The following is a 72,089-nucleotide window of genomic DNA, read 5'->3' on the forward strand; positions in this document are numbered from 1 at the left end:
TTTTATCCCCTTTGGCAGAGTAAAAGAAGAGTTTTACCAATTGATTTGGTAAGAAAAAGGTTGAAAATGCTTATTAATCAAAAGTAGTTTAACTAGAATCACCAAACTTAAGTTAACTGTTCATGCCCTTTACCAGAAGCTGTCAACCGCTCTCCACATCAGTCCTCTCAGTGCTTTGATTATTATTATTATTATTATTATTATTATTATTATTATCGGGCAACCTAAAATTTATGTAACCACATAAAAGATAAATTTATTACAACTAGCACTATGAATTGTCGCTTATTTCTTCAACCAGTGTCAATATGCTTATTTCAATAGATCTTCTGCGGTACCAGTAACAACAGATTGATCAACCAGTGTCAATAATATATGCTTATTTCAATAGATCTTCCGCGGTACCATATAGGCGACAGATAGATCAAGTCCTTTGAACACTGTTTTAAAATTAAACGTCTGTCCAGCATTGCGTAAAAGTTCGTATAATTTTTCCTGCTGTGATTGTGGAGATTTTTGCTTGTCAGGCATTGGCTTCGGGTGATTATAACGTCTTTACTGTCATTCGGTAATCATCGGTAGATTCCGCCATATTCGCTGTTATTCTTATAGTAAAATATATTACATTTATTTATGTACTTCTTTATTTATTTAACTTCTGTGCGATTAATATCTAATCAAGACGAATATCCGTCGCTAAAATAAACCTAGTTATTTCTGAGTAATAACCCTAATTATATTGCAACTTGTACATATAGCTCAACGTCTGCATGACTTTCCGTGTAAAAACGGAGAATGCCGAAATTGCATACGGAGAATAACGAAATTTGCCGATTGTCATTTTGGTCAAATACCTTAAATTTCTTCTTCCAAACGATCATATAAATAAATATTTCTTCTACCTGAATATGAACACTTAGCTGACGAGACATTGAGAAAAATGTGTCGAAATAAAGAAATAACATGTCCCTTTGTAAACTTTGTAAAATATAAAAAGTGTATTTTTGGAATGCATTCTAGTACATGTTCTTTGCAATAAAAAAGATAATAGGTAATGGTAGATTTCTCGGAAGCACAGAACACCATAAACACAACCTCAGAGCCACGCATTTGCAAAGCAGGTCCACAACAAAAAGAAGCTGTAACGGAAAAATATAATAGACGGGTTGCTTCAATCCGAGAAGCCTCAATGTTCAGTGTTTCATATCTATATCATAAGAAATAGGCAACATCCTTAAACGTTTAATGTACTATTGAATTATTACTTGATATTATTTCTCGGAAATCGGCTTTAACGACTTAGCCTGCCGTTGTTCATAGTTTACGACACATGAAAAATAATACCATTCTGTAATATTGTAATTGATTTGTTCACTGCATGAAAGTGATTTTTGATGAATTATTCACGTTTCAAGCCTCGGTATCTAAAATATACGGTAAAGGGCCTAGTTAAACAACAACATTTTAAAGGAAACTGTTTGAATAATTTAGCTTTTTAAGCATTATTGGAATTGATATTTGGAATTTCATACTTCACGGAAGTCTAGGTATCCAAATAAATCCACGTGCGCCATTATGCGCATACAGCAGATTAGGTTGAGATCATATATTATTCATTATTTTACCATCATGATAATATGCTTTAACGGCATATTTACTATTTGATTTTTTGAATCCTTCCGTTTGCAAAACTTTAGTAGATCAAATGGAGTAATTAAAAGATCACGAAATGCAGATGAGCAGTTGTCTAGTAGTTAAGGTGTCGGTCGCTCAACTCGGAAGTTGAGGGTTCAAGCCCTACTGTGTTAGGACCATACCGTCTCATATTACACCAGAAAAGGTTCTATCTGGAAGCAGGCTCAAGAGTGAATCAAATAAAATTCAATTATTTGATCCCTATGGAACTAAAAATAATTAGTATTAATTTAACTAAATGCATACAAGTGGGGATAAGACTTAACACAACCCCGATATTATGAGTGTACTTTTCTAATCTTTGAACCAGTAGAAGTGGTCGCTTTGCGGCATCTATTAACTTTACGCATATCAGCGAGTAAAATTAAAAGCGTTGCCGCAACTTGGACAGCGCAGCTTTGCTAAAGTTATGTTTTCAAGACTGCATAATATAATGTATTTCTTTTTAAATCAATTACTGAAATATAAGTAAAAGTGCATACTTTTTATTATAGTTTGATTGTGTACAAGCATGTAAAACAGTTAGCGTTGAAATGAGAACGGGATGCCAGATGGGTTTTGCCGGCATAGGTAGAATCATCGGAAACGCCAAGCCGGTGTGCAGGGAAAGGTATGCTCGTTTCAAAGAGCAAATGACACACTTTATTATGTATGCAAGTTGTAAATTTCAAGATGAAGAGAGAGAGACACAGAAAGAGACGTGGGGGGGGGGGGGGGGGGGAGAGAGAGAGTCTGTATTTCGAATACAGTAGCAAAAATTGTGGCATTGACAAAAATTCTTTATATCAGTTCAGCTTATCATGGGCTTGAATGAAATTTATTATCAAATAGACCTCTGCAGTCTAGAAAATTTGCCCTAACATGTACGACTACCTTAAAGTTAACCGCGTAAATGAGACACGCTCTACAATGCATTTATTTTATATAACATTCAGAGCTGTTCAGTTCTAATTGTAATATAAGAACGAAGCTTTCAATTTAGAGATTTTAAAACGGACGAGGAAGACGATTGAAATGGATTTTAAAGTTATTCCGTTTTTAGCAATGTTTAACTTGGTGAATTATTTTAGTGCGACGTTTGCCGACTTTGATGTCCGGGCTCTGACGTTAAATGCCGCCGCTCTGCCAGAACACAGGTTTCTATCTATACCTGGAATAAGTCTACAGGATTGCTGGGCAAACTGTGAAAATCGTGCATCTTGTAAGTCTGTTAATTACAAGAGACAGTGGCATTTATGCGAACTGAACTCCGTCGGCGACTCAAAAATTCTGCAGCATAGGGTAAGAGGATCGGTGTTCTACAAAAAACGAAATGACGCGGTAAGTTTTAGACACAATAAATTAAATCTGTGCGAAAAGACTGCACAAAGCTAGTGAAAATTATCACATGAAATATAGCATATATTTTAAAGTAGAAAATGAAAAACTCAAGGCTTAAGGATAACATGGTGTAATAGCCATATTTCATATCTTATAACTAGATGGTAATATTTAAATGAAATTTGGTCAGTTTAAAGACATTCAAAATTAAAAAAAGTTTCACCGAGAGATTTTTAGAATTTTATCATTTTTTTGGGGGAGATAACCGGTATTGAAGTGAACATTGATGCCTATGGGAAATATATAATTTCTTTGATTATGAGAATCTGAGCTTGAGTTTCGAGAAAGTTTTGCGGGTAGAAAGCTGCATTATATTATTCTGATACAAATATCAAAAAGAAATCTAAAATTCCCCATAGGGAAAAGGAGAAAAAAAAATTTTTTTCTAGTTTTCCGGGGAGATAACTCATGAAAAACCAAAAATTATCAGGGGAGGTAATCTAAAGAATTTTTTTTAGAACTTCTGTCACTATATAACTTGTGAATACTATTACGGGTAGTCATCCTTAAAGATAAAAGAACAACATACTTCATGCGTCTGAAAATTTGGAATATAATTTAAAAATGTATGTACACAAACAGATTAAAACCAAGTAGAACTGGACGTAAATTATTTGATAATGAAAAACAATTTAAAAAACAACGTCAAGTGCTTACTAGTATTAGATATGTGACATTTAAAACAGTCAAGCATAATACTAAAGTCTTAAATTTACGGTGTTCCGTTTGAACAATCGTGACTTTTTATTAAATACTAAACCGCGATGCACGATGGTAAGATGACGAAAACGCGATGGCACGGTGATGAAAACGCGATGGTACGATGGTACGATGGTGAAAACGCGATGGCACGATGATGAAATCGCGATGGTGCGATGGTACGATGGTGAAATGTCGATGTAATATAACGTTTTCATCATCGTACCATCGCGTTTTCACCATCGTATCATCGTACCATCGCGTTTTCATCATCGTACCATAGCGTTTTCACCATCGTGTCATCGCGTTTTCATCATCGTACCATCGCGTTATCACCATCGTACCATAGCGTTATCACCATCGTACCATCGCATTTTCACCATCGTACTATCGCCTTCCGGTGGTCATGCGCAGTGGTACAGTATATGTGTCAGTAAAATACAGGCTTGATACAATCTCATTTTCGTACCGCCTCGGTAGCCTAATGGTAGAGCGTCCGCTTCGAGTGCGGGAGGTCGTGGGTTCGATCCCCTGCCGCGTCATACCAAAGACGTAAAAAATGGTACTAGTAGCTTCCTCGCTTGGCGCTCAGCATTAAGAGGATAGTTCTAGGACTGGTCAGCCCGGTGTCAGTATAATGTGACTGGGTGTCACGTGTCTACGGCGTGATATTCCAGTGAGGCAGCACTATAAAGTTGGGCATTGTGCTCACTGCTACAAGTAGACACCGTCGTTTATATGACTGAAAAATTGTTGAAAAAGACGTTAAACCCGAACACACACACACAATCTCATTTTCACATTGCACTATGTACCTTCTACATCCTAACAAGAATAAGCTGAGTTTGAATAATACCATGTGACTATTACACCCAGTTTTTTATTTACTTCCATGCATACATTAAATACAAAGGACGTGGCCTTGAAGATTATACAGTTTTAATGAACTGAACACTGAACATTTTGTAAAACATTTTGCAAAACAGCAAAATCTAAATGGTAAATTTCGTCTCACAAAATACATTGAGATACATTCATCTATTGTTGACAAAAATACAAGTGTACGGGACTACGAATTTCTAATGCGATGGTAAGATGGTGAAAACGCGATGGTACGATGGTGAAACCACGATGGTACGATGATGATAACGCGATGGCACGATGGTGAAAACGCGATGGTACAGGTACGATGGTCAAAACGCGATGGTACGATGGTGAAACCACAATGGTACGATGATGATAGTGCGATGGTACGATGGTGAAAATGCGATGGTACGATGGTGAAAACGCGATGGCACGATGGTACAATGATGAAAACGCGATGGCGCGATGGTGCGATGGTGAAAACGCGATGGTACGATGATGAAAACGCGATATTACATCGACATTTCACCATCGTACCATCGCACCACCGCGATTTCATTATCGTGCCATCGCGTTTTCACCATCGTACCATCGTTGTTTCATCATCGTGCCATCGTATTTTCACCATCGCGTTTTCGTCATCGTACCATCGTGCATCGCGGTTTAGTATTAAATAAAAAGTCACGATTGTCCAAACGGAACACCGTATAAATTGGTTATTTTTAAGCATGTTGTTTAAGCTTTTCTGAAAACTATATAATCCTGAGTTCTAATTAGGAAGAACATGACTGAAATAACTGTCAGGAAGACATCATAAAATTTTTAAGTCAAATTAGATAAATTCAGACTCACTATCTAAACTGAAATTTAGATATTGTTCTTTTTAAGTGGTGTCAACCTGGTGCATAATTAAATTAATACCAGGTAGGATTATATATTTGACATTGATTGATCTAAAGCACTATTTTAGAAATAGAATTGATTCTTGCGAATCCGTTTGGGATCATCATAACCATAGATGTTTTTTTGTAAACGAAGAAAATATAAATTTTGAGGTTTAGGAAAAACGGGTCATATTTAGAACGATCTCCTATTGTCGTCTAAAAGCATACAAGTAAAAATGTTTGGTTAGGGCGTACTCGAAGAATTCTAAACAAACTAAATTCAACACCGTTAGATAAAGCTTCTCTCGTTTTGTATATTTCGGGCTCTGTGTGTTTAGCTGAACTGGAAACATATCTTCTCCCTGGCTTTGGTGATTTTAAATGCAGCTTCCTTTGCTATAAGAAATACATATATACTATTGTCCGTCTAAAAGTGTGAATGATTAAATAGTCTGTAAAATTTTCGCCACAGATTTTGGTTTCGGTTTTTGTTTTTATTCTCGAAAATTGACGAGGCTATGCAATACAAAGTCAGATGTTTTACAATATACCGTTTTACTTTATATTGTTAAACTGTTCCCCTACCCCAAGGATCAGCTAACAGTAGTTTATATGAAATAGTAGATCAAATGTAGTAGCACTCTTTCTTGGCGCCTGTTTGGCTACAAATAACGTCGACGTCAGATTTCTTTGTTTTAGTGGAAATGAGCATAGATTTTGCATATTAGAATTAGTCTACGTCGTTTCAGACTAAGGTGCAATGTGGCAGCACAACTTGTGATGGTGACATGGAAGTTTGTGATAGAACAACAGGAATGTGTACGGTCAAAGGTAAAACAAACGTCATTAGGTGCATGCGCAATAATTCTGTCAAAATGTTTCATTTGAACAGTCGAAAATGGTTGCGAACGAAAATGTTGGATCAATGTGCTGAAACCCATCAGGAGACTCGTTTGATTTTGATAAATCTAGGCCAAACGAAATGATGACTAGCTGACTGTATTCAAATGATTAAATATTCATGTAATGCATTATGAGAAAACAATGATGTGCGCATGATTAAAGACCATATAAAACGAGCACTTTTCTATCTCTAGAAACCATATAATTACCACATAAAACAGGCAAACATGTATTTCTAGAGACAAAAAGGATGTTATCAAATACCATATAAACATGCACGCGTGCATTCCTATAGAGTCTAAACATTTGTAGTAAAAATAAAAGGTCACACCTGTATTCCTATAAAGACAAAATGATTGTAATACAATACAATACAAAAAATGCACGCATGTATTCCTGGAGACAAAATAATGGCAATCAAATACCATAAAAAACATGCACGCATGAATTCCTGGAGACAAAACAATTGCAATCAAATACAATATGAAACATGCACGCATGTATTCCTGGAGACAAAACAATTGCAATCAAATACAATATAAAACATGCACGCATGTATTCCTGGAGACCAAACAATTGCAATCAAATACCATATAAAACATACACGCATGAATTCCTGGAGAACAAACAATTGCAACCAAATACAATATAAAACATACACGCATGTATTCCTGGAGACAAAACTATTGCAATCAAATACAATATAAAACATGCACGCATGAATTCCTGGAGACCAAACAATTGCAGTCAAATACAATAAAAAACATGCACGCATGCATTCCTGGAGACAAAACAATTGCAATCGAATACAATATAAAACATGCACGAATGTATTCCTTGAGACCAAACAATTGCAATCGAATACAATATAAAACATGCACGCATGTATTTCTTGAGACAAAACAATTGCAATCAAATACAATATAAAACATGCACGCATGTATTCCTGGAGACCAATCAATTGCAATCGAATACAATATAAAACATGCACGCATGTATTCCTGGAGACAAAACAATTGCAATCGAATACAATATAAAACATGCACGCATGTATTCCTGGAGACAAAACAATTGCAATCGAATACAATATCAAACATGCACGCAGGTATTCCTGGAGACAAAACAATTGCAATCGAATACAATATCAAACATGCACGCATGTATTCCTGGAGACAAAACAATTGCAATCAAATACAATATAAAACATGCACGCATGTATTCCTTGAGACAAAACAATTGCAATCAAATACAATATAAAACATGCACGAATGTATTCCTTGAGACAAAACAATTGCAATCAAATACCATATAAAACATACACGCATGAATTCCTGAGTAGTATTAGAAATACCGATTTTGGCGTTTCGACCCCACTTGACCTATAACCCCTCGGTCCAAACTAACCAATACCGGCCAATTTTAAATCCACAGGTTTTAAACCCAATTAAAAGTTTTAAATACATATGATATAGATGAGTTTACAGAATAAAATATATTGTTTGAAAGAAAGAAAATTTACAGATAATGTAAATCCTCATTTTGTTACAGCAAAAAATGGAAGAAAAATGATAAGGGCTACTTGTTCATCTTGTGGAAAAATGAAATCAAAGTTTGTTAAAAGTACTATCAAAGCAGGTAATTTAGATATTCATAAAGCAATGTTACCTTTATTACCTAAAAAAGGTTTAACACTTCCAGGATATAACTATTGTGGACCAGGAAATCCCCTAGATAATGGACCCCCTGTCAATGAACTGGATGCAGTATGTATGGACCATGATTTTTGCTATGACAGTTGTGTAAAAAAGGGTACATGTGATAAGCAAATGCTTTCCAATTTAAATAAAACTAAATCAAAAACATTTGGAGAAAAGATTGCAAAACATTTAGTTGTGAAACCTATAATTAAAACAAAATACAAACTTGGGCTGGGACAAAAGTCAAAAAACGGGAAAAGGGGGTAGAGTATACCCCCGGAATCACTGTACCAAGCTACCGCTGGAGCAATGAATTAGCAGAAGAATTACACAAACCAATTAAAAGAAAATTTAGGAAACGAAGAGTGATAGTTAATGATATTGATGATACTTGGTCAGCTGATTTAGTTGACATGCAAGCTTTTTCAAAATATAATAAAGGAGTAAAATACTTGTTAACCGTTATTGATATATTTAGTAAATATGCTTGGGTTATTCCATTAAAGAATAAAACTGGAGAATCTGTTACTGAAGCATTTGAAAAAATAATTTTAGAAGGACGATTACCAGTAAATTTATGGGTAGATGAAGGAAAAGAATTTTATAATAAAAAGTTTGAATCATTTTTGAATAAAAATAAGATTAATATGTATCATACATTTAATGAAGGAAAGGCTGTAGTAATAGAAAGATTTAATAGAAGTTTAAAAAGAATAATGTGGAAATGTTTTACAGCAAATAATACTTATACTTATTTAGATAATTTACAGGATATGGTTGATAAATATAACAAAACAAAACATTCTAGTATAAAAATGACACCAACCGAAGCTAGTAAAAACTTAAATAAAGGTACTGTTTACTTTAATTTATATGGTGATTTAAAGATACCAAAGAGTAAAACAAAATTTAAAATTGGTGATCGAGTTCGCTTAAGCAAACTTAAAAGACATTTTGAAAAAGGATATACACCAAATTGGACAGAGGAAATATTTATAATTTATAAAATTAATAATACAAATCCCAGAACATACACTATTAAAGATTTAAATGATGAAATAATTCAAGGTTCATTTTATGAACAAGAACTTTAACCTACTACACAAGAAGTTTTTAGAATAGAAAAAGTTATTAGACGAGACTATAAGAAAAAACAAGCTTTAGTAAAATGGAAAGGTTACAATGAAAAATTTAATAGTTGGGTACCATTTAGTGAATTGAAAGAAATTTAATTTAGAAAATAAAAAGTTTAATTATATAAATGAGCAATAAAAATCTAATTTCTAATAATGGAATAGAAACAATAGATCAATTAATTATTCACTTAACTAAACTAGCTGCTGCTTACAGAAAAAGTTATAAATTTTGTGGAAGAGTAAGTACCGGATTATATATTACAGCAGGTGTTTTTGGTTGTTCAGCTGCATTAGCACTTGTTCCAGCTATTCCTGTATTTGTAGCAGTTGCTGGTGCTGTTCCATCAGTAATTACCATATTTACTAACAGACTAAAACTTGACGACAAGAAATTTATTTTAAAAACACATCATCACAAAATAAAACAACTTATAACAAAAGCACGGATTGGAAAAGTAAATAAAGAAGATCCAAATAAAGTTATTCAGGATATTTTTACAATACTATTAGAAATGCAGAAAGAAAAAAATTATTCAACACCTCTTGAAATGCATATGAAGGAATTTAAACTTAACGGATATAAAAGTAAAAAAGAAGAAGAGCTGTATTAACTTTAATTAAAGATTTTTTCTATAAGTATTTTATATAAATGAGAAAAATTATATCAGTTGAAGGTAATATTGCATCAGGAAAAGGTACGTTTTTAGATATTATTAAAGAATATAATCCTAATTTTAATATAATTCCAGAACCAATTCACGAATGGCAAAATGTTATGGATCCACGTGCAACCGAAGGTTCCAGCTTCGCAAATTATAATTCATATAACCTTTTTGAACTTGCTGCTCAAGAACCTTCCAAATATTATTTCCTTTTCAGCTAACAACTTAAACGTCATATAAAAATGTTATCTTCTGCTAAACAGTTTGATGGTGTTTCTGTCCTTGAACGTTGTTATTTAACTAACAGTAACGTTTTTACAAAACAACATCACGACAATGGTGTTATAAATGACCCCGAGTGGGCAGTATACAATCTTTTCTTAACTGATCATATTATAAAACCATACGGAAAAAATCCAATTGATGGATTTGTTTATGTTAAAACCGACCCAGAAATATGTTTTAAAGACTTCAAAAAGAAACAGAACGGAAGAAAACAAAGTTGGTTTAGATTATTTAGAAAAACTACACAAATTACACGAAGAATGGTTAAACAGAATGTTTCAAGAAGGTATTAAAATTTTAACAGTTGATAACAATTTAGAAAAAATGACTTTAAAATCTTATTCAAAAGATATAGATATATAAACAAATTTCTCAAATCAATATAATTTATTAGGTGCGTTTTTAAAGATTTTTTTCTATAAGTATATTATATATAGATGGTTAATAGAAAGGTAGATAGAATGATTATGTCAAAATTATCTAGCACTTTAGGAGAAATAATGAATCCAGACAAAAATTCATATAAGAAAGTTCTTAAAAGAAGAAATGTTATTAAATCAAAACTTGATCAAATAGTTAGCGATGAATATAAAAATCACGTTATTGATAAATTACAAAATGTTATAGATCCTTATCTTTTAAAAAATAATTTATTTGAATGGGACTGTGGTTGTCTATTAACTGAAGAAGAAAATGCTGAAAGATTATGTGATTGTCCCAGACCAAATAATTATCGAAACAATCCTAAAAAAGTTATTGTAACCGATTGTGATACTAATGAAGAAAAAATATATAGAAGCACTTACAAAGCATCCAAAGAATTTGGTATTAATGCTGGGTTAATAAAAATGTGTTGTGAAGGGACAAACCGAGTAAAATGTGGAATATCAAAAGTTAATGGAAAAAGATATAAATTTAAATATTTTATTTCTTCTTAAAAACAATTTAAAACTTTATTTATTTTATTATTTTTTTAATTATTTCTTTAATTATTTTTTTAATTCTTTTTTGCTTGAAGATTTTTTTTCTAAATATAATATATAGATTGAAATCGAGAGATCTACAAAACAATATTATAAGAAATTTGAAATTAAAATTACATATAGACAAGATCCAAAATATCAATTATATTTAACTATAAACGACTCTTATGAAATACTTAAATCTGAAATTAAAACTTTAAAAGGTATAAAAATAAACGTTGTTTTAAAAAAAACTTTTGCAAAAATGGATAAAACTGATACAATATATAAATCAGCTTATTTTCAATCAAAGGCTTTAGAAATTATTAACACAAACGAAATAAAAAAAACTTTACATCAAGCTTTTAATGAAATAATAAATAGAATTGGTAATTGGATTTCTGAAGGAAGTGGTTGAAGAATAGAGTCAGTTGATGCTCATTATATAAATAGATATAAGTATAGTCCGTTGGCTGCTTCAAGTTATTTAGAATTACCAAAACCATTACAACATCCAATGAAAGGATCAATAAATATAAAGAATGATGATAACGAATGTTTTAGATGGTGTCATTTAGCTTACAAATTTCCTGTTGAAAAAGACCCTCAAAAAATTTCAAAATATAAAAAACATATAAACGATCTTGATTATACTGGAATTAAATTTCCTGTTACATTAAATCAAATACCTAAAATTGAAGTTGTAAATGAAATATCATTTAATATATTTGGTTATGAAGAAAATAGTATTTATCCATTGTACATATCAAAATATCAATACGAAGAACACTGTGACATGTTGCTAATTACTAATGATAAAATAAATGATAAAATAAATGATAAAATAAATAATAAAATAACTGATGATGACTGTAAGCCCTCAAGAACTGTAGTCCAACATTATGTTTGGATAAAAGACTTTAATAGATTAATGACTAACAAAACCAAAGACCAACATAGAAAATATTTTTGTAAAAGTTGCTTACAACATTTTACTCAAGAAAGAATATTAAATGAACATATTCCAAATTGTTTAGCTATTAATGGTATCCAAGGCGTAAAAATGCCAAAAGAGGGAAGTAAAGTACAATTTAAAAATTATCATAAAGGTTTAGCAGTACCTTTTGTAATTTATGCTGATTTTGAATCAATAACTAAAAAAGTTTTAACTGCTTTACCATCAACTGAATCTTCATTTACTGAACCATATCAAAACCATATAGATTGTGGTTACGGCTATAAAGTTGTTTGTTGTTATGACGATAAATATACTAAACCAACCCAGATTTATAGAGGTCCTAATGCAGTTTATAAGTTTATTGAAAAAAATGCTTGAGGAAGAGGAATATTGTAAAGAAATATTTAGTGTTAACTTTAACAAAGAACTAAAAATGTCTAAAAAAGATGAAAGTGAATTTAAAAAACAAAAGTTTTGTCATATCTGTGAAAAAGAATATATAGAAGGTGAAGTGCCAGTCCGGGATCATTGTCATATAACAGGAAAATTCAGAGGAAGTGCTCACTCAGAATGTAATATTAATTTTAAACTAACACATAAAATTCCTGTTATTTTTCATAATTTAAGAGGTTATGACGGTCATTTTATTATGCAACAAATAGGGAAATTTAAAAAAGAAATTAATGTTATTCCTAACAATATGGAAAGATATATGGCATTTATGATTTCTGACTTGGTCTTTATTGATTCATTTATGTCTCAATCATTGGATAACTTAGTAAAAAATATTCCAGAATTTAAATACACATCAACTGAATTTAATTGTGAAAATGTTGCGAAGCTGGAACCTTCGGTTACACTAGAATTATTAAAGACAAAAGGTGTTTATCCATATGATTACATGGATTCATTTAAAAAATTCAAAGAAACAGAATTACCTTCTAAAGAAGAGTTTTATTCAATTTTAAATGAAACACATATATCTGACAACGAATATGAACATGCTAAAAATGTTTGGAATAAATTTAAAATTAAAACAATGGGAGAATATCATGATCTATATTTAAAAACTGACGTATTACTTTTAGCTGATGTATTCGAAAATTTTAGAAAACTATGTTTGGAGTACTACAAATTAGATCCTTGTCATTATGAGTCCCCTACTGGTTGAAAACCAGTTTCGTGGACTATAGGAATGCACTTTTCCGTCATTCCGTCCGTCCGTCCGTCTGTCCGTCCGTCCGTTCGTCCGCAATTTCGTGTCCGGTCCATAACTCTGTCATCCATGAAGGAATTTTAATATTACTTGGCACAAATGTTCCCCATGATGAGACGACGTGTCATGCGCAAAACCCGGACCCCTAGCTCAAAGGTCAAGGTCACAATTGGAGGTCAAAGGTCAACAGGGCTTTTTTCCTGTCCGGTCTACAACTCTCCCATCCTTGAAGGGATTTTAGTATTACTTGGCACAAATGTTCCCCATGATGAGATGATGTGTCGTGCGCAAATCCCGGACCCCTAGCTCAAAGGTCAAGGTCACAATTTGAGGTCAAAGGTCAACAGGGCTTTTTTCCTGTCCGGTCCATAACTCTCCCATCCATGAAGAGATTTTAATATTGCTTGGCACAAATGTTCCCCATGAGGAGACGATGTGTCATGCGCAAAACCTGGACCCCTAGCTTAAAGGTCAAGGTCACAATTGGAGGTCAAAGGTTAACAAGGCTTTTTTCCTGTCCGGTCCATAACTCTCCCATCTATGAAGGGATTTTAATATTACTTGGCACAAATGTACCTCATAATAAGATGATGTGTCATGCACAACTTTCAGACCCCTAGCTCAAAGGTCAAGGTCACACTTAGCAGTCAAATGTTAACATAGCATGAACAGGGTCTGTTTCGTGTCCGGTCCATAACTCTGACATTCATTAAGGAATTTTAATATCACTTAGCACAAGTGTTCCCCATGATGAGACGACATGTCATGCGCAAATCCCAGACACCTAGCTCAAAGGTCAAGGTCACAATTGGGGGTCAAAGGTCAATAAGGTTTTTCCCCTGTCCGATCCAGAACTCTGTCATCCATCAAGGGATTACAATATTACTTGGCATAAATGTTTTCCATGATGAGGCGATGTGTCATGCGCAACACCCAGTACCCTAGCTTAAAGGTCAAGGTCACACTTTGAGATCAAAGGTCAAGAGGATTTTTTTCCTGTCCGGTCTATAACTTTGTCATGCAAAGCAGGATTTAGATATCAGTTGGCACAAATATTCCCCTGGATGAGACAACGTGTCATGCGCAAGAACCAGGTCCCTAGGTCTAAGGTCAAGGTCATATTTAGAGGTCAAAGGTCAAATTCAAGAATGACTTTGTACGGAACATTTCTTCTTCATGCATGGAGGGATTTTGATGTAACTTGGATCAAATGTTCACCACCATGAGGCACCCTTGTTTTTAGAATTACGTCCCTTTGTTGTTACTATAAATAGATTTTATTGTAACTTTTTTATTACTGGCGGTAGAGAAAAATAAAGACCACTTTTCTGTGGTACAGCATGCATGTTACATCCAATTTTTAGGTGTATTTTGACCTATCTCTACCTGGTAAAGAGTTTCTTGTGGACTTATATTATATAGATTTTTTTTTTTTTTTTTTTTTTTTAAAGATTAATTTCCCTTTGTTGTTACTATAAATAACTTACATGATAACATTTTTATAATCAGCCAAAAAAATTCAATATGAAAACAACTATAGGTTTTTATATATATAAATTTTAATCCAAGTGTTTTGTTATAACATATTGTATATATAGTACAATATTGTTTATGCATCATTGACAGATATCAGTTCATTATGTTATACTGCAGTAGAGAAAATTAGGTGCCTTCCAGTAGGGGACTTTGTATTGCATGGCAATACTTCATTCACTTGTTTTAGTAGTCCTGGTTTAGCTTGGGATGCAATGTTAAAAATGACTGGAATTAAGTTAGATTTAATAACTGATATTGATATGTATCTTTTTATTGAAAAGGGACTGAGAGGAGGAATAAGTTATATTTCAAACAGATACAGTAAAGCAAACAATAAATATATGAAGGATTATAATTCAAAAGAAGAAAGCAAATACATTATGTACCTCGACGCCAATAACCTTTACGGTTGGGCTATGTGTCAACCTTTACCCTCTGGAAACTTTAAATTTATATCCGAAAAACAATTTAAGAAATTAATTGCAAAAGGTAAAACTAACTTTATAGTTGAATGTGATCTTGAATATCCAAAAGAATTACATAAAACCCACAATGATTATCCTTTAGCTCCTGAAAAAATTAAAATACCAGATCAATGACTTTCTGATTATAGTAAAAATAATAAAACAGAATTTGAAATAGGAAAAAGTAATGTAAAAAAATTAGTTCCAACTTTAATGAAAAAACAAAATTATGTAGTTCATTATAAAAATCTTGAACTATATACACAATTAGGGTTAAAAGTAATAAAAATACATAAAATATTAGCTTTTGACGAAAGTCCTTGGTAAAAAAAGTATATTGATTTTAATACTCAAAAAAGATCTAAAGCAAAAAATTCATTTGAAAAAGACTTTTTTAAGTTAATGAACAATTCTGTATTCGGTAAGACGATGGAGAATTTACGCAAGAGGGTTAATATTAAATTAACTCATGATGAAAATATTTTATTAAAATACATAGCCAAACCTTCATTTGTTAGTTCAACGATGTTTAACTCTAACCTTTTTGGTATTCATAGAATAAAAGAAAGTTTGTTATTAAACAGACCTTGTTATGTTGGAATGTGCATTCTAGATTTATCAAAATATTTAATGTATGATTTTCATTATAATTACATTAAAGAAAAGTACGAGGGTAATTGTAAATTACTATTCACTGACACTGATTCATTATGTTATGAAATAAAAACCAAAGATGCATATGAGGATTTTTATAAGGACAAAGATTTATTTGATAATAGTGATTACGATAGTAATTCAAAATTTTATTTTGATAATAATAAAAAAGTAATTCGAAAATTTAAAGATGAAGCTGCCGGCATTCCCATTGTTGAATTTGTCGGATTAAGAAGTAAAATGTATTCTTATTTATTAGAAAACGAAGTAAATGTTAAAAAATGTAAAGGAATTAAAAAACTTATTGTTAAGAAAACAATAGTTCATAAAAATTACAAAGATACTTTGTTTAATTCAACCCAAACTAATCACACCTTTAAAGTTATTCGTTCTGATAAGCATAATCTTTCCAGTTATGTTATAAATAAAACATCTTTATCATGTTATGATGATAAAAGATATATTCTTGATAATGGTATTGATACATTAGCTTATTCTTAAATTAACTCTTAAATTGACTCTTAAATTAACTCTTAAATTAACTCTTAAATTAACTCTTAAATTATAGAACCATAAATTGTTAACTGAATATTTTTAACGTTTAAAGAATTAATATAAATAACATCATTTATTTTAAATTTATTAGCATAATTAATAGAAATAGATTCATTTTTTCTGTTATTTTTTACATCGTAACTTTGAAGAATTACATTTTCTTTATTTTTTAGTTGTAATTTAGCTTCTCCTTTATCTAATTTAATTGCATCAACAAGAATAATTAAAATGCAATTAAAACTAATTCTTACATTATTACCACCCTGAACTAAACCAGGACTAGCATTTACAGTTTTCCAGTGAAATAATCCACCATCGGTATCTTGGGTATAACTTTTTAAAAAAACAATGGAGGTTTTCTTTTTAAATTGCCTTTCTATTTGTTTTTCTATTTTATTTACTTTTTCATTTATATTATTAAATATTCCCATTATATTAATTATTCCAGTTAAATAAATGTCCTTATTAGTTAAAATAATTTATAATAGTTTGTTCATTTACTCTTTGATTATTAATTTTTAGTATTTTATACAATAAATCATACAACGGTACTTTATCTTGTAACATTTTAATGAAAAATAAACAATAATATCCGCAAAGCATACTTGTTTTGTCTTGATATTGAACATTGTTGTATTTTACATTTGGTATATACTTAATTACTTCTTTTGGTGGAGGAAGTCCAAATGGATCAAAGTACAAAGCACTTTTCAGAAAACTTTTAGTTTTATCGAAATACAAAGTATTAAAGTAACAAACCCAATGTGTTCCAGGACCAACAGAGTCGTCCAAATTGATTATTCCACACTCGTCCTTTTCTTTTAATTTTAATAAATTATTTCTACTAAATACACCCCTAAAGTTTTTAATTTTTAATTGTTTTACCCATTGTTCAATTTCAAAGTTAGAAATAGGTTTGTTTATAAATTTTATTTTTTTTTTACTATAGGAATTCGTCTGTAAGGTCTCCGTTGAGAATCAATCTGTAGTCCTTTTCCACTCAACAAAGATGTAATCAAAGGTATCCCTAGACTAGCAGCCAACATACCTAAAAACCCACCGTCTTGTTTCTGTTTTTGTGTTAATTTAATCACTCCAGATCCTACTAGTTGCTTTCTTTGATTAGGTGTAAGATATGGTGATATCATATTTCTCTTATCATTAGCTACTGAAATCATACCATTTCCAAGTATTTTACTAACACCAGTACTGGCCAGCCCAGACAAAGCGCCAATGCCTAGAGGGGCTAATATTTTTGGAGCTATTTTTGCTGCCATTGGAAGAATTGTTTTTCCTAACAAACCAGCCAAAGCTCCTAAAAATCCACCATTTTGACCTTGACTGGACATTTGTTTCTTTGAAATTGTAATTTCTAATCCCTTCTTATTTGCAACAGCTTTTTTAATTTGATTAATTTGTGTTTTTGTTAAAAGTAAAGGGAAGTTTCCACGTAATTGTTCATGTTTTAATCTAAAAGTATGTGGAATTTTATTATTATAAGCTTGTGCTAAATTTTTCTTTTGTCCATCTGTAAGGTTAATTTTATATTCAATATAATTTGATGTGTGGTTGTTTACAACCCCAGTGTTTTAATACTCATTATATATAAATTATATTTATTTTATTTAAACAATAACAAGTTCATTTCCAATAGTATTTATTTCAACTGTTTCCTCATATAATACAATTGCGTAAATACGATATTTTGCAGCGGGAAGTGTAGTTAACTTAATTGTTAATGTAATCTGCTTAGGATCTTCTGTATTTACTTCCTTTTTATATTCTAAGTTAAAATGAACAAATCCAAATAAACTATTAAAGTTTGATCTATTTAGCAGACTTCCAGTAGTGTTATTATTTTGTTTATAATAATAATTAATTACATCATCATATATTCTTGATATACTTGTATATTCTGTTTCTGGATAAAAAACACCATTACCAACTTCAAGACGACAAGAGCTCAAAGTACAAGCATCACCTGCTGCATTAACTTTAAATGTATCTAATAAATGTGGATTCATTTCTTGATTATTACTTTTATCAGGTCGTTGTAAATAAACAAATACATGTTGTGGTTTTGTTACACCAGCCGTTATTCTAAAAGTTGTATTAATCTGTTGTGTATCAGTTGATTGCGTCATCATTTCCCTAAGGTATGACCATCTTGCTTTTGTAAATCTTTCAGAAATTAGATTAAGTCCAAATTCATTTAAAACCAAACGTGGAACCCATAGAATTAATTTTGTTACAATTACTCTACCAGCATCAGCAGCATTAGCTCTAAAAATTAATTCATCATCATCTGTCAGCTGCAGTGTTATTTGAATTTGACTTGGAGGTAAAATATTAGTTTCTAAACCCTGAAAAAATGAATAATTATTTAATGGAATTTTAGCATTAACCTCATTATTTTTCTTGATTAAATCCTTTCTTATAGCAAACCCCGAATTATTATCAGCAGCAGCAGTAGCAGTAGTATCTAAATAGATAAATTCATTTGTTCCAGTTGATTTTGCATAATCTTCAGATAGTTCAATCAAAACTCTTTACATTTATTACTTTGTAAAAAATTATTACAATCATAAACAATTTTTCCATTTTGTTTAACCACTAACTGATCAATAATGAAGCTGCATTATTAATTAGAGCAATTTGAGCTCCATCATACTCAGCACCATCAGCAAGTTTATTTACTTTAAAACTACTTCAAAAAAAACCATTAACCAATCAAAATATGAACTTCTATCATTAATTGTAAAGTGATATCCGTTTTTTTGTTGTTTAACATAATTTTCCCAAGACAGATATTAAAGCTGTATCTAATTGAATAGGAGTTAATTCATATCTTTCACAATATTGTTTTGTTCTAAACATGTATATATTATATATTATTTTATTTTTTATAAATTAATCTGTTAATACGTTTTTGTTGAGCTGAAGTTCCAGCACGAGCATTATGCCCATAGGGAGCTAAAGCTCCAGATCCTGACAATATTCTATTTATTCTCATATGAATATCCTCCTCATTATCATTATTTTTACTATTATTCTTTTCTTGTAATTCCTTAGCAATTAAATTACCAACTGCCGGAGCAGGTTTCTTTTTAAGTTTTTCAACAATTTTAGCTGCAGCTAAATTTCCAACTTCTGTTCCAACCTTTTTTGTTCCACTTTCAAGTGCTGCTTTTCCTGCTGTTTCCAAAGCTTTTTTTCCAGCTGTGCTAATTGAAGATGCAACTCCGCTTGAAAGCAATTTCGTTAAAGTGTCAAAGATACCTGTACCAGAGATGGAATCTCCGGAGACCACAGGTATTCCATGTATGATTTCTTTTCCCGTGTGAGCATCAACATAAATAAATATTCCTTTATTTTTGTCATAAACTTTTTTGTACATTATATAAAACTAAAATTTATAATTTCATATTTCTTTTAAAATTAGTGTAAAACTTGTTTCAACCTCATTAAAATTAATTATTCTACCAAATACATCTGTAATATATATTCTAATTGAATTTATAATATATTTATTAATTTCAGAATATCCAACTCTTTGTGGTTCTTTTGTAAAAGGATAAGCTCTTGTTAAATCTGCAGTACTTAAAGCATAGATAATATCACTGAAATTACCATCAACAAGTGAATTATCAATAAGATCACAATGAATGTAAATTGTATCCACAGAGTTAGTTATACTTGGTGTTTTAGTTCCCCATTCAGTATTGTCTTCTTTTTTTTTCTCAAATCCAAGCAATGTATGAAAATTTGATGTTTCCAAATCCAACTTAAAATTATCTGTAATTGAAATCAAAATCTTAAAACTACTTAAATCAAATTCCAAACTTATTGGAGCAATTTTGATTTATCAAATTCATAATCACCATTATTATTAAAGTTTCCCTAATATAATTATTTTATATCTGTGTAACTGTAAGAACCATTTGTAAATATAATATCTTTCCAATCCTTACCATTATGATAACGAATTCTTTTATTGTCATATTCATCACTAATATTATGCCAAGAGTAGGTCATAGTGTTAATACTATCCAAACCAACAACATAAGTTTTATTTTTATCTAAAATTAAAGAACGACTAAATCTGATTGTAAAATCACTCGGAGTATTTTTATTATCTTTAACTGTTTCAGAACTTAATACTATTTTTTGTTCCATTTATATAATTAAAAACTAAAGTTTTAAAACTTTAATTAAAATCTAAATTCAAGAAAAATATTTTTTATATAACATTTCATGTTGTTTTGGTAAAAGGGAATTCATTTTTAATAGTTCATCAATTATTCTAATACCTTCATTTTTCAGTTCTTCATTATTATTTCCAGCATCAATTGAACCGCAAATTAACTCCAAGTCATTAACCAATTCTTTTGGATTACATGGACATACGTCATAACCTTCACCTCTAATTACTTTTTTAAATTTCATAGATCTTTTATTGATAGGTAATCCTGACTTTTCTGTTAATTCTTTGAATATTTTTCTTGAATGAATTGAATGTTTTTTATTATTGTTATATCTTTTATTAATCAAATCAATTAAATCATCATCTACTTTAGTGTTAATGACTTCTTTTCCAGTTATTCTATCCTTAGCAATTAATTTGTTTTGACCATAAAGTTTATTTAAGTTAATAATTAAATTACCATATTGTCCATTTGGCGAAACTTTATATGGATTATGATGTTTTATTCCTTGTCCATATGTAGAAGCCATACCAAGAATATTATTTAACCGGTCTTTGTACTTTATGAGTTCACCTTGATTATGTTTTAATTCTTTTGCTTCTTTTTGCTTATTTGGATCTTTTGATCTTGATTTGCTAGTTATTAAACCATTTAATCTTTTAATATCTTCAGTAACATCATCTATTGTAGCTTTAAGTACGTCTTTATTTATTTTATTAGGATGAAATACATCTAAATTTAAAAAGTCAAATATTTCAGACGGTTTGGAATAATCATATTTTTTTTAAACATTATTATCCATAAAAGCATCTAAATCTACTGCAGGTATTTCCTTTGCTTTCGGTCTTGTCCCAACAATTTCAGGAAATTCTTCTGATTCTTCAGTTATTCCCATCTTTTCTCTTCCGTAATCTTCTAATCTTTTAAGTTCATCTTGAGGAACCCATCCAGCTGGTTCATCTCCCCAATCTATTGATGTATAAGGAGCCGGTTTTAAAGCTTGTTGTTTTTTAGATTCTTCTTGCATTCCTTTAGTTAATTCAGCAATACCTTGTGTCAGATCTTCTGATATACTTTTTGGAAGTAACGCTAATTGTTGTTTTATTCCAGGTAATGCTTTTAACTGACTTGATAATTGTTCTTTTGACTTTCTATTTTTTCAGTAATTGGTTTATAAATTTCAGTATACATATCCCGATTTGTAGCTTCCTTAATTTTTTCTCTCATTATTTCTTCTCTAAGAGCTCTCATCTTTTGCCCGACTAAGTTTTTTCTTATTCTTATTTCATTAAGTTTTGATTGCATTTATATAATAATGTAAGATAATGTAAAATAATGTAAAATAATGTAAGATATTGTAAAATAATGTAAAATAATGTAATATTATATAAATGGAAATTCCAAATTATGATACAAAAAGTGATAAATCCAATAACTTTAAACAATTTTATCCTTTTATGCCAGATTCATGTTTTAGAATGTTAATATGTGGATCTTCTGGATCTGGAAAAACAAATACATTAATGCATATACTTCGAAAACCTCTTATATATTATGATAAATTATACTTATATGCTAAAAACCTAGAACAATCTAAATATCAAGATTTAATTAACAACTTAAGTCAAATTGCAAAAAAAATTAAAGTAGATCCAAATGAAATACTTGAATATTCAGCTGATCCCAACCAAATTGAACCTTGTGAGAATCTTGAATCAGAAAAACAAAAAGTAGTAATATTTGATGATTTTGTATGTGAAGATAAAAAAGTTCAAAATGAAATAACAAAATACTTTATTCAAGGACGTCACAAAAACTGTTGTGTTATTTATTTAAGTCAGTCTTACTATAAAACACCAAAAGATATTCGAATTAACTGTTCACATTATATTTTATTTGAAAGTCCAGGTAAAATGGAAAATGATAGGATTTGTAATGAACAAAATATTAACCCTAACTCTTTTGCTAATGCAACAAATCAAAAATATGATTTCTTATATATTGACAAACCAAGGAAGTTTTTAAGAAAAAACTTACTGGTAATATATAATGGGAGTTTTTAATAATATAGAACAATAAGTGAACCTGAAAGTATAAGTAAAGTTAAATTTGATATTGATTTAAGTGATTATGCTACTAAAAAACACATACAAAAAGCTTAGAAAGGACATGGAATATATCTTCACAGAAATAAGGAACTTGATAACACAATGAATAGAGCATTAGATATGGGAGGTAATAAAATAATCAACCTAGGAAATCCAGATAAATCCACCGATGTAGTTTCAAGACGATTTATGTTTAAAAAAGTTCAAAGTGTAATAGATGACTATAATCTTGAAGATATCAAATCTATAAAACAGACATTAGAAAAAGAAGTAAAGAATATTGAAGAATTAACAAAAAATTTTAAAAAGAATTCATTATTAATTAATCAATTACAAGGTAAGATTGAAGAAGAAATGGAAGCTATGGTTGATTCTATTAAAGAACTTGAAGAGAAATCTGATTTAACAGATGATAACATAAAAGAAGTATTTCGAGTTAATTTAAACATTTTATTCACTCAAATTCAAGAATTAAAAGATAGTATGGGTTAAACATGAAGAACAAAAAACAAGATTATTGAAGCTGAGAAAAAGTTACAAAATATGTATCAGTTAGAAATCAGAACAGAAATGAATAAACTAAATACTGAAACTGAAAATAAGCATAAAGATTTATTAGAATCAATTTCAAATAAACTTGCAGAATATAAATCTGAATTGGAAAAGGCAGCTTCACAAAGAGGTGATGATCATGATACAGCATTAGAGGACTTTAAAAAAGAGCTCAATTCTAAAATAGATGACTTTAAAAAACAAATTCGAAATTGGATTAGTATTGTTGACAACCGTCATAATTTAAAGTATGCAGACTTAAGTAATATTACAAAAAAAATTACAAGAAGATATTAATGAATTTAAACAGTTAAACAAGGAGAGTTAATTACTGCTAATACTGAAGCAATTAACATAATTAATAATCAGCTAGAAAATTTGAGAAAACAACTTGTAAACATGATTAATAATGTTGATGCAAGTCACAATATAAAGTACGAAGAGTTAAGTAAACTTAAAGGTTTATTACAAAAAGATATTAATGAATTTAATGATAAATTTAATGATAAATTTAATGATAAAATTAAAAAAATAATAAATGATTTGGACTCTGTAGTTGAAATATCAGCTTCTGAAGTTGCTACAACAAAACGACTTGATGATTTAGCTGAAATAATTCTTAAACTTAAAAAGAAAGACAAAAAATAAAAGAAGAATTGGAAAAAGAATTGGAAAAAGAAATAGAAAAAGTGAGACATGAAGTGTTTCTCTTTGAATACTATAATAAAAGTTTTTATGATTATGTAAAAATGAAAAAGTATTTTAACCGTGGTGGTGCCTGGATATATTCAACATATGAAAATATGACCGGTCTGAACTATTTAAATACATTTCAATTTAGACCTGGAATTATTGTAGATTATAAAGATTTTATAAAAACAAACCAAGAATATTTAAAATTTAAATTTCACAAGATGTGCTTTTGAAGGGTGTGTTTATAGTCGAAAAAACTGGAATTTATATAATAGATATTAATATTTTATTAACGGGGGCCAGGCCCATAGGTGAACCGGATAAACCGATTAAAAAGCCCAATATCACATTTTTATATTTAGGTGGTTGAGTATTATTCCAATTTTCTTTTATTGAATATATCTGATAATGTAAATATCACAGCCGAGGACTTTGACCCCTGATCAGTTAATATCTATGCATAAGAAAAAAATTAAAATTTATCTAAACAAGGGACACTGTTTGATATTCATCCTTATGACGATTCAAAATCTACAGAAGTAACATTTTCGCTTTTGGCGGATAGTTACATCAAATTCTACATATCGGATGAACCTGTATCTTATGATGGAAACAAACTTTTGGATTAAAAGCTTAATTAAAGTTTTAATTACTATGTGTACCCTAATAATATACTTACTAATTGAAAATAAGATCAAATACATTACATTTTATTAATAAAAATAATCTGCCAAAGTTTTGCCAAATTTCTGCCAAAAGTTTGCCACGTTGGCAGACACTGCCACATTGCTGCCACTTGGCAGAAAAATAGCAGGCTTTTGATTGGTTGAATTTGTGGTTTCCCACATTATCCTTTTTAAAAATGCACTTGATTTACCTTTGACACTTATATTAAATCAGCTGTAAAATGTAAATCGATCACAAGGAAGTTTAAACGAATTGTACTACAAATGTAAACATATCGGTTTTATGAATGAAAGTAAATACCAATAGAACGACACCGGTGTCGCTTTACAAACGATATTGATTGATAAACTTGTTAAAGAAAACGACACCGGTGTCGTTAGATTTTGAGGGTGCAAGTGTACCGAGTGCAACCGAAGACTGTAGGTCTGACTGGGTCAAAGACCCCGAAGGTTTTAGCTTCGCGAGTTAGTATTATAAGTTTAGGGTTGGGTTAAGTGCTGGGTTTAAAACCCACAGGTTTTAAATTGTCCGACATTGGTCAGTCCGGACCAAGGGTTAAAAAATCAAGTGGGGTCGAAACGCCAAAATCGGTATTTCTAATACTACTTTCCTGGAGACAAAACAATTGCAATCGAATAAAATATAAAACATGCACGCATGTATTCCTGGAGACAAAACAATTGCAATCAAATACAATATAAAACATGCACGCATGAATTCCTGGAGACCAAACAATTACAAGCGAATACAATATAAAACATGCACGCATGTATTCCTGGAGAAAAAACAATTGCAATCAAATACAATATAAAACATGCACGCATGTATTCCTGGAGACAAAACTATTGCAATCGAATACCATATAAAACATGCACGCATGAATTCCTGGATACCAAACAATTGCAATCGAATACCATATAAAACATGCACGCATGAATTCCTGGAGACCAAACAATTGCAATCGAATACCATATAAAACATGCACGCATGTATTCCTTGAGACAAAACAATTGCAATCAAATACCATATAAAACATGCACGAATGTATTCCTGGAGACAAAACAATTGCAATCAAATACAATATAAAACATGCACGCATGTATTCCTGGAGACAAAACAATTGCAATCGAATACAATATCAAACATGCACGCATGTATTGATTGAGACAAAACAAATGCAATCAAATACAATATCAAACATGCACGCATGTATTCCTGGAGACAAAACAATTGCAATCAAATACCATATAAAACTTGCACGCATGTATTCCTTGAGACCAAACAATTGCAATCAAATATAATATAAAACATGCACGCATGTATTCCTTGAGACCAAACAATTGCAATCAAATACAATATAAAACATGCACGCATGTATTCCTGGAGACAAAACAATTGCAATCAAATACAATATAAAACATGCACGCATGAATTCCTGGAGACAAAACAATTGCAATCAAATACAATATAAAACATGCACGCATGTATTCCTGGAGACCAAACATTTGCAATCAAATACCATATAAAACATACACACATGAATTCCTGGAGAACAAACAATTGCAACCAAATACAATATAAAATATGCACGCATGTCTTCCTGGAACAAAAATCATTGCATAATACAATATAAAACATGCACGTAAATTCCAGGAGAAAACAATTGCTAAATGTAAACATAAAAACTTTATGCAAGAAGTATTCCATAGAGACACGCCTACAAACAATTGCATCGAATAAATTGTTAAAAAAACGCACGTGTGAATTTTGCAAGGACCAAACAATTGCTATGGTAATACCAATTTAAACATTCGCGATGTATTTAGTTTAGGGCAAAACCACAATTGCATGGTCGTCGGAAAATAAAGTATAATCAACACGCCGAATCGTATTTCAACTTTGTGAGACAAACAATTGCAATCGAATACAATATAAAACATACACGCATGAATTCCTGGAGACAAAACAATTGCAATCGATTACAATATCAAAACATGCACGCATGTATTCCTGGAGACAAAAACAATTGCAATCAAATACAATATAAAACATGCACGAATGTATTCCTGGAGACAAAACATTGCAATCGAAATACAATATAAAACATGCACGCATGTATTCCTGGATACAAAACAATTGCAATCGAATACCATATAAACATGCACGCATGTATTCCTGGAGACAAAACAATTGCAATCAAATATCAATTTAAAACATGCACGAATGTATTCCTGGAGAACAAAACAATTGCAATCAAATATCAATATAAAACATGCACGCATGATTCCTGGAGACAAAACAATTGCAATCGAATAAATATAAAACATGCACGCATGTATTGTTGAGACAAAACAATTGCAATCAATAAATATCAAACATGCACGCATGTATTCCTTGGAGACAAAACTATTGCAATCGAATACCATATAAAACTTGCACGCATGTAATTCCTTGAGACCAAACAATTGCAATCGAAATATAATATAAAACATGCACGCATGATTCCTTGAGACCAAACAATTGCAATCAGAATACCATATAAAACATGCACGCATGTATTCCTGGAGACAAAACAATTGCAATCAATACCATATAAAACATGCACGATGATTCCTGGAGACAAAAATTGCAATCAAAAACAATATAAAACATGCACGCTGTATTCCTGGAGACAAACAATTGCAGTCAAATACCATATAAAACATACACGCATGAATTCCTGGAGAACAAAGCAATTGCAATCAATACAATATAAACATGCACGCATGTTTATGGAGACAAAAATATGCAATCAAATACAATATAAACATGCAGCATGAATTCCTGGAGACAAACAATTGCAATCAAATACCATATAAAAATTGCACGCATGTATTCCTTGAGACCAACAATTGCAATCGAAATACAATAAAACATGCACGCATGAATTCCTTGAGACCAAACAATTGCAATCGAATACAATATAAAACATGCACGCATGTATTCCTTGAGACAAAACAATTGCAGTCGAATACAATATAAAACATGCACGCATGTATTCCTTGAGACCAAACAATTGCAATCGAATACAATATAAAACATACACGCATGAATTCCTGGAGACAAAACAATTGCAATCGATTACAATATAAAACATCCACGCATGTATTCCTGGAGACAAAACAATTGCAATCAAATACAATATAAAACAAACACAAATGCATTCCTGGAGACAAAACAATTGCAATCAAATACAATATAAAACATGCACGCATGTATTCCTGGAGACAAAACAATTGCAATCGAATACAATATCAAACATGCACGCATGTATTCCTGGAGACAAAACAATTGCAATCAAATACAATTTAAAACATGCACGAATGTATTCCTTGAGACAAAACAGTTGCAATCAAATACAATATAAAACATGCACTCATGAATTCCTGGAGACAAAACAATTGCAATCGAATAAAATATAAAACATGCACGCATGTATTCCTTGAGACAAAACAATTGCAATCGAATACAATATAAAACATGCACGCATGTATTCCTTGAGACAAAACTATTGCAATCGAATACCATATAAAACATGCACGCATGAATTCCTTGAGACCAAACAATTGCAATCGAATACCATATAAAACATGCACGCATGAATTCCTGGAGACCAAACAATTGCAATCGAATACCATATAAAACATGCACGCATGTATTCCTTGAGACAAAACAATTGCAATCAAATACCATATAAAACATGCACGAATGTATTCCTGGAGACAAAATAATTGCAATCAAAAACAATATAAAACATGCACGCGTGTATTCCTTGAGAAAAAACAATTGCAGTCAAATACAATATAAAACATGCACGCATGTATTCCTGGAGACAAGGCAATTGCAATCGAATACAATATCAAACATGCACGCATGTATTGATTGAGACAAAACAAATGCAATCAAATACAATATCAAACATGCACGCATGCATTCCTGGAGACAAAACAATTGCAATCAAATACCATATAAAATTTGCACGCATGTATTCCTGGAGACCAGACAATTGCAATCAAATATAATATAAAACATGCACGCATATATTCCTGGAGACCAAACAATTGCAATCAAATACAATATAAAACATGCACGCATGTATTCCTGGAGACAAAACAATTGCAATCAAATACCATATAAAACTTGCACGAATGTATTCCTGGAGACCAAACACTTGCAATCAAATATAATATAAAACATGCACGCATGTATTCCTGGAGACCAAACAATTGCAATCAAATACCATATAAAACATGCATGCATTTATTCCTGGAGACAAAAAAATTGCAATCAAATACAATATAAAACATGCACGCATGTATTCCTGGAGACAAAACAATTGCAATCAAATACCATATGAAACATGCACGCATGTATTCCTGGAGACAAAACAATTGCAATCAAATATCATATAAAACATGCACGCATGTATTCCTTGAGGCAAAACAATTGCAATCAAATACAATATAAAACATGCACGCATGTATTCCATGAGACAAAACAATTGCAATCAAATACCAGTATAAAAGATACACGCATGTATTCCTTGAGACAAAACAATTGCAATCAAATACCATATAAAACATGCACGCATGTATTCCTGGAGACAAAAAATTGCAATCAAATACAATATAAAACATGCACGCATGTATTCCTGGAGACAAAACAATTGCAATCAAATACCATATAAAACATGCACGCATGTATTGATTGAGACAAAACAATTGCAATCAAATACAATATAAAACATGCACGCATGTATTCCATGAGACAAAACAATTGCAATCAAATACAATATAAAATATACTCGCATGTATTCCTTGAGACAGAATAATTGCAATCAAATACCATATAAAACATGCACGCATTTATTCCTGGAGACAAAACAATTGCAATCAAATACCATATAAAACTTTCACGCATGTATTCCTTGAGACAAATAATTGCAATCAAATACAATATAAAACATGCACGCATTTATTCCTGGAACAAACAATTGCAATCAAATACCATATAAAACATGCACGAATGTATTCCTTGAGACAAAACAATTGCAATCAAATACCATATAAAACATGCACGCTTGAATTCCTGGAGACGAAACAATTGCAATCAAATACAATATAAACCATGCACGAATGTATTCCTTGAGACAAAACAATTGCAATCAAATACCATATAAAACATGCACGCTTGAATTCCTGGAGACGAAACAATTGCAATCCAATAAAATATAAAACATGCACGCATGTAATCCTTGAGACAAAACAATTGCAATCAATACAGTATAAAACAGCACGCATGATTCCTGAGACCAAAAATTGCAATCGAATACATATAAAACATGCACGCATGAATTCCTGGAGACCAAAACGATTGCAATCGAAATACCATATAAAACATGCACGATGAATCCTGAGACCAAAACTATTGCAATCGAATACCATATAAAACATGCACGCATGTATTCCTGAGACAAAACATTGCAATCGAATCCCATATAAAACATGCACGAATGAATTCCTGGAGCCCAAAACAATTGCAATCAATACCATATAAAACATGCACGCATGTATTCCTTGAGACAAAACAATTGCAATCAATACAATATAAAACATGCACGCATGTATTCCTGGAGACAAAACAATTGCAATCGAATACGATATCAAACATGCACGCATGTATTCTGAGACAAAACAATGCAATCGAATACAATATCAAACATGCACGCATGTTTTTGATGAGACAAAACAATTGCAATCAAATACCATATAAAACTTGCACGCATGTATTCCTGGAGACCAAACAATTGCAATCAAATACCATATAAAACTTGCACGCATGTATTCCTGGAGACCAAACAATTGCAATCAAATATAATATAAAACATGCACGCATGTATTCCTGGAGACCAAACAATTGCAATCAAATACAATATAAAACATGCACGCATATATTCCTGGAGACAAAACAATCGCCACGCATGTTTTCCTGGAGACAAAACAATTGCAGTCAAATACCATATAAAACATGCACGCATGTATTCCTGGAGACAAAACAATTGCAATCAAATACAATATAAAACATGCACGCATGTATTCCTGGAGACAAAACAATTGCAATCAAATACAATAAAACTTGCACGCATATATTCCTGGAGACAAAACAATTACAATCACATACAATGTAAAACATGCGCGCATGTATTCCTGGAGACAAAACAATCGCTAGAAAAAACTGAAATTCCAAGAAAAAGCAAGTTCACGGGAAATTAAACTTCTCCTCAATTGCAAGTAAATAACAACAGTTATGCGGAACCCTTTAAAGTCCCGAATAATATCTCCGAATTGCACTCAATCAGTCGGGAACAACCCATGACACTTTTTCTTGTCCATTACGCAAAATAAATGGAAAAGATTTTTATGTATTATACCGACAAAATGGGTCCTTTTTACGGTTAAAACTTTATTTTGACTCGTATTATTTTTAACAAAACAACATACAGCGGGTAGGAGGTATATAAAGACTCTGCATGGTTACAGTTTGCATTTTTATGATAATTAAGGATACAGATTAATATCCTGCAAACCTGGTTTTCTTTTTCATCTTTTTTCATGGTAATGCAGTACATGTATTCCTTTCCATTTATTGCAAAAATAAATATATCAATAAGCGGTAACCCCAAATCGCATTAAAAAGGGCTTTTTGTCTAAACGTCGTAATTCATTTTTTTTTTTTTTTAATTTTAATGTGTGGCTGGTGAATTTTCCCACGCCATTTGTAATCAGCATGTGAGAATCATTTCGATTTCTATTTTGTTACATGATTTATATGCATGTAGAATGTGAACCACTTCAGCAGAAATCAGAACGGTTCGTTAAAGGGAATATGGCATCATTTCGATTTCTATTTTGTTACATGATTTATTTGCATGTAGAATGTGAACCACTGCAGCAGAAATCAGAACGGTTCGTTAAAGGGAATATAGCATCAATGGGAGACAAGGCATTGTTGGGTTGTAAGGATGGGTTTTCACCTTCCACAGGAAGTAACGTCACTGTGACGTCAAGATGTGGCAATGATGGAATATGGCTGCCGGAAATTTCGTGTATTAAGAGTAAGAATACTTTGGATTTGTCTGCATTTTGCTGCTTTCTCATCTGTGTCTTAATTTGACAAACAGCATACTTTTTACACTGAACAAAGCTATAGAATTTTGTCTGTTTCGTAATCTAATGTTTTATTAAATCTATATTTGTAGTTCTCGGTCGATATCATTTTGCCAGGATTATAATTTGTACAAAGATAATAAGTGTACGGTGCAGATTATTAAGAGCGAGTGTTTGTACAGATTTGTCATCGCTATCATGTATTATTCAATCGTATCAATTGTAGCATGCCAACTCCGATCGTCCACTTCGAGCGAGACTAGTTATGAGGTATTCGAACATGGTCAGTGGAAAACTATGCCCTGTTCCCCTGGAACTGCTTTCAGTGTGGATACATGCGAATGTTCGATCATTCTGCGGAAACAATGAGACATTAATGGATCTTAAAGTGTTAAATTGTTTTCCTGTGGCAAATAAAAAGTGTACGTTTTACATCAACTTGTAATTTGTGTTTGAGACTATATGAGACAACGCAAGGAATTTGATCATGGAACTAGGACCAATATATTTTTGGATGTTTTTAAACTTATTTTGACATGCATAAAACAATGATTTATTTAATAATATTTTAAGAATTATACAATGGACGCATTTAGAATATGACAACGAGTAGAAACACGGGTTTGCATAGATCTTGATAACAGCAGAAAGTATATATTGCAATAATGTGAGGAAGAAAACATTAAGATTTTTAAACGGCTAGAAATCGTTATGGCGCCGTATTCTAGAGAGACGATATAGCGTTGTTATTTCATTAATTTTTGTATACACAAAAGTGTTATCTGAGGTATGAAGGACAGAGGGAAAAAGTGTTGACTATAATTGACCGGCAAGCCATTCAATCAGTGTTTTATTTTTAATTTGTACAGTTTTAGATTTTATTTATGGGCCTATAAGCCCAGTTAAAATGTATTAAATATGTACCATTAATATAGCAAAAAATATGGACCGGTCAATTATACTTTTTATGTGTATGTATTAAATATGGTTATTATTTTTACCCAGAAAGCATGAGATCCATTATATATAGTAATATATTTTGGTCTTGTCACAATTGGATCTTTCTGTTTTTCACAAAAATGGAAACAATTATTTCTAAAATCGAGAAATGTAATCTAATTATTTTCTTTACCCATCAGAAAGGGACTATTCTTTTGCTTTATAACCAGACTTGACTTTAATGGTTTTAACAAAACAAATTTAAACACAACTTTTTATACGAAATTTATTGTGATGCCATTCACTTCTTTAATCTAGATACTTAAAAAGTGTTTATGGAAAAAAGAAGAAATAAAACGAAGTAATTATAGCAGATCGTGAAAAATAGTGACAAAAAATGACAGTTTAAATAAGACTTGTTACCTAATCATTTTTACCTTCAGACTCGATTTTCCTATAAATGTTCTCCTATATTATAGCTTACAGTTCGTTGATTACATTAAAACAAAACTAGAAATGAGTGTTATTTTACTGTTAATTTTTCTATCCCGGGCCGCAGTGACGAAGTGGTTAAGGTCGCTGACTTGAAAAACTAGTTCTCACCGATGTGGGTTCGAGCATTCCATGGGGCGTTGAATTATTCATGCGAAGACATTATCCAGCTGGCTTACGGGAGGTGAGTGGTTCTGCCAAGGTGCCCCTCTGTGATAAAGTAATGCACGGAGATGTACATGGGTTCAAAGCTGGAAATTCGCCCTATGCCCCATATTTTGTTGGCGTGGCGTTAAACCGATCATAAAATCTCTGTCCAAGCCACGTAAGAGATCCTATTGTGTGAACCACCTTACATTATTTAAAGCCACTGTTGTATTAGACATGTCTAACGTAAACGTAAATCGGAAACGGATTACTGAATCCGTAAATGTTCTTTGCAAATAATGGTCTAAGGGAGATACTATTGCATTACTATTGGATGAAATTGTCTCCCATAGACCACAAATTAGCCTAAAATTTTACGGATTCAGTATTCCGTTTCGTAATTACGTTTACGTTAGAAAGGTCTACTTAGACCGAACAAAGACCTTATTCCAATTATTTATTACGAATTTGTCTAATGAGCACATTTATTTATAATAATATTTTAATGTAATAATGCTATATAGCAACTTGAGCTAGATAATTCCATTTAAGCAATATACTGTCTGAGATTTATTAAGGATAAAAAAGACACAGTGTAAGATCCCTGTTAGAAATATTTGTTTCGCCATTACTTTTATAAAAACAATGAAATCCCGCCCGCTTAGCTTAATAGGGAGAGCGCAGGTCTATGGATCTTTCGGTCGTGAGTTCGATGCTCGGGCGAGGCGTACGTTTTCCGTGACTATTTGATAAATGACATTGTGTCTCAAATCATTCTCCTCAATCTTTGATTCATGTGGGGAAGTTGGCAGTTACTGGCGGAGAACAGGTTTGTACTGGTACAGAATCTAGAAACACCGGTTACTAGGTAAACTGCCCACCGTTACATAACTGAAATACTGTTGAAAAACGGTGATATACCCAGAACCAACGAACAAAGCCCCCGATTTATATGAAAATACACATTCTAATAATTATTATAACTCATACTTTTACATTTGCACATGATAAATACTCGGATATTTTATAAATCTGAACCAAGAGACCGTATATGTAACTTCCTAATTCACTTTTTTCCAATATCTATTTGTTGCACAGCCAAGATAGGCAAAAGGAGGTAATAATAAGTTTACAAACTTACATTTTAAATATGTTTTGGATAAATATATAATTGTCAATGCACATTATTGAGAAATATAATACAAAAGTTCCTATGCTTATATCATGCATTAAGCTAAAAATGGTTAATAATTTATACTTACGCTTCTTAGTTGGACAACCAGGATAGGAAACTCAAATAGTGAAAGTCTAACATTATAAAGCACATGGTAAACATAATTAAGTGTTAAAGATCAGTTGTTAAATTTCCAAACAATCCTTAACTTGGCCAAAATCTGAGTATATGACGATGTCTACAATACATGAATTTGGAACATTTCTGACTGTTATGCACAAGCTATAGAAATCTTTGCTTGTGATTTGCTATGTACAGTCAACAATGTGTTAACTAGAGAAACTTCAAGCTAAGTTGTTTACTAACCGAAATTGTTTTAATTTCGAAAATCATGACTTTTCGTTGTTTAAAATCACACCGACACAATCATATGCCATATATCGACTTTGTCTGCGGTGGAGGAAGGTGCTTATCCATTGGTTTTAACCAGACACGAGTGGGCCCATGCGAAGATCCGCCGATCTTCCATAAGACATCTGGATTGCGTCCTTATATAATAGGGATTTATACCCAAAGTTAGGTTTCGAACTTGCAGCAATGGAGGGCAAGTGATTCAAAGTCAGTAGGGTTAACAACTCGGCCAAACAGGCACTAGAAAAACTCTGTCTATTTTGATCAACAAGCATTGTCTTTGTTATCATGCACAACCTAATTGTGTACTTGTATCCCTAGCTGCTACGACCGTCGTCTCGATAGCCTAGTAGTAGAGCACCCGCTTCGAGAGGGGGTGGCTTTGGGTCATCTCCTTGGTTCCTTTGTTGTGTCATACCAAAGACTTGAAAAATGTTTCTAATAGCTTCTTCGCTTGTTATTCAGCCTTATGAGGATGGTTCTGTAAATGGTCAGCCCTTGTCAGTATAATGTGACTTGGTAGGTACTACGTCACGTGTCTACGGCATGATATTCTAGTGAGGCAGCACTATAAAGTTGGGAAGTGTGCTCACTGCTACAAGTAGACACTGTTGTTTATATACATGGCTAAAACTGATGAAAAAGACGCTAAACCTGAACACACACAAACCCTAGCTGTCGATTCATATCTGGTGGAAGTCCCCGGCTGTTTTGAATATTAAAAAACAATCGGTTAATTTGGGAAATTCCCACTGTTTTGCACGAATAGTTTATATTAAATGGGAATTCCTTAAGTCCTTATGCATGACCAACATAGTGTTAAAATTGTGTTAACTGGCTGTCGTGCATGAGAAAATTGTGTTGATTAAAGACCCACCATAGAATAACTGTATTCATTTGTGTTTCCATAATGGTAATTATATATGATTTCAAATACAAGTACCTAGTGACAGATATTAGGCCAAAACAATGTTCTTTATATTTTTTAAATTAACTTATTAGTGATACACCGACCAAGCGGTGATGATGGAAATTTAAAAGAAGTTAAAGTAATATCACGTGGAGCTCAAGTTAAAATCACACGGAGCTGGAGGAAATACACATACATATACAATGCAGTTGTTAAGAAAATTGCGCGGTGTTTAGGAAACAAAATGATTATGAAGGTATTCTTCTATATACAGAAACATAGTCGTTACACTTCTGTCATGTCTGATCACACAACGACCAACGCATTAATCTGCAAGAAAATAGTTTCTTATTGTGAAAGTAGTCCAACGGCAAAGCAGTTTATATGAAGACAAGTACAAATGCGTGTAGTGATAAACAACGCTGTTGTACAGAGGATTAACATGAAGATTGTAACAGGATTTTTACTGTGCTCATTTGCAGGTCAGACCTGTTCAATGTTTTCTTTTATGGCTACCTACAGCAAGATAACGGCATTCTGGTAACACTCTTATTCTTACGTGTACCAGATAATTTCGCTTTGCTAAAATACTGCTGTGGTAGTTGAATAAAATTATTTGTACTTTCTTTCGTTTGTCTCTCGAACGGAATGAAAACGGTTGTTAATTCCTTGGGAAGAATTTCTTAGAACTAGTTTGAAATGTTGTTTGATAAATGATTATATGGAATGAAGGTTTGCAACTTAATATTAATGATATTTTTTCATTCTCAAGGATACTGTAAGACTGTTACGACTGGCCAGATTCTTACCTCAGTTTATGCTTAACCTTTACCCTGCTAAATTTCTATAATGGACTGGTCCAGGATTCAATTTTGGCAGTACCATTTATCATTCGAAGTGGTGTTTACTGAAAATTTACTGACTGAATAGCGAACAGTGCAGACCATGATCAGCTTGCACAGAAATGCAGCCTGATCTTGGTCTGCACTGGTCCCGAAGGCAGAATCATTTGCCGCCAGCAGGCTAAAGGTTAAAGTTTTCATTCGACTGCCAGAATGAAAAAAAAATCGGCACAATTTGTCCCAAAAAAACTAGTTCATAATACATGTTATCTTATCTGTCAAGGTGAAATAACTAAGATTTTAGAAGATGCACTCATTTTTCTTTAAGCATTTAAGAATGCAAGATTACATTCAAATTAAGCTATTCAAAGTGAATAATTGGTATTAGGTACATAAGTGCCTGGAAAGATTACAAATTAGACAGAATAATCCTTTTAAACGAGAAATACCTGTGCTAGGAAACATGTTCCCAAATACAGTTATGTTACTCTTATTTGAGAATTTGTAAACACATGTACTTTCTAACCTGTACATGAACTAGATACATGTTAAATAGATGTATAAGACCTATACCAACTCTTTGGAAACATTATCAGATACAACGTGTTTGAGTCACGCCGGAAGCAGAAACCAGTCGCGGTCTCGACAGTGCCACGATAAGGTGATAAATCCGTCAAAAGCACAGCCGTCTAACAATACTATAAGAGTAGTAATATAGGGTAACTTTAGAGGTAAAACAGATTACGTAATTTTACACAATGCCTGTCCTTTGTTCAACTTTACGGGTAAAAAAATACGCAGTTTTACACAATGGCCGTCCTTAGTTACCAGGAAAATTGCCATTATTAGAAACTGGTAGTCATTTTGAATGAGACTTCAGATTAACTGACCAGTCAGAATGCAGTTTGATTTATAAAAATGCCTGGATAGTAACTTGATTTGTCATGATTATAATTATATGAGCATAACCGAAAATAGGAGCCCGAAAGAGTATTTTCATGTTTTTATCATATCAACATAATATTTTTATATAGTATAGAATGTAAATATAATATGTTCTTATGATCTTGTTTTTATGATATAGAATATACAACGGCCTTAAACTGCATACTAGTACTTTTATATCCAACTCTTTTAAAAAAAACTATAATCTAATTTTAAACATATACAAATTTTACGCCAGATAATGGCCAATTTTAGAATACAATTTTAAAAATTAGGAGATAAATCCTTGCGCCCATTTTACATTTCGGCAAGGATGGTCACCTGTTTTTACAAAATTAGTTTTAAATACAATTTTAGAATGAAATTTTAAGAGTAGTTTGGAATGATTAAAAGTAAGAAATATGTGTATTTGTGTTTTCATTTTTCGGCAAAGGCCGACTCTGATTTTATCAACTTTTATCAAATTGTATCAAATTTTACAAACTTTACGAAACTTTACCACATTTTACGAAATTTTATGAAATTTTATCAAAATCTTAATGAACTTTAACGAAATAAAAATGTTAGGCCAGCACGCTTGTTTATTAATTAGAATAGGGACCTATGGTGGCACACGTCGAACGGCCCGGGACCGTAGCAAGTAGTAAGTATGTGAAGGTGGCCTCCATAGGAATTACCAGTAGAATAGAAAGTCAGTACGCAACCAGATGAGCACGGGAACAGGTAACAAATACGTACATAAGCAAACAATCTAGACATATCGCGAATTCTAATATGCTTGTCGCTGTTAAAACACTCTTACGCTAGAATGACGTCACGTTAACGTGCGGTGACGTCAAAGTTTTTGTTGCGACAAGAAAGAGCGCTTCTATATTTTATCTACTGTTTTAGATTTAGGGCATGTTGGAATCGAAATAATTTATAGCAAGAGTGTTTTAACACTATTTATACACTTAGGCGGTAATACGTCGTACAAATAATTTCACTCGGGCTGCGCCCTCGTGCAATTATTACGCCCGACGTATAACCGCCCATCGTGCATAAATAGTGATAAAGCACTCTTTTGCTATATATTATTTCTTAAATGTAAGCGTCATGTACACAAAAAAAAAACGCGCGTCGTAAATACATTTTTTAATTTTATCGTTTCAAATTTTCAACATCGCTTGGGAAACAATAAAGATTGAATTCCATAACGGGAATAATAAGATCTCGACAGATATGAAGACGAACTGCTATAAAAACGGTCGTTTTTTTCATAAAATTACCTGTAAAATTTCATACAGCGCCAATCTGACTTAAGTACTTGATCTTCTAAACGAAGATCTGAGAACGACCCATTCACATACGTCTTCTGTATATTTTGGATTTCCAGTATTGCTATTTTTATTTTAACCAGTCAGACGACTTGTTCGAATGCCAAAGAGTAAGAAAAATGTGCAGTTATTCCAGGGCTCGAACCCGGGACCCCCTCGCTTACAAAGCAAATGGCCTACCGACTGAGCTAACCGGCTATCTGACACATTTCCACATAAGAATTGTAAATATCAAAAGTCAAGGCTACAGGTAGATTTGCAAAATCTTGTAAGTTAAGCTCTGATTGGCTTGCGAAAGGGTTGTCAGAACGAGGCTATGAATAGGTCGTTCTCAGATCCTATGCGTAGCGTAATAGGAGATGTACTTTAGTCAGATTGACAGCGCGATCTTAATTTTTTCTTTCGTTCTAAAAGTAAATAACTGTAACCTACTATGGGCATAAAATTCAGACTTTGGACAGGAATATATATATATATAAAAAAAAACAGAATAGAAAAAAATCTTAATGAAATAACGGCAGCAATTTATAAATATGGAGTAAAACGATTTTTTGTTTTTTTTTTTTTGTTTTTTTTTTTTTTTTTTTTTATATATTTTGGTAAATACACTTCTGCATACGGATACGGCGTGTAGTAAATAATTTTACCGCATGACTGGGTTAGTATTGAGCAGCGCACGAGCGCCGGTGGTCTAGTGGATAAGGTGCCGGCCGCTCAATCCAGGGGTCGTGGGTTCGAGCCCCACTGGGGTCACGACCATGACCTCATATGACACCAGTACTGGTTTTTTAGGAAGCGGACTCGAGAGTGGTTCCAATAAGCCTGAAGCTTTCATCAAAATCGAGCTAAAACAAATGAGTATAAACTAAATATTTACCTGACTACTAGATTAGTACAAACATGCGCTCGTGCTGTGCAAGCGTCGTAAACATAATACGTGTATACAAAATCAAAACAGTTTCTTCCAAACAGTTACGTAGAAAAGTGCGTGGAAACATTCATTTTCATGATTTCCCTGTTTAATATTACACTTTTGAAAATGATATGAATACAGAGGCACACTGAGTAATAAATTTAGTGTTGGAACTTTCATAATCTTTTTGTAGGTCCAGCATATGCAACCTTTGTTTTAAAAGTTCGTTTTGTTATGTAAACTCACCTGTTTAGTTCAACAAATTAAAGCACAGTGCTTTGCATCCAGAGATCGCAACTTCGATTCTAAGAAGCGCTGTATTTTCTCCTTAACGATTTGAAATATGACCGTGTTCGAGTCATTTGGATGTGTTAGTTACTTTATTGTTATGTTTAACTTCATACCGACACATTTATAGGTCATACGGCGGCATTATTTCATTACGAGCAGAGCCATTGACCTTCCATGAACCAGCTGAATGGCTTCCAAGAAGAAATAATTCTTAATCCTTAGCAAAGTTCCGAACCCACCGAGGTTAGGGGCAATATATATGAAGCCAGCGACCTTATCTACTCGGCCATTGTAAATTTGTGGAGTCCAAGTCGCTACTGGTGCGGAATCAACAAAAACTGGTTAGGTTAACTGACCACCGTTTTGTTATTGAAAACGGCTTAAATCTCAGTAAAACCACAACACCAACCACAACAACAACAAAAACAAAGCAATCAAACAAACTATTACATAAGTTAGGTTCCCTTGAGAAAACTCAGAAAGCACAGACTAGACTTATACTAGTTTTTACTGCTTGTAAATTTAAATAATAAAATATAGCTAAATGATTAAGTGAAATTATGCATGTCTACAAAAAAACGAAAAACTGTTGTTGTATTTATTGCGGTGAAAACGCGGTAGCAATTTGATGTAAACAGACAAAAGCTTTAATTCCTCTCATACTATTAAAATTTCAATTTAGATATAATTTTGACATTGTCTACAAATTTGCTATTGTATGGCCTTTGACATGTGTTTTAAAAAGTTTGGTACAACAAAGTACATCCAAATTTCTGAAAGCATGTCCCCCAATCGGACGACATGAAAGTTTATCTAAAAATATGTGCCTGAAAGATTCCATCTACAAGTATCGACTCTAAAGATAATTTTTCTTTCAAGACGAAAGATTGTTTTTGCATACTTAGTATATAAATTAATTCATATGAATTAAAAGACCAACAAATAACCATGTTGGGCACATCTCGAATCAACTGATCGGAGTAAGTAAGCGCGAGCACAATTTGGGTAGGTAAAATACTATTCTTTTTTCCTTTCAAAAAGTATGTTTTAAGGAATTGTGACACTGCGCTGTATCGTACTGTCGCATGTCGTGATACAAAAGGTTGCGCGCCGCGCGACAGTACGATACGACGCATGACATTTCCCTAACCGAATTCCGTAATGTTACAAACAGATGTCTTTTCTAAACAGGTAAACGTAACGCAACCTTTTCATGTTTAAAATTTCAAAAAATGAATTCATGCTGCACATTTAAACTTATTTTTATTTCGAACTATTATACAACATAGCTTTCTGCAAGAAGAATATAAAGATAAAAACGTATTCCCAGGGATTTGAAGTCAGTTTCAGAATTCCACAACTATACATAGTCGTTCTACGCAAATAACTGACAAATTATCTATATAACGAAAAGGGGGAGGACGAATGACAAACTGTCTTCTGTAAAACCACAACGCGCCCGGGCATCGAGCACGTGTCCTTTCTATTCACAGTCTTGTGCTCTACCTACGGAACTTACCTAATATGTTTGCTGTACATCTGAGCTTTAATTTGCTCCCCATAGTATAAATTTAATTAATACTAATATTAGAGGACGACCGTTATGTATAAACAATTAGCATAACGCTAAATGTCGAGAAAATTTTTTAAAAATCCAGCTGAGCAACATGATTCTGCTTTGAAGATACTCCAAGCCTTTTTTCCGAGCAAACAAGATGATTGTTAAGCTGATTGGTTTTATGTTTAATACAATATTTTTTTTCATTTGTAACGGTTATGCTTTGTTGGTATGTTTTTGGGTTTAGCGCCGTTATTCAACAGTGCTATGTTACGGTGGGCAGCAGTTAACCTAACCAGTGTTCCAGGATTATGTACCAATATTACCTGTTCTTTGCAAGAAAATGCCAACTTCCTTACATATAGGTGAAGGACGAATAATTTCAAACACAATGTCTTTTATCAATCGTCGCGGAGAACATATGCACGAGGATGGAACTCACGACCCCGCGATCCGTACACCTGCGCTTTCCCTGCTGGCTTTGCAACGCTCATGCAACGGCACACATGTTTATGGATTCTGCACCAGTATTGACTTGTTCTCCGCATGCAACTGACATTTTCTCCGCATGATAGATAGAAGAGAAAGAATATTTTCAAGCACAATAGTTTTATGTCAAATAATCAAGGAGAACACACGTCACGCCCGGAGAAACAAACTTGTGACATTTTTTTCAATGTCTTGTGGTAAGCTTACTGAGCTTAGTGAGCGAAAGAGATTGCATTGCATTCGAATAGTTTTCATTACATATTTGTGTAGATTTGCATTGTTAAATAGACTAACTAACACATTTTAGGCGAAAAATATTTTTTCTCGAAAATCCTTAAAAAGTAAGTGCTCTGAAAGTAACTAGCGATACAAACTTATTGACATAAGATTTTGATAGATATTCTTATAAATAACCCAAAATAGTGTGCAGAAGATAGTAAATCGTTGCAACGCTTTTAAAGTAATGCATTATTGCATTTTTACCAATATCTAATTGATCATTATCTGTGTCATTTATACATTCTATGCCAAACTTGGTGGAAATGAACATGTACCGTCATGCGGTAAATCAGATACCGAGCCTCAGTGTCGGTGTACATCGCCATACTAACCTCGCCGCTTCGCGGCTCGGTATTAACGCATTGCACGGGCTCAGGTTAGTATAGTGATGCATACCTCCACTTCGGTCGGTATCTATTACTTCAACACCGAGCTGCGGTGGGCTAATGGATAAGGTTCCAGTCCCGCAATCGGGAGGTCGAAGGTTCGAGCCCTGTCAGAGGCGGGACTTATTACTGAAGAGAGACCGGTTGGCGAGCGGCCAGCTAGTTAAATAATGGTTACCGATTGCCTACCTGCCTTGTGCCTGGCATTAAAAAATAGAAATAGGGAAGTAATGCTGTTCAATGTATGTAGCTGTCTCATAAGCCAACTTGTCTGGCCCGATCCCCGGTCGCGTCATACCAAAGACGTGAAAAATGGTACTAGTAGCTTCCTCGCTTGGCGCTCAGCATTAAGAGGATAGTGCTAGGACTGGTCAGCCCGGTGTCAGTATAATGTGACTGGGTGGGATATCATGTCACGTGTCTACGGCGTGATATTCCAGTGAGGCAGCACTATAAAGTTGGGCATTGTGCTCACTGCTACAAGTAGACACCGTCGTTTATATGACTGAATTTTTTTTTTTTGAAAAAGGCGTTAAACCCGAACACACACACTTTCAGTAGGGGTGACACTATAATAAAACAAACACTTTACTTTACTTTACTTTTACTTTTACACATGTCCCTTTGAAATAAGCTCACTAGTGGACGAATAAAGGTAGCGTCTTCATTCACAAATTCTCTTGAGTCTGAAAAAGTATTTTTGTTCAGTTCGCAGACTATTAGTTTTAGTTTTGTAATTTTTCAAGAAGCATTTATGTTATTAACAGTTTGAAAAAATAAAAACAAAGATTCATTTAAAACTTATTAAAAACCGCTACGACATCATATTTTGTTTATTTAAAAGCCGCATACATTATTTACGTTCGCGATATCACGTTCACCAATTATAAGTATTTACTACACGCCGCACTTAAAGTGTATTTACCAAAAAAATGCCGTTTTTCATTATTTAAGGTTTTTCTGTTATGTTTTTTTTTTATGTCCCCGAAGGTGGGCATATCAAAATCGTACTGTCCGTGCGTGCGTGCGTGCGTCCGTCCGTGCGTCCGGTAAATTCTTGTCCGGGCTGTAACTCTTCCATCCATAAAGGGATTTTAAAATAACTTGGCATAAATGTTCATCATAATGAGAAGACGTGTCATGCGCAAGACCCAGACCCCTAGCTTCAAGGTCAAGGTCACACTTAGAGGTCGAAGGTTAACATGGTCTGTTTCGTGTCTGGTCCATAACTCTGCAATTCATCAAGGGATTTTGAAATTTCTTGGCATAAATGTTCCCCATAATGAGACGACGTGTCATGCGCAAGACCCAGACCCCTAGCTCCAAGGTCAAGGTCACACTTAGAAGTCAAAGGTTAACAAGGTCTGTTTCGTGTCTGGTCCATAACTCTGCAATTCATCAAGGGATTTGTGAAAATAATTTGACACAAATGTTAACCATATTGAGAAGGTGTGTCACGCTTATGACCCGGGCCTCTTAGGTCAAGGTCACGAAATGATGTGTGATTTTTTGCGCAAACAACTAACATTCTAGGGCACGCTTCGGGGACATTTGTCACCAATAGTGACAGCTCTTGTTTTTTGGTTTTTTTTTTTTTTTTTTTTTTTTTTTGGTTTTTTTTTGGGGGGGTGGAGTTTACGGTCCAACGTCTTAATTTTATGCCCACTGTATGATACAGTTATTTATTTTTAGAACGGAAGAAAAATTTAAGACCACGCTGTATTAAATTTTACAGGTAATTTTATGAAACACCGGCCGTCTTTATAGAATTTTGTCTTCATTTCTGTCGGGATCTTATTATTCCCGTTATGGAATTCAAGCTTTATTGTTTCCCAAGCGATGCTGAAAATTTGAAACGATAGTATTAACAAATGTAGGTACTGCGCGCGTTTTTGTGTACATGACACTTACATATCGCGATATTTGTCAGTAGATTTTAAAGTGTTACCTGTTTGCTTATACATGTACGTATTTGTTACCTGTTCCCGCGCTCATCTGGTTACGTACTGGTTTTCTATTCTACTGGTATTTCCTATGGAGGCCTCTTTCACATACTACTTGCTACGGTCCCGGGCCGTTCAATATGTGCCACCATAGGTCCCTACTCTAACCAATAAACAAGCGTGCTGGCGTCTAACTTTTTTATTTGGTTTAAACAATATTGATTCAACATAATAGCAGTTATTACAATGTTACATATATCAACATAGGGGATTGAGTAGGAAGCTAATAGCTTTTTTAGAAACTCTCTCCCTATACATAATATAATTTCAACGGTAACAAAATAAATAATCTATCTTACATGTTCTGATTGCAATTTCTTCGTTTATCAATATGGTAATGAGACATTTTGTCAAATACATTTTCGGATATTTGATTTAACTGTTTATATAAACTTAAATCTGAACTTAAACAACTTCCTGATATATTAATATCTTAAAAGATGGGATAGGAAAGAAGGAAGTGAAATAGAGGAATTGAGATATTAACAGGTCAGGAATGTTTAAAGTGAGAAAATTCCTGTTATCTAATGGTAGCTGGTTCCAGTCAGTGACAATTGATGGCAGAAAGAAGTTAGCAAAAAGCTGGGTATGACAATGCAGGTTTATAGAATCGCCGGCATTGCTAAGATTTTACACGGATGTTTGCACAACAGTTTCAGGTACCAAGAAAGAAAGATACTGTGGAGTTAAATGATTTTTCATTTTGTAGAAAAGAGTGAGTTTGTGTTTTTGTCTTCTGACTTTGAGAGGTTGGAAACCAGTTTATTTGTAAAGATTATCAAAAGAAACGAGTTTGGTGGCTCCAGTGATGATTCTGCATGCTTCGAGTTGGATTTTCTCAAGTTCAAATTCATCATGCTGGGTAATGTTATCCCATACGACATCAGAATACTCCAGGAGAGGCCGTATAAAAGACAGTTAGATAGTTTCAAGAGAGACTTGCGGTCAAGAATAAATATTAAGGTTCTCATTATATTTATACGTTTCCATGCTTTTTCTTAAATGCTGTCAATATGTTCGTGCTAGTTTCCGTCGTTTGAAAATATAACTCCAAGATGCTTGTGAGACGTCATCGCGTTGATTGGAACAGCATTTATATACAAAGAAGGATGTAGGGGTTTGTTAGTTTTACGAGAAATGAGAAGAGATTTCTGTTTTTTTAGGGTTTAAATCAACCAGCCACTCATTTGCCCACTCATCTATTTTCATTAGGTCCGAATTTAGGGTTCCGGCTGCAGTGATGGGATTGTCAACAACAATGTATAAGCTAGTGTCATCAGCAAAGAGTCTGATAGTTGAACTGATATTGAAAACAATGTCGTTAATAAAGACGAGGAAAATAAGAGGACCAAGAATAGAACCTTGTGGTACACCTGCTGAGATATAAACAGTATGAGAAGAACCTCCTGGAAGAACCGCTTTCTCTCGGATAAGTAATTACGAAACCAATTGAACAGGCATCCAGATATACCGGTAGATTCCAACTTGAACAGAAGACCATTATGCCATACGCCGTCAAAGGCTTTAGAGATATCACAGAAGTCTGCGCGAACTTCTCTACCTTCATCAAATGCTTGACAAAAAGTATTATAAATAGAAACAAGTTGGTTGGTAGTTGAGTCATTGGTAACAAATCCAGATTGGAGAGGTGAGATAGTGTTGTTTGGTGAAAACAAGTTAAAACATACTTATGAATGATTTTTTCTAGAGCTTTGCTAAGAAGCGATATAGGTCTGTAGTTAGAAACTAACTGTGGATCATTTTGCTTTAAAAGAGCACATATATGAGCTAATTTCCATTGGGATGGCATTCGAATAGTGTTAATTGGCTTGTTAAAAAGCTGACAGAGTGGTCTTGCAAGCTCCTGTGAAAGTTAATTCAGGATCCTGTTGTTATCGGACCCTGCTGGTTTACCTACTGTGAGTGATATTTGAGTGTCTTCGTTACTTCTTCCTTTGTGATGTTAATTGAGTCAAGTTTTGAATGGGTTGTATTGGTTTGCATTTGTGGCAGTGTTTTGTTATAATCATTTAATAGTGTTAGGGACTGAAAGAAATTAGTAAGTAGGTTTGCTTTATCTGTATCTGCTGTGACTAAAATACAACTGTCATTTAGTGGTGGAACAAATGTGTTTTTTTATTGGTGATATGAATTGTTTTAGTATCTTCTAGTAGTCGGATGTTTTGAGGGTTTCATTCTGTAGTTTGTTTGATAGCTTTTGTGACAGTTGTGCTTTTGCATTTCGTAATAATTGTGTAGTTATGTATCTTATTTGTTTGTAAGTTTTCCAGTGATGTTCATTTTGAGTTCGTTTGGCCTTGTAGTATGCCCTCTTTCTTTTTCTAATGTGTTTTCTTATATCGTTATGCATCCATGAAGGGTCTGATTGTCTGATGGTTACCATTTTGTTTGGAATGTGCTTTTTGATATGGATAGAATTGTATCAGTAATATTGCCAGCATATGTATCGATATCATCATCAGTTAAGGGGTCCCAATTAATGGATGCAGTTTCTGGTCTCAGGTTGTCATAATCCCCCTGGTCGAACTTCCATATATTACGCTTATATTTTTTGAGTTGGGTTTTCAGCAATTAAGACAATAGACGGGACAATGAAATCTAAGGTTTTGATCAAGAAAGGGATCTCCAACTCAGGATGTATAAACACTGCATGCAGAGGGTACCAAAACAAAAAGGTCGATAAGAGAGAGAGATGTTTCAATGAAATAAGCTGGTTCATTTATGATCTGATTCATGTTGTTTTGGGTAGCTATGTCGTTTATTTTTCTATGTGTAGTCGGTTTTAACATATCTAGATTGAAGTCACCTGTGATGATTGCACTATTTATGTTTGTGTCAAAGACAAGGCCGATAGAGTTTTCTATATTTGACAAAAGAAGAGGGGAGGAGTTAGAAGGGTGATAGAATGTACCATAAAGAATTCTATGCATGATTCTAAGTTCTATCCATATGCACTCGACTCCAGCAATCTCTAGATCAGATCTCCTAATAGTTTGGATACTACTTTTAACATAAACTAAAACGCCGCCATGGCTGTATTCAGGTCTGTCCTCCTGAAAGGTGCTGCATAGTTTTCAAAAATGATAGAGTCTGACTCAGTATCATTAGTTAACCAAGTTTCGGTAAAAGAGATGACGTCGAAGTGCTGAAGTTCCCCTTGTAATATATCTTGTTTGTGGGAAAAACTCTGAACATTATAGTGTACAAAACATAGTGATTTCTTAAAACAATCTATGAGATCAGAAGTAGACGTCAAAAAGAAGATGACGATGATAAAGAAAAAGGTGGACTACTGTTCGATTCAGGTACAGGGTTTTCATGGACATCTCCCGCTAGAAGAAGAATCAGAGCAATCCAGGTTAGATCTACAGACATTAAGTAATTCCTGGACTGAAAATAATGTAGGGTGAGGCAACCCAGAGTCTAAAGTGACCTAGAAAAGAGGAAAGAAAAGAAAGTAAGAGTAAATGTTTGAAAAGAAAGGTAATGATTAGAACAATAGTTCGATTGCAAATGTGCAGTTTGCTGTTATATAGACTACACGACAATATTGAATACACGTTTAGTTTTGTCATTTTTGAACCGGTGAGGTAAACAAAATTAGTGCTTTATCCCCATTGTGTACATTTAGTTGTGATTGCCCGCTTTATACCTGCATATAAATAATATACCTAAATATAGACTAAATATAGACTTTAACTGACAGCGACGAAACCATAGCGAATTGTGATTGGTCAATTATTGCGGCAGACCGAATATGTGCGTATTTCATTGGCTTACACTATTTTTATGATGGAAGCGCTTGGATAGTTATAGATTACAACACGTGTTTATCCATCCATCTAACTTGTTATCTTAGTTAGATATCTATCTATCTATCTGTCTATCATCAGTCAAACCCCTTGCGAGGACATAGACTTTGACGCCCGTCAACTGACAAATAGAGAGAAAAGAATAAAAGAATGAGTATATACAGATTGTATTAAAAATAGGTTAAAAACAGAGCAGGTTTCTAGGGGACACAGACGGCCTGGCTGAACTGAATTGCTCCAAGAAAGACAATATTCTCAGGGAGTAAGCTCCAATGGACAATAGCGCGAGGGAAAAATGAATACTTATAAAAGTCAGAGCTTGTTTGGATTTGTCTGTAGGCCATAGAGTGGGATAGACGACTTGCCCTTTTATTTGGAATTAAGTAGTGTTCTGGGGGAAAAGCTATTAAGTTATGGGTGATGTTATACATCGTAACCAGTTGTTGGCCAATACGACGTAGGTCAAGTCGTCTCCAGTTTAGGTTAGTCAACATGTCGGTAACACTGGAGGTGCGTCCATAATTGCGCATTGCCCATCGAGCAGCTCGTCTCTGCACAGATTCAATTTGTCCGATACCAACACTGGTATGTGGTGACCAAACAGAGGAGCAATACTCGAGCTGGGGTCTCACTAGTGCTGTTTATGTTGTAGATTTAAGTTTGACTGAGTGGGCTTTAATATTAATCCTAATGTTTGACTCACTCTTACCTTTTGAATAAAGAAGATCAACCCGAATGTGTACCATGTCAAACACCGCTAACTATTAAACACATTTTAATCGACTGTGTGGACTTTGCTACACAACGCAGTACATATTATCACGTTCAATCTTTGAGAGAATTATTTGACAACATTTCAGCTGGAAATATTTTATCGTTTTTAAAGCAGATAGGAATATATCAAAAGATCTAACACTACTTATTTTTATTTACATCTTGCAATATTATTATGTTTGCAGCTGATATTTTAACACACACGTACATACATTTTTACATTACTGTTTTTCGGCGACGCCGTCTAAACTCGTTTTCGTTACCTATGCCACGTGACTTCAGTTTGCAAATCAAACTACTTGATAACGCATTATAGATAATTTATCAAAATGGAAGATTTATGCAACACTCTGCCTGATTGGACGAGAGTGTCAATTTCTTTCACTCTGTTGATTGTGCTACGCTGAGTGAAATGTAAACAAAGCGTTTATCCTAAACGACGCTGTTCACAGTTTTAAAGCTAACTTTGGCTCAGTATATTTAGCAAGAATATTGATATATCTCAAAATGATAAGTAAGTTTAATAAATATGATATAAACTTGTTCAAATACCAACATATATCAAATTAAAGAAAGAGCTGAATACGGTCTGCGTATCACATGAATAAGGGTGTGATAAGTGTCTTTTATGTAGAGAAGTGCTTTTAAAAAGATTTTCCTTGTTACAATTATCGTCTGTATATGAAAAGGTTTCTTGCTTTTGTGACTTATTCAGATTGCATATTAAAATGAGTACTTGTTTGCTTTGATATATTTGTTATAAATTATTTAACTGATTTATTATATATGAATATTTTTCTTTAGTATGGTATGCAAATATTGAACTCAATTGAAATCCGTTTCTTTATCTATATACTATATAATGACTGAATCTCATTACACTGAAATGAAGGTACGCTGCATACAGTTTATCTATGTGATATGACTACAGTCAAACTTTGCTTATGAAACAGAAATATTGAAATAATTACTATTGTATGTTTTGCTCGACCTTCACTTTTTTATAGGTGTGACGTCATTGTCCAAAGATGCATGAATAGCGAATATGCATTTGTTAAAGCGGGATCAGTTGGCCTATTTTAGAAATAAATAAAAATAATAAATAAAAAATCCTTTAAATGATTTTTTCTCATGTATTCTAATCAAACTTGATTTGTAGCATCTTTATTACGCCCGCAGCCAACTTTGTTCAGCTGGGACATTTGACCCCTTTTAGGGGCTGCTAGATCTAAAACTAGAAATGCCTTTATACAGCGTCTCATAAACAGCTTGGTGGATCTTTGTCATACTTGGTCTGGAGCATCATTATAAGGTCCTCTTCCAAATTTATTTATATAGGAACTTGGGCCCTATTAGGGACCACTATAGCTTAAAGTAGATATGCATTAACCACTAAAATGTAATGGATTTTTATTAAACTCGATGTATAACAATATCGTAAGGTCTCCTGCTATTTTGTTACAAATGGGGATAGGGACCAATTTAGCTAAAAATATAAACACGTTTAATGACCTCTTCTGATGAACCGCTTCATGAATCTTCATCAAACTACTGCTGTAATTATTCGTCTAAGGATAAACGAAACAAAATTGCAACCCTACGAAACCATTGCGAAAAATTTAAAAAGAACCATTTAAATTGTTAAAGTGCGGTGTTTAGTTTTGCAATTTGAAAAATGTTAGATGAAAGATGAATGTTAGATGAAAAATTCATAAACTTCTTTCCTTATTACAATTCGCCGACCATCATTTTTAAAGATATATCTTGTTAGATATGCTTTACATTTTTACAAGGATGTTTTTAGGTATGCTTTACATTTTACATCAGTGTTTAGGCTTTACAGTTGGCGTTTGTAATATGACTTCTTCTCGGCGATATATGACCGTTTTGTGTCGATTCGCCGTAAAACCCAACTCACTCACTCACTAATGTTTGATTTGCCTTTTTGGTGATGTTATCTATGTGCTTGTTTCATGTTAAGTCATTTGAGATTGTGACACCAAGATATTTTGCTGATGAAACTGTTTCTAATGTGGTGTTATGGAGTGTATATTTGGTGTCTATTTCCGTTTTCCTTTTTGTAATGTGGATAACTTGACATTTTGATGGATTGAAATTCATGTCCCATAGTGATTCCCATTTCTGGAGCTGGTTGAGGTCGTCTTGTAGGTATTTGGAGTGTGTAGCTTCTGTGAGAGAAAGATAAATTGCAATATCATCTGCAAAGAGGCGGACTTTTGAGTGAGAAGCATACCCAGGAAGGTCATTTATATAGATAAGGAAAAGTAAAGGGCAAAGTACAGATCCCTGGGGTACACCAGAGGAGACGGGATGGTATCTGATTCTGAGCCATTGATGATGACAGACTGTGATCTGTTGTCAAGAAAAGACTTTTTCCAAGACAGCGTCTTTCCACGGATGCCATAGAAGTGGAGTTTGTACAGAAGTTTTTCATGATTTACCATATCAAATGCTTTGCAGAAATCAAGAAGAATTAGGTCTACCTGGCTTCTGAGATTTACAGATTTCAGCAGATCATAAGAACGAGCATAAGAAGTTGAGGATTGCAAGATTATTTTCCTCTAAAACCATGTTGAAGTTCATAGAAAAGTTTAGAACTTGTGAATTGCTTTGTAATACTGGACGAGACAATATGTTCGAGAGTTTTACAGAGAATACAAGTAAGAGAGATAGAACGATAGTTTGAAGGATCAGATTTAGAGCCCTTTTTGTAGATTGGAGCAACATATGCCATCTTCCAGGGTTGTGAAATGGTTCCAGAATGGAGACACTCTGAGAAGAGAATCTGAAGAAATGGAAACATTTCCTTGCAAATACTCTTTAGAATGGTAGGTCGGATCTGGTCAGGACCAGCCGCCATGTGAGGATCAAGGTTAGAGACGTGTTTCTCTATCCCAGGTGTGGATATCTCAATGTCTGGCATCTGCCTATGTGGGCTATATGTTGTCTGGGCTAGATTTCCTGCATCTGCTGAGTCTTGGAGTGAGTTTGATTTCACAGAGAGACTTTAGTGAGAGAGGAGATTTGGTTGTGAAAACAGAATTGAATTGTTCATTTAATATGCCTGCTTTGTCTTTGTCTTCTTGATAGATTTTATTTTGCTTTTACGTGTATCTATACCCGAAGCATCTTGTTCTGAGTGTTTAATTAGTGAGAATAACTTCTTTTTGTTTGGTTTTTGTTTATTTTTTGTTCTGTGTTGGCGTCTGTGCAGATGTTGAGAATGTCTCCCAGATAGTTTTCATAAGCAATTTTTGTTTCTTTACGACAGAGGTGTTTTATGTCAAGGTATGGTTTTTTGGTGATGTTTGATTGTCCAGATGCTTTGTATTTTCTGTAAAGTTTGTCTCCTGTCCTGTATAAGCGTTTTAGTTCTAACTTGGCCCATGGCAATTTATTTTTAAAAGATGCAGTTATAATTGGAATGAATTTGTGTGTGGCTGTACTGATGGAATCTGAAAATAACGTCCACAACTGGTCAACAGAGCAACAATCATACTTACCAGATTTACACATGTCCCTGTGGAAGTCGGTCATGTGTGATCTAAAACCATCCCAGTCAGCTTTTTTGTACAGGGGTATTTGTCTTGGTTTTTGTGGTCTCATGCGAGCCGTGATATTTGTGTTTATGAGGACTATATCATGGTCACTGATACCAGGGATAACACTGGCTCTATTTATAAGAGTAGCATTACTTGTTAAGAAAAGATCAAGAATGTTAAGGTCACGAGTTGGTTCCTGGACAACTTGGGTAACATTGTTGTCATATAATATATCTATAAGTTCCCTGTAAAATGAGGGTGATTTGCAGTCTGCGTTTGGGGTCATACTTGTCCAGTCCATTTTTTTTGGCATATTGAAGTCCCCGCCAATCAACAGAACTGCATTGGTTTTGGAAGCTAGCTCACAAGAGCGTTTAAATTGAGACATATGGCTTGATCAATCTCTCTCGGTTTATAGTAGCTGCAGATAAGGACAGACTTACCTGTTGTCATGGGGATTGTAACACAGATATTTTCGCAGTTGGTGCAGAATTCAGTAGCTTCTTGGGCTATTATAGTATTTTTGACTGCTATAAATACATCTCTCCCTGCTTGCTTCTGGCGATCACGTCTAAATGGTACATAGCCCAAGTTTGGGTCGAAAATCTCATTGTCAGAATGTTTTGGCTTGAGCCAGGACTCGGTGCCAATATCAATGTCAGGTTTTGTTGACAAAATCATGTTTTCATATTCCAATTTCTTATCTACAATGGACCTACAATTTATTACAAGGAGCTTGAGTGATCTTTTAATTTTATTTTTTGTAGGTTGCTTTGTTTGTTTATTTTGATTTTGTTTGTGTTTAGGGGTGGACGTGACAGGTTGTGTATTTACTGAGTGATTGTTTGAGTCTGATATATTCTGCAAGTTACTGAAAGAGTTTGATGTTTCAAATGTGTCGAGACTAGCTAGTGATGATGTTGTGATGTTAATGTTGTCGCGTGTTAGGCATTTCCAAACTCCCATGCTCGAGTCATTTCCCAATCGGTCATACATGCTATCAGTGATATTTTGGCAATCGGCATGGTACCATGTAAAACAAGACTCGCACTCGACACCCCTACAGGTCCAAGTTACTGGCTGATAGCAATTGCCACATGGAAAAACAGTGGAGGTGTTTCCTACCACTTCTGGAATAAGAGTCGGTCCTGGATTTGTTTCGATTTCTACGGACAGGATAAAAAGGAGGGTACTACGAAATACGACAGTCTTATAGGAGCATTTGTTAATAACCTTGTTTCTGACTTCTTAGTTTGCTTGTGCAGCATGCCATCAATATCTTATTTTCTTCACAGGCAGCAAAGTCACTTTTGTGGTTAAGGTTAGTACTTGTGTGGCCTAATTCATACCTGTAGACCCAAGTTTATGAATGGAATAGTGTAGATATTGTTGTTTACAACAGTTATAGTGTAAATTGTGATTTAATTGTGAAATGCCATTTTAGGAATTTGAGAGGTAACGTGTTTGAATTTAAGAGGAAGAACTGTAACTAGGTCTTACTGTTTGATAATTGATGTCTTGAGTGCATGTGCGGAAAAATGAAATGTTCAAGTAATTTTCACTCGGATATGGACTAGAGTTTGCTCAATTCGTTCAGGGAACTGAGGATAAGAAGCAAAGATGTCAATAATTTGCTACTTTGACAAGAAGAGGTATATATTCCGGAAAGATTGATTTAACATAGTGCTAAAAGATCAAGGACATGTCAGCTATAAGCCTATATATTGCTCAGTAAGTAGAATTAGCTAAAACATCATCATTCTTGTTATCTTCAAAATATTTAATCAAGTTACCATGGCTCTTTTTCTAGCGCATGTACTAATGTAAATATTGGGACTGCATGTGTAACTTGTCTGAACAATTAGCTAACAACCAGTTTAAATGAACAAATTGCAAACACAAGCATTGTTAGTGATAAATATAATTTAGCTTTAACCTTTAGCCTGCTGGCAGCGAGTGATTCTGCCTTTGCGACCAGTGCAGACAAAGATCAGCCTCAACATCCGTGCAGGCTGATCATGGTCTGCACTGTTCGCTATTCAGTCAGTAAATTTTGAGTGAACACCCCTTCGAATAATAAATTGTATTATCCAAATTGAATGATAGACAAGTCCATTTTAGAAATTTAGCAGGGTAAAGGTTAAATATCTGGTAATTAGTATTATGCATGACAGTTGAAGTGAACGTATACAGCATTTTGCTGTTATCAGCTACTATTTAAAGCTTATATAAAAAATAACAAAATTTCATGTGCGTGATTGAAATTATATAGAGGTAAAATAATAATGTATACAATGCAGTATAATACAAAAATGACATGGTTCTAGCACAAAACAAAAACAACAACAACAGATTCTACTTATTTGTACAGTTGGTCATATTTTTTAAAAGTAAGTTTCAAAGTGTTTCTGGTATTAATGTTATTACAGCTAAAATGGTATGAATATTTTAGATCTATTTATGGATGATATTCATAATAGGTAAGATTTATTAATTTGTAAATTTCATGTTGTCATGATGTACCTAAAAGTACAATGCAACACTAACTACATAGACTTTTGTACAGATGATCTACTCAAAGCTGACAATAAATTATGTTTCTAAATTTCAATTAAAATAATAATTCAGGTACAAGTACAAATAGACATGAGTATTCTTAAAGGGTTTCAATAGATGATATGCAACATAGATAATCTTAACCCAGTTCCATATTGTCATTTAAAAAGTCAGTTCATACTTAATTATCAATGTGCTGTTCCTAAGACCTTAATTTAAGGCTTAATATACAAAACTTACAACATTTCATGTGTATAGAATATGTACATGGTTAAAAATATCCACTAAACAATAATGTACATGCTGCAGTGTAGTACAAAAGTGACATGGTACAATTACAGAATAGAAATCAGTTTTACTTATTTTGTACAAAGATGGTCATAATTTATGTCTATAATTTTCAAAGTGATTTCCTGTTAATATAATTAGTAGTAGAATGATTGATTGTCTTAAGATATATCTATGTATGTCCATAGAATTTACCTTGAATAAACTTTAGTCCTATGTAAATTTCATGTAATCATGATGTAACTAAAAGTACAATGCAACAACAACAACATAAACTTTTCTACAGATGATATACTCATGGATGACAGTAAATTTTGGTTTTAATTTTCAACTTAATATAATAATTCAAATACAAATACAGATGGAAATGAGTACCCTTAAAAATGAACTACATTTGATATGCTACACAGGTAAACTTAATTCATATATGTGATTATCATATTGTCTAGATAAAGTAAATATAATGGAAATAAAGGTGAAAATTGAAAATGTGTAACAAGGAGTTACATCTAAATATGAAAGCAGATTTTAATCTTCATTACAAGTAATCATTTTTTATTATATATATTTATATATTAATATTTGTGCATACACACTTACTCAACAACATTTGTCTTCTTAATTGAACAGATTATTATCATCATCTTCATCCTCATTGGTTACAATTTTCATTATGTATATATTCATACTTATGCATATATATTTATTCATCATACTATAATCATCATCATCATTATAAAACACAATTATTTTCTATTTTATATATCATATAATATATTTATATTTATACTTATATACCACTTTGTGTACATCATCATCATCATCATCATCATCATCATCGGGTCAAAATAACCAATGTGATCATCATCATTATATTTGTTTTATTTATTATGCAACCATGTTTTAATGATTTATCATTTGTAAATAATGACTTTGTCATATTTCTTTGTTCATAGTGCTGTACCATTTCCTGAAATATTAAGACAATACATCTGTCACTCTGCTTTTAACTCAATCTTGGCTTCAAACTGTATTTCTGAACATCTCCTTACTATTTATTTTTACCACTTCATCCTTTTCTGTCTGAATATAGTTTGAACCATTGAAGGACCAGGTTCTCTTAACATTGGTTTTGTCACTTTTCCTTATAAGCCTGGCTTCATATGATATGTCACTTCTGTGTTAAGTGAGATCTTCATTAATGAAGATGTTTTCTTTGAGTTTTTTCAGCTTGTTTATTCCCTTGATAAAATCTGTGCTTGCCCTGTAATTAGTGAATTTTATTATTATATCTCTACACTTGTCTTTCTTCTTTTGGCCAACCCTGTGGCAGTTATCAATATCTCTTCTTGTGATATCTGCTCTATTCTTTTCTGCTATATCAAGGACAGTATTTACGACATTTTCATTCTGGTTTTCTTCATAGTTTCCTACTCTTACACTGTTTTCCTACTGTACTGCTATGCCTCCTCTTGTTCATATTCTGCTGCAAGTTTGTCTGTTTTAATGCTTCTATTTCTTTTCTAACATTACCTGTCTCATTAGCCAGTTCTGATGTAGCTTCTTTGACTTGTATCTGAACTAATGTTTCAGAATTGGATCTCTTCTCTTAGGGCCTCTTTTAGTATGGAGGCAATTCTTACAACATCTTGATCAGAGATACTTGTATGTATACTATGTGACTGAGCAAGAGGAGATGTCATTAAGTGTGGTATAGGTGTTGGCATGTTGGGTATCATTGGTGGGCCCATACTATACATATGTGATAGGAACATTGCCATTTATGTTGTTGAACTTGTGTTTGCAGCTTGTGAGTAAACTTCATTTTCAGAATCTTATTGTTTCACTGCCAGTATTATCTCTGCTTTCCATTTCTAGGATTGTATTCGACAAAGATTTGCTGTCTGTATTGTCAGTGCTATCACTTATGGCTCTTATTGACTTTTTTATTGGATTTGTTTGCTTGAATTTTTTCTCTTGATTTACTGTTTTGTCAGGGGAAGTAACTTTTCTTTTTGTAGAGGATGATTTGCTTCTAATGTTCAGCTCAACCGTTGGACTATGAAGATTACGCCTTGTTTTTAAACTCATTACATTTATTCATATCTGTGTCAAAAATCTGTATCTATTGTAAATTAATTGTTCGTATTAAAGATTTTTCTTATTGATCATGTGTCCGGATATCTACAAGATTTCGGATATATCAAACCTCCCAATCTGTTTCATTTCTCATTCTTATCGGCGTCCCAGCTTCCTTTTATTCATTCTTATAAACTCATAGTTTCTTGTTATAGTACCACCATCAATCTTTTGTCGTGTAGTTTGGGCTGGAGGTCTCTTAATCTTACATTTTCTTCTACAAATTTGAATTTTTGTGTTGTTACCGAAAGTCAGCTTTATTATTTTCCTTTTTTATTTCGTTAAAGTTCATTAAGATTTTGATAACATTTCATAAAAGTTCGTAAAATATGGTAAAATTTCGTAAAGTTTGATACAATTTGATCAAATAAGAGTCGGCCTTTGCCGAACAATGAAAACACAAATACACATATTTCTTACTTTTATTATTCCAAAATACTCTTTAAATATCATTCTAAAATTGTGTTTAAAATTAATTTTGTAAAAACGGGTGACCATCCTTGCCGAATGTAAAATGGGCGCAAGGATTCATCTCCTAATTCTTAAAATTATTTTCTAAAATTGGCCATTATCTGGCGTAAAATTTGTATATATTTAAAATTAGATTATAATTTTTTTAAAAGGTCGGATATAAAAGTACTAGTATGCAGTTAAAGGCCGTTGTATAATTTATATCATAAGAACATATGTTCATTCTATACTATATAAAAATATTATATTGATATGATAAAAACATGAACATATGAAAATACTCTTTCGGGCCTCTATTTTCGGTTATACTCATATAATTATAATCACGACAAGTCAAGTTACTATCCAGGCTTTTTTTGTAGCTCACCTGAGCCAAAGGCTCAGGGTGAGCTATTGTGATCGCTCACCGTCCGGCGTCCGGCGTCCATCCATCCGTCCGTCCGTCCGTCCGTCCGTCCACACTTTCCTTTAAACAACATCTCCTCCTAAACCATCAGGCCAATTTTTATGAAACTTCACAGGAATATTCTTTGGATTGTTCAAAGAATTGAATTCCATGCAGAAACTCTGGTTGCCATGGCAACCGAAAGGAAAAACTTAAAAAAATTCTTGTCCAAAACCACAGGTTATAGGGCTTTAATATTTGGCATGTAGCATCATCTAGTGGTTCTCTACTAAGATTGTTCAAATTATCTCCCTAGGATCAAAAATGGCCCCGCCCTGGGGTCACATGGTTTACATTGACTTTTATAGGGAAAACTTTGAAAATCTTCTTGTCCAAAACCACAAAGCGTAGAGTCTCAATATTTGGCGTGTGCCGTCATCTAATAGTTCTAATAGTTCTCTATAAAGATTGTTCAAATTATGCCCCTGGGGTGAAAAGAGGCCCCGCCCCGGGGGTCCCAAGTTTTACATAGATTTATAGAGGAAAAAACTTTAAAAAACATCTTCTTGTCTGAAACCACAAGACCTAGGCCTGTGATGTTTGGTATGTAGCAATGCCTTGTGGTCCTCTACCAAGATTGATCAAATTATGCCCCTGGGGTGAAAAGAGGCCCCACACCGGGGGTCCCAAATTTTACATAGACTTATATAGGAAAAACATTTAAAGATCTTCTTGTCTGAAACTGCAAGGCCTAGGCTTTTGATATTTGGTATGTTACATTGCCTAGTGGTCCTGTACCAAGATTGTTCAATTTATGCCTCTGGGTAAAAAGAGGCCCCGCCCTAGGGGTCGCAAGTTTTACATAGACTTACATTGGAAAAAACTTTTTAAAATCTTCTTGACTGAAAGTTCAAGGCCTAGGCTTTTGATATTTGGTATGTAGCATTGCCTAGTGGTTCTCTAACAAGAATAATCAAATTATGCCCCTGTTGTGAAAATTATGCCCCCGAGGGCCACTTACCTTTTATATGAGTTATATAGGAAAAAATACTTAAAAAATTATCTGATCATATTTCCTAGACTGTTTAATTATAATTACCGGATGACCCCAAGTAATTAGGGGTCACTTGGCTGTGACCATGACCTATGACCTTTCTTGTTTTTTAAGTACAGCCTTGAAATTTGAATGACATATTAAGTTTTGCACACCGAACTTAACATTGACTTTCAGTGAACATGAATGTGACCTATTTACCTACTTTCTTAATACATATATTTTAGCATCAGTTTGACATTTGAAATATGTAGCTCATATTACTCAGGTGAGCGATCCAGGGTCATCATGACCCTCTTGTTTATAAATCAAAGTGCATTCTGATTGGTCAGTAGTTAATCTTACGACTCATTCAAAATGACTACCAGTTTTTAATAATGGCAATTTTCCTGGTAACTAAGGACGGCCATTGTGTAAAACTGCGTATTTTTTACCCATAAAGTTGAACAAAGGACGAAGTTGAACAAAGGACAGCCATTGTGTAAAATTACCTAATGTGTTTTACGTCTAAATTTACCCTATTACTACTACTAAGTTTCATGTGACGTATTATATTATCTCACCTGGAACATTTTTGCTCTAGATATATATCTATATTTTCTATTTGAATAGAAAACTCTCTTTAATTTGGAATATATATACATGTAAATACAAAAAGTCAAATTATGTCATATGAACATGAAAAAAATACATTCCGTTCCTACTTCTTCTCCTTCTGTATAACTTGCAGGACCCTCTATGGAGCATAGTCGCGAACAAATATGTATATAGCGGTAAAAGATGAATTAAGATGTTTTAATGCTTTTGTTTAGATCTTTAATTATTCTAATCCAGTTTCAACATACAAAACTATGGGGTGCCGTTTTACTATTTATTCACTGTTTCCAAATTTTAATTATGGATATTCTAATTCATTTATGGATATCACAAATTGATATCATTCGTTCATTTATGTATATCACAAATTCATTTTATGACATCATTTATTATTTTAGATATGATTAATTTCATTTATAGATATCACAAAATGACTTATGACTATCTATATTTCGATTACTGGATATCTTAAAATCAGTTGTTTTATTTGTGATATCCTTAATTCAATTTAATGATATCTTTAATTATATTTGATGAGATCCATAAATGAGTTTTGGATATCACAAAATGATTTCAAGACATCATTAAAGAGAATTAAGGATATTATAAAATACATAGAATTTATAATGTCATTAGTTTGATTTGTAGATATCATTAAATTAGTTATAGATATTTTAAATTCGATTTAGGATTTCATTAAATGAATTATTGATATCCGAAATAAAGACTTTATAGGATATCTGAAAAATCGATTTTATGATATCATTAAATAAGTTCAAAATGACAATAATGCTATTGTGTATAAATTACTGATATCCATAAATTAAATTTAGGATATCATAAAATCAAACACATTTTGAGATGTCCTTAAGTGATTTAAGGTATTAGACCCGTATCTATTTCGTTTTTCTGTCTGTCTGTCGATCCATCCGTCCGTCCATCCATCCTTCCACCTATTTTCTGTCGAACCCCTAACTTTTTAACAACGTCGTTAATTGTAGTTAAGACGTCACATTCTGAAGGTTTTTTTTCAACCAGTATATTATATAATAAAAAACAAGGGCACGAGCGCATAAAATAAATATTCATTCCAGGAATTGAAACAAAATTACCTTACATGATCATTAAACACTTTTTGAAAGAAGGTTCAACATTTTTTCAGTTCTAGTTTCTGCGGAAAGTTGTCGTAGTATCAGCGATTGTCAACACATGCTTTGCGATGGCGTCATACACTGTTTTGAGAATCTGTGTGTCTGTTCCAAAGGTAAGTTTTGCTCTCCAAGTGACGTGACGTCAATATATTCTATAAATAGCATTCTTTACATAGATTTTTGCTCACATTATGAGGTGCCATTTACTCTGACACATTTCTTCAAACTGATGAAGTTAATATTATGTCCGTCCCAAACTAAGTGACTACTATCATTCGGGAGTTCAGGATAATGTTAATATATTTCTGCATTTACTTATCAAATTGTCTCACTCATTTGTCACTGTGACGGCTTCGGTCTTATGTAGTTATAGTTCACAGGTTGTTTTTTTTTTTCGAATCTATCTTTGTGTTCTTTTAAATTGTTTTTGGTTTACCCAAATCAAGGTCCAACATCTTTACAGTTTATTGAAACCGACGGACATCAATTCCGTCGTATTGTTCAGATTTATCAAAATCGAGGAACATCTTTTCAGTGCGTTGAGCAATATTAGAGTTATTCCCATTGTCTATTCCATACTTATCCTTTCATTTTTATGAAGTATTTAGATGTATTGCCACTGTTTACTTTGGTATTGGTTAAGGTCGCTGACTTCAAATCACTTGCCCCTCATCGATGTGGGTTCGAACCTCACTCAGGGCGTTGAATTCTTCATCTGAGGAAGCCATCCAGCTGGCTTACGGAAGGTCGGTGGTTCTACCCAGATGTCCGCTCATGATGAAATAATGCACGGATGGGGTCTTCCTCCACCATCAAAGCTTGAAAGTCACCAATAATTGTGTCGGTGCGACGTTTAACATAACAAAAATAAATAAAATTGATACCATTTTTATCGGACTGAGTCTAACTTTAATACTCGTCGTTCTTGGAAACGTAAATCACAGACTGGCACTTTCGGTCAGGCCCCCACCTGCACCCTTCTCCCCAGGCCAACTGTTAGCATTTTAAAACGACCTCAGCCTAGGTCGAGATCATACACCATGTTTTGTTACAATTTCAGCAATTCTAAAAATGCAAATTTACTATCAACTCTTTCTTTTTACCAGATGGGAAAGTACGATTGGCACCGGGAACACTTCCTTGCGCTGGATACCAGCTCTGTATCTCGCATGCCCCAGGTACAGAAATTGATACATATGGAGTTTCATTTCAACAATCTCCGTGTAGTAATTATTCTATTAAATGTTGATAGCGTATCAATAGCGTATCAAGGCTCCATAAATGAAAAACATGCTGAAACACTGTCTGTACCAACAGTAGGCAGGGACGAAGTAGGGGTAGGGGAGAGGGTCCTGACCCCGGGTGCCTGTGACGTAAATCAAGGATTTTAATATTTCCACACAGATCCATTCAAAAAATGAAAACATAGTAAATAAAATTGATAGGAAACAACTGATTATCAATATATTTTTCATTCGCAGACGGCGGAGGAAAGCAATGTTTTACACTCAGTGACTGCATTGGAATCTGCATAGTCGTTTGGAAATGTATTGAATTTGTTTGTAGATGTCTTCAATGACGATACTGATTTCGCTATACGACAAGAAGCAATGGATAAATAGAGTACACACTGTGATTAAATAGTTAAATCAATTATTTTGTATTATTACTACCCTTAGAGCAGGTGGGTGTTTTAGTCCGTTGCCGGTGAATTACCAAAATATGCTGCAATTTTAGTGAAGGAAGAAATAAATTTCTCAATTTGATTTTAGGCATAAGATTTCGTACAGCCATTATGAACACTGAACAAATTGTTTAAACCGGACCTCTATTCAGGAAGATACAGCAGATTGAAATTTTAATAATGGCTAACTATGGAGTCCATTATATGACGTCATTTACACACTGCCGAATGAATTATTTAACAAATATCCTTTAAATAAACCCATTCCTACAGTTGCTTTAGTTTAAGGCGTCAAGCAAAATCATATTTTTGTTCTGGAGAAATTGTTTCTCAGTATAAAGAAAGTACAATTCAAATAGTTTCTATGAATAAATTAAATAAGTAAAATTCGCAGTTTTGTGTTATGATATCATAGAAACAAAATGGCTGCCATTCTGACCAAATATTGAAACTTCCTCATTTTTATGCCAATTTTGAACATTCGTTCACTACTGGAAATTAGTTGTAAATACTTAGCATATAACATAAACATGATAACATAAGTCTCTTTCCATTTTTTCGTTTTCTACATACCACGAGCCACGAAACACAACATTTTTATGTAACTGATTGCATTTCCTGGACGGGTATGGTATCTCGCAGTGACTTCGAATCAAGAGGAACGTAATAGGAGTTAAAACATGATCTTCTCAAATAAACTCTTTCAAAGTTGATTCATAGTTAATGCTATATTAGACCATATAAATTTCTTTGGTATTTGATCGCGATATACAATTGCGGAATCCCTCACTTTTTGAACCGTACAATTTTTAATGAATATTAATACCAATTACAACCCCCGTCCAACCCCCATGGTAATTGTCATTTTGATTTCAAGGACGGTAATAAAATTACGCTGCTGAGTTGAATAATTAAATGTGTTCAAGGTAAGCTATCGTGTTTAGATAATTTGATATCATCTGATGGCCCTCAGAGAATTTAATGGCTTGTAAACTCGTTCTGTTATATGTATATCTCAAAAGAGTAACATACACACTTACGCCAAAATCTGACTTCATTTACACCATATAAACACAAAAAAAAATCACTTAGTTTCATAGCGTAATTTTACGCGAAAAATAGAGAGTATGTACAACATGATGATTCATCAGCCGTCTGTGAAGTACTGAACAAAGATGAGGATATTACGAAAGCCCGGTGGTGACATTCATAGTTCCTATTTCATACTTCGCAGTTCACACTTCACAAAGTAATTACATATTTATCAATTAAGGATGGTTGCGGCAGTTTTGGGTAAAAAAAATTCCCAATAATAGAATTTGTTCAAACTTTGTATATGAATACAGTGTCATGTTAGAAACAGAATCATGAAAAAAATCGAAGGTCACCGTGCTTGTTCAGGAGTTATATGCCCTTGAATATGCAAATTTAAAGACAAATCAAGTTTTAAGGGCAGATAACTCCTAAACAAGCACGGTGACTGTTTTGGCATTTTTCTTTTTCTAACATGGAACTGTGTTCGTATACAAAGTTTGAACAAATTCTGTTATTAGGAAATTTTTGCCCCATCTCTCATACAAGAAACTGCAGCAAGTGTCTTTAAGACAAGTCTGAACTGTGAATTGGAAGTATAAAATGTGAAGTGTGAATTGTGAAGTATGAACTGTGAAGTGTGAATTGTAAAGTGTGAACTGTGAAGTATGAATTGTGAATTGTGAAGTATGAATTGTGAAGTGTACCCTGTGAAGTATGAACTGTGAACAGTGAGATATAAATTGTGAAGTGTACCCTGTGAAGTATTAACTGTGAAGTATAAACTGTGAAGTGTGAACTGTGAAGTGTGACCTGTTTTGAAGTTTGAAGTCAGTAGAAAAAAAGGAAAAACCTAGGCATGTAACGGACAATTCAGTTTTGAATCGATGAAACATCATAAGTAGGATTGTCTACTAGTAGATTAAACGGAGGTCAAGTTTGATTAAGTTTGATAAGTAAAGATGAATGTCACATTTAAACTTTGGTCAACTATTATGGTTCACACTTCGCAGTTTATACTTCACATTTCACAGTTCATACTTCATACTTCACAGTTCATACTTTACAGTTCACAGTTCATACTTCACAATTCACACTTCAAAGTTCCAAACTGACAGCTAAAATGTGGGTATGTACACATGTGTAATTAGGTTTGTTTACATTTCTTTAAATGCAGAATATCTCTTTGAAAATGCTACCAAAATGTCAGTATAGGTTCACAACGAAACAAAACATGACCTGGCTTACATAAAACTTGAAAATGCCACTTTAACTGGGAAAAAAATGGAGGATTCTTTCTTTCCGCCATTATCTGATTAGCCCGGTACTTGATTACCTATTTAGTACACTATTGTACCTATATGGTAACATAACAACAAACTATCAGTATACGCAAGTAACAGGAGTAATACAGCATGATATCCGTATGTGATGTGAATTGCGGTTTACACAAGTTGAACAACTAAAGATAACTTGTGATAGTGGGTGACATTTTCGCACTTAGGAACACAGCATCATGAACATGCAACTGATCTGTTGGCAGACTGAGAAGATAGTCTAACATAATTTTTCACTAGTCACCTACCGTCGTCATGTCGTATTGGTCATTAACATTTGGTCTTCATCATGGCTTCTTGTCCCCTTGTTCATAGGTACGAATTACTGTTAGAAATAATACAGCAACAATTTTAACTTTGAATATTTAATGTTGTCTAAGCACAGTAAAATTAAATATTTGTTATTGTATATATTTTCTTGGAGGCTTACACTAAAATTAAATATTGTTGTTCGCTAAAGCTTGCTTTCTCTAGCTCAGATGTTTGTTTTTACAACATACGTCCTTATTAAATAAATCCAACAAAACTATTTATACTCCAACAATATGGTAAAAGATAATTTATTTAAGAAATAATTTATAGCAAAAGAGTGCTTAACACTGTTTATGCACGATGGGCAGTCATACGTCGGGCGTAATAATTGCAGGAGGGCGCAGCCCGAGGGAAATTATTTGTACGACGTATTACCGCCCGGAACACTCTTTTGCTATAAATTATTTCGATTCTAATATGTCCTTTATCTAAATCAGTGGATAAAATATAAAAGCACTCTTTCTTGGTTGCAATAAAAACTTTGACGTCACCGCACGTTAACGTGAAGTCATTCTAGCGTAAGAGTGTTTTAACAGAGACAAGCATATTAGAATCAGTTCATATTCCTTTCAAATATTTAATTACGAGGTTGTCCCAGAAAGTCGCGAACTTTTTTTATTATTTCGAAAATAAGCGACACATCGGATAATTATTTTAACTGATGTTATTTCAATGTATACTCGACAGAACTATAGAGTTTAAAATTAAATGTCTGTCATATTATTTGAGTATTTATTAAATAATGGACGGCAGTCCGTGCTAGTTCAAGATTTTCTGGGATAACCCTCGTATTTATGATAAAATTGCTCCAAAACCAAAATATTATACATTTGTTTTCTTAAAAAAAAAAGAAGGTAAGCTAAGATTTTCCTTTTTAAACCATACCATTTTTTGGAGAACTACTAAGTAAAGGAATATTGCGTACAGTGTGATAAAGAACGCCATGTTGTGATTTTTTATATTATGCGCTATTTTTTAGGACCTCGTTTAACAATACATGGACATAAAACAAGTACATTTTTATGTAGGATAAACTGATTGAGAAAAAACATCAAACCACAGCAAAGAGGCTATTCCTACGGTAATAATTATGTCATCTTTATTTATTTCTTTGATTTATATCTTCAAAATATATTACTTACATAGTACTTCGATAGTCTTCAGATTGCTATAACAAATTAGTTAACAATATTTCGGACTAATTAAATAAAGTAGATATCCGCCACGTTCTTCAGATGTCAGTCAAATATAAACCCTTGTTCTATGCTATCGTCAAATAATCTATATGGAGTTATATGATACCTCTTAGTATTGATTAATCATATTTTAAATGAGTTGAAATAAATGCACACTTACTTTTTTGTTTTAGAAAAATTATGTTAAGTTTAGGAAAAGCAGAACTTACACGCAAATTGCATTTTCGAAACAAAGGGAATTAAATCAGAGACTACCAGAAACCCAGTTGCAATTTGTGTTGCTCGCACTGGTCTCATACTTCCCGCAGTAGACATAAGACGTTTATTAATATCAATTCACGCCCTTCATAGAAAGATAGTTTGCCTTTAAAAGGTTAAGAAACGCCTTTCAGATTCCTATATCAAATGTTGAGTAAATGTTGATACATAATCAAATACCTTCTACATATATGTAACAAGAACTCTTTGATGGCATTATGTTTGCTCCCCGATAATTTGTACATATGCTACGCTGCAAAGAGCAATTAAATAAAATTTTGACACGTATAGATATTTCCATTACATAGATTCAGCATATCATGGTGACTTTAAGCCAATTATTTTTTTCAAGAGTGATGCCTTCGTGCTAGATCCTACTTTATTGCATTTGCAAAAATAGTCCATCGTTTCAAACTTTTACCAATCATAGCTGTTTGCTTGTAAAATTTTAATATCGTCTTCCGAATAGACAAGATGGACTATGGGTAATAGTACAAACATTTACTTAAGAAGGTACTCGTCCAGATGATTCATAATAGAGCTTTTTTAGCAAATCACACATTCTGACCTTATTGCTAATTTATTGAGTTTTTAACTCTTCCATTCCTAAGAAATGTATGTGGAAACATGCTCTCTTCGTTATGAAAGTTAAACATCGATAGTTTTACTGTCATCCTCGTCTTTTTGATTTTTCACACAAACAGTATTGTCCCATTTTTCCAGAATGTTACATTGGACAGTTGTCTGTGCTGGGCTGTACCCTGTGTCACACGTCACAGTAGCATTATCTCCATACATGTATCCACCTGGTGTGACAAGCGTCGCCTTTCCATTCTGTACATATGGAGGACGGCCACAAGCTGAATAATAAAAGTATTGATTGTCCTGCTGAATTTATAATAGGAAAATATGCATGTAACATTCTAAAACAAATAATTGCCACGAATCTAAATAATTTAGATGAAATAGAAAAAGCAGAAACTTCACAGGTCGCTCAACACGACAAAAACGAAAATGTTGCAGGCTCGGTTTGATTGAGCCTGTTCATGGACGGTAGTGGAAATGCATGCTACCATCCACGCTCTCTATCCCCGGGTTGAGCAGAACTCAACATTTACATATGTTAAAAGTACAAAAAACAATTTAGAGACATCTGCAGATGTATTCAAACGGCGGTGAACATGGAACCTTCAATGATACACTGGTTGTGGCGTGTAATTCCATGAAAAGCGGCGTTTGGTCCCCAGATAAAGTAATGGGTTTGCCCCAAACGAGAAAACAATGGGCAGAACTAAACAAACTGGAATTTAGAAAGGGGATCTGAAATTTGATATGCGAGTATCATTATCAGAATAAAATGCCATAACTTATTATCAGAAAACATATGTTATGTTATGTACGTCATTCAATCTCATCTGTTGCACGAGGTAACTGTCAATAACGAATAGAACAGAAACGATAACAAGAAATATCTTTAAAAATGATGGTCGGCGAATTGTAATAAGGAAATAAGTTTATGAATTTTTCATCTAACATTCATCTTTCATCTAACATTTTTCAAATTGCAAAACTAAACACCGCACTTTAACAATTTAAATGGTTCTCTTTTAATTTTTCGCAAAGGTTTCGTAGGGCTGCAATTTTGTTTCGTTTATTCTTAGACGAATAATTACAGCAGTAGTTTGATGAAGATTTATGAAGCGGTTCATGAGAAGAGGTCATTAAACGTGTTTATATTTTTAGCTAAATTGGTCCCTATCCCCATTTGTAACAAACCCGCCCGCTTAGCTCAGTAGGTAGAGCGTCTGATCGCAGGGTCGTGAGTTCGATCCTCGGGCGGGGCGTATGTTCTCCGTGACTATTTGATAAACGACATTGTGTCTGCAATCATTAGTCCTCCACCTCTGATAATTCATGTGGGGAAGTTGGCAGTTACTTGCGGAGAACAGGTTTGTACTGGTACAGAATCCAGGAACACTGGTTAGGTTAACTGCCCGCCGTTACATGACTGAAATACTGTTGAAAAACGGCGTTAAACCCAACACAAACAAACAAACAAACATTTGTAACAAAATAGCAGGAGACCTTACGATATTGTTACACATCGAGTTTGATAAAAAATCCATTACCTTTTAGTGGTTAATGCAAAGAAAGGCATATCTACTTTTAGCTATAGTGGTCCCTAATAGGGCCCAAGTTCCTATATAAATAAATTTGGAAGAGGACCTTATAATGATGCTCCAGACCAAGTATGACAAAGATCCACCAAGCTGTTCATGAGACGCTGTATAAAGGCATTTCTAGTTTTAGCTCTAGCAGCCCCTAAAAGGGGTTAAATGTCCCAGCTGAACAAAAATGGCTGCGGGCCTAATAAAGATGCTACAAATCAAGTTTGATTAGAATACATGAGAAAAAATCAAAGGATTTTTTTATTTATTATTTTTATTTATTTCTAAAATAGGCCAACTGATCCCGCTTTAACAAATGCATATTCGCTATTCATGAATCTTTGGACAATGACGTTACACCTATAAAAAAGTGAAGGTCAAGCAAAACATACTATTGTAATTATTTCAATATTTCTGTTTCATAAGCAAAGTTTGACCGTAGTCATATCACATAGACAAACTGTATGCAGCATACCTTCATTTCAGTGTAATGAGATTCAGTCATTATATAGCATATATATAATAAAACAGATTTCAACTGAGTTCAATATTTGCATACCATACTAAAGAAAAATATTCATATACAATAAATCAGTTAAATAATTTATAACAAATATATCAAAGTTAAGCAAGTACTCATTTTAATATGCAATCTGAATAAGTCACAAAAGCAAGAAACCTTTTCATATACAGACGACAATTGTAACAAGGAAAATCTTTTTAAAAACACTTCTCTACATAAAAGACTCTTATCAAACCCTTATTCAGGTGATACGCAGACCGTATTCAGCTCTTTCTTTAATTTGATATATGTTGGTATTTGAACAGGTTTTTATCATATTTATTAAACTTACTTATCATTTTGAGATATATCAATATTCTTGCTAAATATACTGAGCCAAAGTTAGCTTTAAAACTGTGAACAGCGTCGTTTAGGATAAATGCTTTGTCTACATTTCACTCAGCGTAGCACAATCAACAGAGTGAAAGAAATTGACACTCTCGTCCAATCAGGCAGAGTGTTGCATAAATCTTCCATTTTGATAAATTATCTATAATGCGTTATCAAGTAGTTTGATTTGCAAACTGAAGTCACGTGGCATATGTAAACGAAAACGAATTTAGACGGTGTCGCCGAAAAAAGATCTTTAAATGAATAAATGGCTCAATTTTTGGAAAACAAAGGTATCAAAGTACATCTAGTTAGCAAAATGTTAGACAATAAAATCAGATCTTTCATGCTGTTAAATGTATAATGTACACGAGAACAGTAATAAATTGCACAGCATCCGCGAATGGTTAAGGTCGCGGCCACTCACTGCTGCTGGACTTAGAATCCAATTTTAGATTTACATCTGGTGAGTGGGTGGTTTCACTAAACATAGAAAGTCACACTATCTTCTACAATGTATCAGTTTTGGCTAAATGAGCCAACAACTCAAACAGACGAGCAAACTTAACTTACAAATGTCTGCACAGCGATGAGTATCTTCGCCTTGGATACATCTTTGTCTCTTTGAACATGGCCGTGATCCACATTTTCCCGCCATTGCCTAAATAAGTCGAAAGACTCTAAATATATTCATCATCTCAGTATAAATAAGCACAATTAAAGTAGGCTATTTTGTGAGCTTTCTTAACGCATTTATAAAATAAAGAATATCACTGGCATACCATTATTTCTATAAAGTATGACATATCAACCATTCTATTATTTTGCTATCTTTTATGATAATTCTTCAAAGTTCTTCAATGCCAACATGAGCTTTGTTATCAAAAGTTGATGCGTTTCATTACAGTATTACTCTTACAAACCAACTGAGCGATCATTCTTCTTTCAGCAGACACATTATTATTAATGATAAATTAAAATTGCACAGACAAATGGATGTAAGGGAGCCTTCAAAATAAAAACAAAAGCAGAAATTTTACAACGGTTCAGACACTCGCTCATGTAGTGTCACATGACAAAGATTTGCATATTTAATTGTTTCAATATTTAAAACGCCATCAGGGAAAGGCAATGCGCTATTAATTTCAATCCTATTGAGGGAATGTTTAATTGTTTTCACAATAACTGTTTTGTAATGAAAGAGATAGAATATTTGCAGTCAATTCACAGAAACAGGAACGTGTATTGTGGTATAACCAGAATAGCTATAATGGCAGAATGCATTTGCAGACCTAGACTGCAGG

At 33.2% G+C, this 72,089-nt stretch overlaps 2 protein-coding genes across 2 annotated transcripts in view; one reads left to right on the forward strand and one right to left on the reverse strand.

Annotated features, from left to right (window-relative positions):
- Positions 1–2,614: 2,614 nt before the first annotated feature.
- Positions 2,615–33,456, forward strand: LOC123540247 (uncharacterized). The gene is made up of 4 exons (XM_045325102.2): positions 2,615–3,015; positions 6,272–6,353; positions 31,769–31,948; positions 32,227–33,456. Exons 1-4 carry the CDS (start codon positions 2,710–2,712, stop codon positions 32,367–32,369), a joined length of 711 nt encoding a protein of 236 aa, XP_045181037.2. The 5' UTR covers positions 2,615–2,709; the 3' UTR covers positions 32,370–33,456.
- Positions 33,457–66,342: 32,886 nt separating this feature from the next.
- LOC123540516 (uncharacterized) overlaps positions 66,343–72,089 on the reverse strand; it is a 10,307-nt gene continuing 4,560 nt past the window's right edge. Inside the window, exons 2-3 of the mRNA XM_045325607.2 lie at positions 71,359–71,446; positions 66,343–68,585 (exon numbers count right to left, since the gene is read on the reverse strand). Coding sequence (XP_045181542.2) covers positions 68,374–68,585; positions 71,359–71,446 — 300 coding nt within the window. The 3' untranslated portion in view covers positions 66,343–68,373. The remainder of the gene's footprint in view (positions 68,586–71,358; positions 71,447–72,089) is intronic.

The sequence above is a fragment of the Mercenaria mercenaria genome, chromosome 16 (genome assembly GCF_021730395.1).
Source record: "Mercenaria mercenaria strain notata chromosome 16, MADL_Memer_1, whole genome shotgun sequence".
In the NCBI taxonomy this organism is placed as follows: domain Eukaryota; kingdom Metazoa; phylum Mollusca; class Bivalvia; order Venerida; family Veneridae; genus Mercenaria; species Mercenaria mercenaria.

Excerpts from the sequence above, each read along its gene's own strand:
- LOC123540247 (XM_045325102.2), top strand. The coding sequence starts at position 2,710 with ATGGATTTTAAAGTTATTCCGTTTTTAGCAATGTTTAACTTGGTGAAT. Across the intron at positions 6,354-31,768 it reads AGGAATGTGTACGGTCAAAG|AATGTGAACCACTGCAGCAG; the intron begins GTAAAACAAACG and ends ATTTGCATGTAG. Across the intron at positions 31,949-32,226 it reads GGAAATTTCGTGTATTAAGA|CATGCCAACTCCGATCGTCC; the intron begins GTAAGAATACTT and ends TATCAATTGTAG.